At 47.4% G+C, this 72,089-nt stretch overlaps 2 protein-coding genes across 5 annotated transcripts in view; one reads left to right on the forward strand and one right to left on the reverse strand.

The window, feature by feature from the left end:
- Positions 1 to 622: 622 nt before the first annotated feature.
- Positions 623 to 38,763, forward strand: TM9SF1 (transmembrane 9 superfamily member 1). Its single transcript, XM_068128311.2, has 6 exons — positions 623 to 1,497; positions 6,347 to 6,585; positions 6,726 to 6,877; positions 24,463 to 24,648; positions 34,446 to 34,719; positions 36,801 to 38,763. Exons 1-6 carry the CDS (start codon positions 976 to 978, stop codon positions 37,192 to 37,194), a joined length of 1,767 nt encoding a protein of 588 aa, XP_067984412.2. The 5' UTR covers positions 623 to 975; the 3' UTR covers positions 37,195 to 38,763.
- Positions 38,764 to 59,555: 20,792 nt separating this feature from the next.
- Positions 59,556 to 72,089, reverse strand: part of PMEPA1 (prostate transmembrane protein, androgen induced 1) — a 35,216-nt gene continuing 22,682 nt past the window's right edge. For all 4 annotated transcript variants that reach the window (XM_078784857.1, XM_068128314.2, XM_078784856.1 and 1 more), the window contains one exon: positions 59,556 to 63,652. In XM_078784857.1, the coding sequence (XP_078640983.1) occupies positions 63,143 to 63,652 (510 nt within the window). In that variant the 3' untranslated portion in view covers positions 59,556 to 63,142. The remainder of the gene's footprint in view (positions 63,653 to 72,089) is intronic.

Genomic DNA, 72,089 nt, shown 5'->3' on the forward strand with positions numbered 1-72,089 from the left:
CAACTAACCAATTCTTCCTTATCCCAAGGGCAATCATCCCATCAACTTTCATCCAAATCCGTTCAGAACTTTTCCAGATATCTTGTTCACAAACACACGAACACACACACACACGGACACGAGTGAATACATTACTCCCTGGCGGGAGTAAAAAGTACATGGTTGACCACGTCCTTCAGAATTTTGGGTCGATGGCTCCCCTACTACGAACTCCCTCCCCCTTCCTCTTCATTTTCTCAATTTCTATTTAAATTTGCTGCTTGTCTCTGAGCTGCGTACGTAATAAATAGATGAACCCAATGAGGCCATTTCAGGTAATCCGTTTAAACGGTGGATTAATTAGAATAAGAGTGGTCTTTTCTTGGTTTTTATTCTTAGAAGCTCTATCTGAGCGACTATTAATTCAGATGTGTTGATAATAATACAATAATTAAAAACATGTGGTGACTCAAGGTAAGTAATCGTACGTATACGTACGAGTGTTGCAATTAAATAGATTTTCATTAAATGTTCAATTTTGTATATTCAACTAATAAAATGGTACAAGTCATAAGGTGAATCGTACGAAAAATAAACGTACGGAAACTCCGACGATCAATGACGTAATGATAAAACGCAAAACAGAGGAAGAAGAATATTTAATGAAGAAGAGGAAGAAGCATACATTATATTTCGTACTTCCGGCCGCCGGTTTGATTATATTTCTTCTGCTCGATGTAGACAAAGTCCAAAAGCGACTTAATGTACCAAAGTGTGTTCGTTCTCTCGGTTTTTGTCCGAGACCCGGAGGAATTAGGGGGAGAGTGAGGGACAAAAATCCATAAATCCGAGGATTTAAGGAAGGGTGCAGAGCAGACAGACCCCGGAGGTGTAGCCACGTCGACACGTCGACACATCGACACATCGACACTAGGCAGACCGAGCGGTCGATCCTCTCCGAGACGGACGGGCCTCGTCGGGCTCATCTTTTCAGAGATGGCCGCCTCTCTGCGGGTCGTGTTGTTGGGTCTAGTCCTGGTAGGAATCCCCAGGTCGAGCGGCGAGCACTTTAAGGTCGGAGATCCGGTGCCGGTGTACGTGAACAAGGTCGGCCCGTACCACAACCCGCACGAAACGTACCATTACTACTCGCTACCAGTGTGTCGACCCCAAAGCATCGAGCACAAGCGCCTGAGCCTGGGCGAGGTCCTGGACGGAGACCGAATGGCCTTGTCCACGTACGACATCAACTTTGCTAAAGACGTGGACTCCAAGGTGTTGTGCGAGTTGAGTCTGGAGCCGCAGGATGTCGATCGTCTCCGGAAAGCGGTCGAGGAGCTGTATTACTACGAGTTCGTGATGGACGATATCGCTCTACGGGGGTTCGTGGGATACCTGGAGGAGACGGGCTTCCTGCCGCACTCTCACAAACTCGGACTGTGGACTCACCTGCACTTCACCATCGAGTACAACGACAAACAAATCGTATTCGCCAATGTCAGCACCAAGGACGCGAAGGTACCATGTTCGATACCGCCCTCGGTTTATTGTCTGCGCTCACGTGTCTCCAACCCTCTGCTTCCTTCCCTCACGTGTCTCCAACCCTCTGCTTCCTTCCCTCAGGCTCATGTGTCTCCAACCCTCTGCTTCCTTCCCTCACGTGTCTCCAACCCTCTGCTTCCTTCCCTCACGTGTCTCCAACCCTCTGCTTCCTTCCCTCAGGCTCATGTGTCTCCAACCCTCTGCTTCCTTCCCTCACGTGTCTCCAACCCTCTGCTTCCTTCCCTCACGTGTCTCCAACCCTCTGCTTCCTTCCCTCACGTGTCTCCAACCCTCTGCTTCCTTCCCTCACGTGTCTCCAACCCTCTGCTTCCTTCCCTCACGTGTCTCCAACCCTCTGCTTCCTTCCCTCACGTGTCTCCAACCCTCTGCTTCCTTCCCTCACGTGTCTCCAACTGACTGCTTCCTTCCCTCACGTGTCTCCAACCCTCTGCTTCCTTCCCTCACGTGTCTCCAACCCTCTGCTTCCTTCCCTCACGTGTCTCCAACCCTCTGCTTCCTTCCCTCACGTGTCTCCAACTGACTGCTTCCTTCCCTCACGTGTCTCCAACCCTCTGCTTCCTTCCCTCAGGCTCATGTGTCTCCAACTGACTGCTTCCTTCCCTCACGTGTCTCCAACTGACTGCTTCCTTCCCTCACGTGTCTCCAACCCTCTGCTTCCTTCCCTCAGGCTCATGTGTCTCCAACTGACTGCTTCCTTCCCTCACGTGTCTCCAACTGACTGGTTCCTTCCCTAATGTGTCTCCAACTGACTGCTCCTTCCCTCATGTGTCTCCAACTGACTGCTTCCTTCCCTCACGTGTCTCCGACCCTCTGCTGCCTTACCTCACGTGTCTCCAACTCCCCCGCTTCCTTCCCTCACGTTTCTCCAACCCTCTACTTCCTTCCCTCATGTGTCTCCAACTGACTGCCCCTTCCCTCATGCGTCTCCAACTGACTGCTCCTTCCCTCATGTGTCTCCAACTGACTGCTTTCTTCCCTCACGTGTCTCCGAGCCTCTGCTGCCTTACCTCACGTGTCTCCAACCCTCTGCTTCCTTTCCTCATGTTTCTCCAACTCCCCACTTCCTTTCCTCACGTTTCTCCAACTCCCCACTTCCTTCCCTCCCCTGTCTCCGACTGACTGCTTCCTTCCCTCATGTCTCTCCAACTGACTGCTCCTTCCCTCACTTGTCTCCATCTCCATGCTTGCTTCTCTCACGTGTCTCCAACTCCATGCTTACTTCTCTCACGTGTCTCCAACTCACTGCTTACTTCCGTCGAGTATCTTCAACTCCCTGCTTCCTTCCCTCATGTCTCTCCAACTGACGGCTCCTTCCCTCACTTGTCTCCATCTCCATGCTTGCTTCTCTCACGTGTCTCCAACTCACTGCTTACTTCCGTCGAGTATCTTCAACTCCCTGCTTCCTTCCCTCATGTGTCTCAAACTGACTGCGTCCTTCCTTCACCTGTCTCCGACTGACTGCTTCCTTCCCTCACGTGTCTACGACCCTCTGCTTCCTTCCCTCACATGTCTCCGACCCTCTGCTTCCTTCCCTCACGTATCTCCAATCCTCTGCTTCCTTCCCTCGCGTGTCTCCAACCCTCTGCTTCCTTCCCTCACGTTTCTCCAACCCTCTGCTTCCTTCCCTCACGTTTCTCCAACTGACTGCTTCCTTCCCTCATCTGTCTCCAACTGACTGGTTCCTTCCCTCACGTGTCTCCAACCCTCTGCTTCCTTCCCTCACCTGTCTCCAACTGACTGCTTCCTTCCCTCACCTGTCTCCAACTGACTGGTTCCTTCCCTAATGTGTCTCTGACTGACTGCTTCCTTCCCTCACGTGTCTCCAACTGACTGGTTCCTTCCCTAATGTGTCTCTGACTGACTGCTTCCTTCCCTCACGTGTCTCAAACTGACTCCTTCCTTCACCTGTCTCCAACTGACTGGTTCCTTCCCTAATGTGTCTCCAACTGACTGGTTCCTTCCCTAATGTGTCTCCAACTGACTGGTTCCTTCCCTAATGTGTCTCCGACTGAATGCTTCCTTCCCTCACGTGTCTCAAACTGACTGCTTCCTTCCCTAACGTGTCTCAAACTGACTGCTTCCTTCCCTCACCTGTCTCCAACTCCATGCTTACTTCTCTCACGTGTCTCCAACTCCATGCTTACTTCTCTCACGTGTCTCCAACTCAATGCTTACTTCTCTCACGTGTCTCCAACTCCATGCTTACTTCTCATGTGTCTCCAACTCCCTGTTGCCTTCCCTCACTTGTCTCCCATTCCCTGCTTCCTTCCCTCGTGTGTCTCCGAGAGAGTTGTGTGGTTCGTGAAAAGTTAGGGATTTCGGGTTGGTGTTTAGCATCACGAGTTACAGGTAGTGGCCAACCTGAGTGGGAAATCTTGTAATAGCAAGGTCTTTTGGGAGGAGTCCAAGAAGGAGTAGATGAAGTGAAGAAACAACTAGAAGCATTAAGGGATTATAAGTCCCTGGGATCAGATAGAAATGGGGCCATGGGTCCTGAAGCTCACCTGGATCAGGAGCACTAGTCAATGATGTCATCAAATATCGCAATTTTGTTTTTGCCCAGAATCTGGTCATGTGATTGGTTGAATGGAAGCCCTCTCAATGCAGATGCTGACAATGATACCTGTTTACAGGTCATGCTTTTGCAGGTTGGAGGTTATGTTTTTGTCTGAATGCATGGCTGTGCTGCTGATGCTACGCCCCTATAGGTTACGGCAGGAATTGTTAGCATTTTAGGCCTGGTTTCAACCCATTATTGAGCGCAGATTTTGATGCGGTCAATACACCTTCGTTAGGCATCAAATATGAAGCTTGTGGCCAGGTTTAATCAAAATTGTGTGTTTGGTTCAAGCAATAATGACTGAAGTGTTTACTAGACACACTCACTCACTGACTTACCTACGGAGACTGCTCGCTCGTATAAGCTCACCGGACTAAAGTCCAGGTGACCTAATAATACATCCGAGGGTATTGATGTAGGTGGCTGAGCAGGTAAGCGAGATGTTAAAGGATATCTTTAATGTCTTGTTGGATTCATGACAGGTACCGGAGGATTGGAGAGAAGAAAATTTAACATCGTTATTTAATAAAGGATGAAATGAATGAATGAATGAATGATCATTTTAAGGCCATTTTCCCTGCTAGAGCGGGCTTAGCCTTGCGGGCCCCATAACAATCATGGTTCCCTGTTTGAGGCAATGTTTTTATGGCCGGATGCCCTTCCTGACGCCAACCCTAAGTCGCCTCTTACGATGTGCAGGGATACGGTGTACCTATTCTAAATCAGGGTACACACCAATATCATTCATCCCAGCAAGTTGGTACTCAATTTGATAAAGGATCCAGAGAAGAATTGGGGAACTTACTATAGACTTATTAGTGTGACTTCAGTTGTGGGGAAGGTGTTGGAGGCATTCATTAGGAACCAGATGAGGAACCATTTATATACATACAAACTAATGAAAGGTAGTCGGCATGGGATTACCAAAGGGACGTCTTGTTTAACAAATCTATTCGGGTTCTATGAAGCAGTTTCTGATTGGGTGGATGACGGAAGTGTGTGTGCGTGTGTGTGCGCGCGCGTGTGTGTGTGTGTGCGTGTGTGTGTGTGTGTGTGTGTGTGTGTGTGTGTGTGTGTGTGTGTGTGTGTGTGTGTGTGTGTGTGTGCGTGCGTGCGTGCGTGTGCGTGCGCGCGCGCGCGTGTGTGCGCGCGCCTCGACTTTCAGAAGGCATTTGATAAGGCTTCACAGAGGCGATTGTTGTCATAGGGGGATATATTTTTTAAATCAAAAGAGGTGGTTTAACTAGCGGTCGACCGATATAGCTTTTTCAAGGGCCCATACCGATATTTAGAGAGCATGGGCCGATGACCGATTATATTGCCAATATATTTATCTGATTAACCAAATTAATAATACGAATGACTGCACTGTGGTCATAATCCGTGACAAAAATCCAGTAACGGAGCAATTTGGAAACTCGCATTTAAAGCACTCTTAAAAGATGAGCAGTGTGATTGAGAAACACATATTTAATGCGCTATTAAAAAATTAACTCGACACCTCTCACCCATGATGGCCTCCAACATGGTTATATCAGCACGAGCTGATTCGTCACACAGTTACGAATTGTTAAATCCCAATATGGGGCCTTTCAAAAATTGGTATGCTATTTTTTTTTTTTTAGGGATCCATGCACCATGCGTGCTGATAGGCTTGATTAAACCTTACTAATAATTTTTATTTGATATTGATTCGATATTTTCGGGGTACCTCCATCGTGAGTAACACCCGACCCAAACAAAGCCAATGGAAATCTGATGCAACAAACCCGGCCAGTGTATAATCTGCATAAACCTATAGGCCTGATGTCTTTGGCCCACCAGAAAAAAAAGAATGGCAGAGTTCTGACCGTTTTAATGCAGGGGTCCATCAGTCGGAGAGTGGTTAACGCAAGGAATGGTCTTCTCAGAAAGGTAGTAGTGGTGGAGGAGGGGGTGGATAAGGTTAAATGGGATTTGGATCGGTACGTAGATGAATTGGATATATAGGGCATAGGGGTATGGGAATATTGTTGTGCGTGCATGGTAGGTAGCTTGTGTGTGGACGGGTGACGATACTGGGGTTGGTGCAGCCCAAGCATAATGCGCCGAATGGCTAACTCTTGCACCGACAAACTTTGTGTGAAGTATGATGCAGTAGCGATCACATATGTACCGAATCAGCTCTTTAACCAACTGACATTTTGTTTTATATTCTCAAAGTTGATTTCAATTTCTTCTTCATTTTGCCTCTCGTACCCAAAGCCCCTCAGCTTGGACGACGTCTCTGACAAGCTCATGGTTAAACACCTCTATAGTGTGAAATGGCATCTCAGCCCACTCACCTTTGAGCAGCGTGGCGAGCGCCTTCGAGACCAGGCGTTTTTTCCTAAGACCCTGGAGATCCATTGGTTGTCAGTGATCAACTCCATTGTGTTGGTGTTTCTGCTCACGGGCTTTGTGATAATAATCCTCATGCGGGTCCTCAAGAATGATTTCGCCAGGTGAGAAAGGGTCCTTTTGTTCCCCTTTGTTGGTACTTTCTCTTTCAACACCCCACCCCCTCGCACTTACTACAGCTAACAAACCTTTGAAGTGCTATTGAGGCAAAATAATAATGCATCGCCTCCTTTCTCTCTACCAGGTACAATCTGGACGACGAAGTGACTGACGAGTTTGACCAAGGTGACAATGGTTGGAAGATAATCCACACAGACGTGTTCCGCTTCCCATCCCATTGCAGCATTCTCAGTGCCCTCTTGGGTGTGGGGGCACAGTTTCTCACCCTCACCATCGGTGAGTTGCACCTGTTTTCCAAAATCTTTGCAATCATCTGTTGCCCATCCATAAATCTGATAAACTTGTTTGTGTAAACTTTAGGGCTGGTCGGTATTGGTATTTTTTGTGTAAAACTGCTTATCAAAATGCATTTGTTAAGATTTTTTCATGATTATCAAAATGAATAGCCATTTGTAATGTCAACCAATATATAGGGTGTTGCAAAATAAATGATACTTTTTTTCCCCCCAGATTGTATTGACCACATGTTGCAAAATAAATGATACTTTTCCCCCCAGATTGTATTGACCACATGTCCGCGATTTTTTAATTCAAATTTTGCGTGCGTCATGACGTGTCGCGCACTTTGCCTGCGTGTTGTCTCCGTCATATTTGTGACTAAGGTTCGTGTCTTTGCTGAAATCTTTTAAAAGTCGACTTCAAATTGTTTCTGAAGCTTATGGTGGACATATTGACGCGTATTAAACGTGAGTTTTTAATTTTTGAATGAAATAAAGCCTTTGGTTGGATTTTCATCCGATTGAAACTTCATTTCATCTTTGGGGAAAAAAAGTATCATTTATTTTGCAACACCCCTTATAAAGGCGAATGAGACGATGTTTGACTGTTTGTTTGTGACGCTACTCCTCTGAGTTCCCAAGGTTAATTGCGACAAATCTTTATAGGATCAATTTTTTCCCCACGATGCACCTTACTTTTTTTTGTATACAAAGTCTAGTCATGTCAGAGCAACACATAAAACACAAGGACACAAACAGAAAACGCATAAAACGTCTAATGAAAGGAGGGGGAGAGAGAGGGAAGCACATCAACAGTAGAGAACGGTCATCGGTAAATCTGTGGAAGGGAGAGGGGTGGTGGTGGGGGAGGGAAAAATGCAACACAAATGGGCACTACTAGGAGTTTCAGGAAAGAAAAACGGAGTTTGTAAAAGGTGGATTTGGGGTGGATTAACGGGGGTAGAAAAGATCACGGTTTTGGATGGGGGAAGATAAGGGATGCTGGTGAACAGCTGCTTTGAAGACCTGAAGGGTGGAGTGGGATTGAAAAGAGTGAGGGAGTTTGTTCCAGAGGCGGGAGAAAAGAGGAATGAAAGAGTGAAGGTGAGCAGAGAGTCTTGATTTTGGCAGTTTCACCAGAAGAGGGTTGCAGGCAGATCTTGTGCGACCTGAAGGAGTACTTGGGGGACAGAGCTGGGGGAGCAAGGCTGGAGAGGAGTCGGTAGAAGACAGAAAGACCACCGACCTGCCTGCTGTGAGTGAGTGAAAGGCTCTCGGAGTCGGCTACATCGTGGGAGCTTCCAATGATTCTAAAAGCCTTGGTTTCTAGTGTGAAGCCGAGCTAAGTGTGAGGCAGGAGCACCAGCCCAGAGGGGAGAGCAGTACTCCATCAAGCTGCGGATGAAAGCCTTGTATGTGGTGAGAATCTCAGTTGTGCCAAGAAATGACCACACAATGGAGGATGCCCAGTCGGCGACTGGCTTGGGGTTTTAGTCATTTTCTCACAATTTATAACTTGTAGCTACACGAGCCTCCACCTGTCGCCATCTCCGAGGGTAGATCCATATATACAATGCTTCAGAAAAGGCGAATTTTATTTTTGTATTTCAACCCAGATACATATATAATTGGTGAGAGGGTGTGCTCCGATCATCAAATATGGTATCAATTGTGGAAAAATAACTGTTAATTGAAAGGTAAGATCGGAGAAGGAGTCACGTGACGTCTCAAAATGCACTAATCAATAATTATTCAGAAACCGATAATGATACAAACGATCTATACATTGATTTAAAGGAAATTTTACTGCTCGTATAACGACAAAACTCAAGAGTGAAAGAAGTTTATAGAAAAAAAGGTTGCCACTATAGCTTACTTCTCCAAATATACACCCTGTGAAAGTTTTACAAAAAAGCGATTTTGATGATCCGTATACCTACATCTACATGGGTGTTTCGAGAGTGCGTTCCGATTGTCTGAGGACAAAATCAAATGTCTCATTTAATTAAGTCGTGATGATTTCATGTGATCGGGATAATTGGTGTGTTTTTAACTAAGGCCGTTATAAGTTCCCATCGGCTGTAGTTTGAAAATTACAAGTCGTGCAGATTAAACCAATTCATTAGATTTAAGCCAGATCAGCCACACATTCAACAATGCAAGTCAGAAGAGTGGGAAAAATGAGGTTTGGAGTTGTTTCGGCACACGTGAGGCAGTGGCTTACATCTGTCTTCATGTTTTTCACTTCGTCACTTCGTCACTTCACTTGCTCAACTATATGTGGGCTGCTTTAGAGTTGGAACACCAAACAATTTATATATTCTGGCCCTTGATGGAAAATATTCAACATTGTCTACTCAAAAGGGCTAACCCCTGCTATAGCAGGGAAAATGGCCTTAAAAGGCATGTTGTTGTTTGTTGTATTGTCTACTCAAAAGCATTACAATAAAATGTTCAATTTTGTTTATTTCTGTTCAATATTTTGCAGCTTGATAAATAAAATGTTTGTCTCTACTTGTGCGCTTAATGGAGGTAGTTCAAGGGATGGACATTAGATGCCTGTAACGCTGGGTACCGTTGTGGGAGGAGGGAGAGGGGAGGGAAAGGGTGGAGGTGGGAGGAGAGAGGTGGGGGGGGAGAAGGTGGAGGAGAGAGGTGGGGGGGGGGGGGGGAGAGAGGTGGAGGAGAGGGGAGAGAAGGAGAGAGGGGGAGGAAAAGGTGGAGGAGAGAGGAGGATGAGGAAAAAGTGAGAGGTGGGAGGAAAAAGGTGAGGTGGGAGGAAAAAAGGTGAGGTGGGAGGAAAAAAGGTGAGGTGGGAGGAAAAAAGGTGAGGTGGGAGGAAAAAGGTGAGGTGGGAGGAAAAAGGTGAGGTGGGAGGAAAAAGGTGAGGTGGGAGGAAAAAGGTGAGGTGGGAGGAAAAAGGTGAGGTGGGAGGAAAAAGGTGAGGTGGGAGGAAAAAGGTGAGGTGGGAGGAAAAAAGGTGAGGTGGGAGGAAAAAAGGTGAGGTGGGAGGAAAAAAGGTGAGGTGGGAGGAAAAAAGGTGAGGTGGGAGGGAAAAAGGTGAGGTGGGAGGGAAAAAGGTGAGGTGGGAGGGAAAAAGGTGAGGTGGGAGGGAAAAAGGTGAGGTGGGAGGGAAAAAGGCGAGGTGGGAGGGGAAAAGGCGAGGTGGGAGGGGAAAAGGCGAGGTGGGAGGGAAAAAGGCGAGGTGGGAGGGGAAAAGGCGAGGTGGGAGGGGAAAAGGCGAGGTGGGAGGGGAAAAGGCGAGGTGGGAGGGGAAAAGGCGAGGTGGGAGGGGAAAAGGCGAGGTGGGAGGGGAAAAGGCGGGGGTGGGAGGGAAAAAGGCGGGGGGGGCGGGAGGGAAAAAGGCGGGGGGCGGGAGGGAAAAAGGCGGGGGGCGGGAGGGAAAAAGGCGGGGGGCGGGAGGGAAAAAGGCGGGGGGCGGGAGGGAAAAAGGCGGGGGGCGGGAGGGGAAAAGGCGGGGGGGCGGAGGGGAAAAGGCGGGGGCGGGAGGGGAAAAGGCGGGGGGCGGGAGGGGAAAAGGCGGGGGGCGGGAGGGGAAAAGGCGGGGGGCGGGAGGGGAAAAGGCGGGGGGGCGGGAGGGGAAAAGGTGGGGGGGCGGGAGGGGAAGAGGCGGGAGGGGAAGAGGCGGGAGGGGAAGAGGCGGGAGGCGGGAGGGGAAGAGGCGGGAGGGGAAGAGGCGGGAGGGGAAGAGGCGGGAGGGGAAGAGGCGGGAGGGGAAGAGGCGGGAGGGGCGAGAGGCGGGAGGGGAAGGGGCGAGAGGCGGGGAGGGGAAGAGGCGAGAGGCGGGAGGGGAAGAGGCGGGAGGCGGGAGGGGAAGAGGCGGGAGGGGAAGAGGCGGGAGGGGAAGAGGCGGGAGGGGAAGAGGCGGGAGGGGAAGAGGCGGGAGGGGAAGAGGCGAGAGGCGGGAGGGGGAAGAGGCGGGAGGGGGAGAGGCGGGAGGGGAAGAGGCGAGAGGGCGGGAGGGGGAAGAGGCGAGAGGCGGGAGGGGAAGAGGCGAGAGGCGAGAGGCGGGAGGGGAAGAGGCGAGAGGCGGGAGGGGAAGAGGCGAGAGGCGGGAGGGGAAGAGGGCGGGAGGGGGAGAGGCGGGAGGGGGAGAGGCGAGAGGCGGGAGGGGAAGAGGCGAGAGGCGGGAGGGGAAGAGGCGAGAGGCGGGAGGGGAAGAGGCGAGAGGCGGGAGGGGAAGAGGCGAGAGGCGGGAGGGGAAGAGGCGGGAGGGGAAGAGGCGAGAGGCGGGAGGGGAAGAGGCAAGAGGCGAGAGGCGGGAGGGAAGAGGCGGGAGGGGAAGAGGCGAGAGGCGGGAGGGGAAGAGGCGAGAGCGGGAGGGGAAGAGGCGAGAGGCGGGAGGGGAAGAGGCGGGAGGGGAAGAGGCGGGAGGGGAAGAGGCGAGAGGCGGGAGGGGAAGAGGCGGGAGGGGGAGAGGCGGGAGGGGAAGAGGCGAGAGGCGGGAGGGGAAGAGGCGAGAGGCGGGAGGGGAAGAGGCGAGAGGCGGGAGGGGAAGAGGCGAGAGGCGGGAGGGGAAGAGGCGAGGGGAAGAGGTGAGAGGGAATGGGAGGAGAGAGGGGGAGGGAAAGGGTTGAGGAGAGAGAAGAGGTGGGATTTCAGATGTAGGGGAGATAGGGTGGGAGGAGGCAGGGAAAAAGGTGAGAGGTGGGACGTGGCATTGCCAGGCAATGCTGGGTACCTTTGCTAGTCTCTTATATAGTGGAGGGAAAGTGTATATCTATCTATAATTCCACTAATGTGTGTGTGTGTGTGTGTGTGTGTGTGTGTGTGTGTGTGTGTGTGTGTGTGTGTGTGTGTGTGTGTGTGTGTGTGTGTGTGTGTGTGTGTGTGTGTGTGTGTGTGTGTGTGTGTGTGTGTGTGTGTGTGTGTGTGTGTGTGTGTGTGTGTGTGTGTGTGTGTGTGTGTGTGTGTGTGTGTGTGTGTGTGTGTGTGTTTGTTTGTCTGTGACCGCTGTTTCTCGACAACCACGGGTCCGATATACTTGCAACTTGCCAGGTATATTGCTGGGGACCCGAGGATGTGCCTTTTCAAGGTTTGAAATTAATCGGACAAGTAGTTACCGAGCTATGTCCAAAAAACGATTCAACCAATCAGAGAGCAGCGAGCTATCACGTGTGCCGAACGTGGCGAACAGACTCTGCCTCGGACGGCACATTTGAGAGCGTATTCATTTATTTCACGTTGGCAAACTATGTTGGCGTTAAACTATGTTTTAAAACTAATTAAAACTAATTTGCGATTCATCGTAACTGCGATTTGCGACCTTCCGGACAGTGAAGACTTCACTTCCGGCAGCCAATCACAGAACGCGTTGTTGCGAGCCGAGCCGAGCGCGTGCGCCATTACGGTTCGTAATTCGATTTCTTCCGGAGAAAATAAAAATTTCTCTTTCTTATGCGCATTATTTCTCCCAATTCAGTCAGAGCGAAGGGCGGAAGCGAAGAGCGTTGTTTTTTTTGTTTACGGGCGTACGGGCGGGGTAGAGCGTACGGGTAGCGTTTTTTTTTTTTTTTGGCAAGGAACGGGCACCCACGTACGGGCATGCCCTAGTCTATCTATAATTCCAGTAATGTGTGTGTGTGTGTGTGTGTGTGTGTGTGTGTGTGTGTGTGTGTGTGTGTGTGTGTGTGTGTGTGTGTGTGTGTGTGTGTGTGTGTGTGTGTGTGTGTGTGTGTGTGTGTGTGTGTGTGTGTGTATGTCTGTGTGTTTGTCTGTGACCGCTGTTTCTCGACAACCACGGGTCCGATATACTTGAAACTTGCCAGGTATATTGCTGGGGACCCGAGGATGTGCCTTTTCAAGGTTTCATATTAATCGGACAAGTAGTTACCGAGCTATGTCCAAAAAACGATTCAACCAATCAGAGAGCAGCGAGCTATCACGTGTGCCGAACGTGCCGAACAGACTCTGCCTCGGACGGCACATTTGAGAGCGTATTCATTTATTTCACGTTGGCAAACTATGTTGGCGTTAAACTATGTTTTAAAACTAATTAAAACTAATTTGCGATTCTTTCGCTTTCCTGCGCGTTTGTGCACGCTATGGCGATTTCTTTACCAAACTCCGCAAGCCGTTCGCTTTGGACCAAACCATTTCATGTAAATAGAGGGGGGGGGGGGGGATTGTCACCGTACTCGCAAGCCGTTCGCTTTGGACCAAACCATTTCATGTAAATAGAGGGGGGGGGGATTGTCACCGTACTCGCAAGCCGTTCGCTTTGGACCAAACCATTTCATGTAAATAGAGGGGGGGGGGGATTGTCACCGTACTCGCAAGCCGTTCGCTTTGGACCAAACCATTTCATATAAATAGAGGGGGGGGATATAATTTTAGATATATATATAGTACGGGCATGCCCTAGTATCTTCAAACAGAGCATAACATGATCTTTCACTGGCCATGACTCAATCATGTAACTGGGAGTGAGGAAGTGAGGCTGAGCCAACGAGTAGTTTCGCTGCACCGTATTGTTAAAAATAAATTACGGGAGAAGCTCGGGCCCCTCAATTGACCCTGGGGCCGCGACCCCCTTGCCCCAACCCCTCCCTCCCCCACCCTCTTCCCCCACCTCATTGGCCCCAATACCACCCACCATCAGTCCCAATCAATCAAATGCAATCACAGTCCCATTGGCTTCTATACAATCAGTAGTGTTGACAATAATAGCCGCTTGGCCTACCGAGTTGTAGGTCATGGATGTAGCAAAAGATGATTTGCCTCACTGAATAAATCATGCAAATCAAGCTCATAACTGCTGAATACAGATCATCTATCTATAATTCCATTAATCTCTGTGTGTATGTGTGTATGTGTGTTTGTATGTGTGTATGTTTGTCTGTGACCGCTGTTTCTCGACAACTACCGGTCCGATATACTTTAAACTTGCCAGGTATATTGCTGGGGACCCGAGGATGTGCCTTTTCAAGGTTTCATATTAATCGGAGAAGTAGTTACCGAGCTATGGCGATTTCTTTACCAAACACTGCAAGCCGTTCGCTTTGGACCAAACCATTGCATGTAAATAGAGGGGGGGGGTTCTGTGGTCGTTGCGAATGGACCAAACCATTCATGTAAATAGAGGGGGGGGGGGGGTTCTGTGGTCGTTACTGCCACGTGGTTTCAAAGTTTTTTTTTGTTGTTGTTTGCACGCATGTTTTTTTGCACCCACGTACGGGCACGCCCTAGGATGTTTACACACACACACCCCTACACAAATTTTTTTTTTTTTTTTTTTTTTGGCAAGGAACGGGCACCCACGTACGGGCACGTCCTAGCTTATATATAGTACGGGCATGCCCTAGTCTATCTATAATTCCAGCAATCTCTGTGTGTGTGTGTGTGTGTGTCTGTGTGTGTGTTTGTTTGTTTGTCTGTGACCGCTGTTTCTCGACAACCACGGGTCCGATATACTTTAAACTTGCCAGGTATATTGCTGGGGACCCGAGGATGTGCCTTTTCAAGGTTTCATATTAATCGGACAAGTAGTTACCGAGCTATGTCCAAAAAACGATTCAACCAATCAGAGAGCAGCGAGCTATCACGTGTGCCGAACGTGCCGAACAGACTCTGCCTCGGATGGCACATTTGAGAGCGTATTCATTTATTTCACGTTGGCAAACTATGTTGGCGTTAAACTATGTTTTAAAACTAATTAAAACTAATTTGCAATTCTTTCGCTTTCCTGCGCGTTTGTGCACGCTATGGCGATTTCTTTACCAAACTCCGCAAGCCGTTCGCTTTGGACCAAACCATTTCATGTAAATAGAGGGGGAGGGATTGTCACCGTACTCGCAAGCCGTTCGCTTTGGACCAAACCATTTCATGTAAATAGAGGGGGGGGATTGTCACCGTACTCGCAAGCCGTTCGCTTTGGACCAAACCATTTCATGTAAATAGAGGGGGGGGGGGGGGGGGGGGATATAATTTTAGATATATATATAGTACGGGCATGCCCTAGTCTATCTATAATTCCAGTAATCTCTGTGTGTGTGTTTGTCTGTGTGTATGTCTGTGTGTCTGTGACCGCTGTTTCTCGACAACCACGGGTCCGATATACTTTAAACTTGCCAGGTATATTGCTGGGGACCTGAGGATGTGCCTTTTCAAGGTTTCATATTAATCGGAGAAGTAGTTACCGAGCTATGTCCAAAAAACGATTCAACCAATCAGAGAGCAGCGAGCTATCACGTGTGCCGAACGTGCCGAACAGACTCTGCCTCGGACGGCACATTTGAGAGCGTATTCATTTATTTCACGTTGGCAAACTATGTTGGCGTTAAACTATGTTTTAAAACTAATTAAAACTAATTTGCGATTCATCGTAACTGCGATATGCGACCTTCCGGACAGTCAAATGAGGACGTCACTTCCGGACTTACGGATAGTCATAGTGACGACGTGAACGTGGCGAGCAGATGCTGTAAGGTACGATCGATTGTAGTACACGTTTATAATAACTCTGCCGATACAGGCCCGATTAACTGCAGCGCCATCCGAGCTGCGGCGTCGGGACGATACATTCATTGTACGGTCACATCACGCACTTACGGGCACGCCCATGGGCCCATGGGCACGCCCATGCATGCATGGGCGAAGACATTTTTTTTTTTTTTTTTTGGCAAGGAACGGGCACCCACGTACGGGCACGTCCTAGTCATATAAATTATGATTAATCACTACTCACTTGTGCAAGCTTAGACAGCGTTATTTTACCCCTGTGTGATCCTTTGTGCAGCTAATCACAAAACATGCACCCCACCGTTGCTTCGCGACTTCCTGCATGGCATAATCATCATACATACTCCAAGAAGGCCGCCAGAAACTCTGTGCTAAACACCGTCGTGTCCATTCCATTGTCTATATACTGTATACATATATATATTTCCATGACTCAAACCATGGCCGAGAGCCAGATTGCCAGATTGCCTCATTGTTGAAAAGAAAACCTTGTACTAGCATGTGCCAATGATGCAATGATGCAATCATTGTGCTGCAGGTACTTATTACAACGTTTAAAAAAGTTATTTGCACTAGTCCTTGGCCTTCGTGTCCATTCAAAATCTCATGATTCCAAAGAATGTTCCTGCCATCTTCCTTTTTGAGCACCGGGTTCGATCAAACCACAGATAAACTTCTCACCGTTTCATTAAATCCAAATCGACATCGCACTTTGAGATTTACAGCAAATCGGCCAAGGTGACCAAATTGCTCGAATGTTTCCATTTTTTTTCCTTTTTTTCCCATTTTCTCCCATTTTCTTAATCTCTGGTTCTCGTACGTGGTTTCCCTCGTCCGATAGCTCCATTGTCGTTTTCCCAAGGCAGGGCTACGCACAGAGATCGCTGTGGCTGCGTTTTGGCACAGCAATCCGATATGCCGAGCAGTGATTGTTTTCATTGCCTTTGACCTCCGGTCGGTTCATTTTGCCTGGATATTGATTGCTCGACTTCTCCTTCGAGCATTGCATATTAGTGCTGTGTTTGTAGGTTACGTTGTTCGACGGAGAGCCCTTGTTTGACGCGTTTGCGCAAAACTTTATGAAAGTCCAATCGCCGGGGAATCAAAGTCCTGTATATATAGTAATCTTTAAAATCCAGCGACCATTATGTAGTGAAACACAACATGCATTTTAAGGCCATTTTCCCTGCTAGAGCGGGGGTTAGCCTTGCGGTCCCCATGACAATCTTCTCCATTTTGCCCTATTTTCTGCATCTCTCCTTGTTAACCCCCTTGCCCGCATTTCTTCTTCCATCATCTTTAGCCAAGTCTTTCTCGGTCTTCCCCGTCCTCTACTTCCTTCTACATTAATTTCCATCACTCTTCTCAACCAGTCACTTTCATCCTTCCTCAACACATGACCAAACCATCTCAACCTGTTCCTCTTCACAGCATCAATCACAGGCAATATTCCCATCATCTTTCGCAATTCATAATTTGTCTTCCTCTCTCTCAACGATACTCCGCACATCCATCGAACCATTCGCATTTCCACCCTTTCCAGCCTTCGTTGCTGCTCTACGTTCATTACCCATGTCTCGCTCCCATAAATCATAACACTTCTCACACATGCAGCATACACCTTTCCCTTCAGCTTCAGCGACACTCCCCTCCTCATCAGCACGCCACTCAGTTCCCGAAACTTCTTCCATGCACATCTCACTCGAGCAACCGTTGCCGAGTCTGATCCACCTTCTCCATTCAGCATGTCTCCGTGGTAGCAAAATGTTTTCACACCTTCCAGCTTCACGCCGTCTCCAAGATCCAACTCAACATTTTCTCCATCTGCAGCTCCCTCTGTGCACACCTTACATTTGAATGTAACTGCCACACTGGTAAATGACCCTCTCAGACCACTACATTTTTGATGAACCCACTCAGCGCACATTGTACATTGAATGGAGTTCACTCCGACACCCTTCCTGCACACGGCACACGGCCACTTCCCAGTTCTTTCCACCTCAGCACATGCTTTACCACTTGCCATCACCTTTGTCTTTCCGATATTCACCTTCAGACCTTCTGTCTCCATACATTCCTTCCACTTGTTCATCTTTTCCTTCAGTCCATCCATACTTTCCGCAATCAACACCAGATCATCTGCATACAACAACTCCCACGGTAAACCCTCCTTTACGTTCTGAGCCAGCACCTCCATCACAGCTACAAATAGTAGTGGACTTCGTACCGACCCCTGATGCACTCCCACCTTCACCTCAAACTCACCACTGTTCCCGTCCTTCGTCCTTACAGCTGTGCGCGCTCTTTTGTACATTGCCATCACTACTCTGATCAACCATTCCTCCACTCCTAACTTCCTCAATGCCCATGTCAATACTTTGCGTGGAACCCTATCGAATGCTTTCTCCAGATCAACAAACCCAAGAAACAACTTCTTCCTCTTCTCCATGTACTTCTCCTGCAACTGCCTCACAATGAAAAGCGTGTCTGTCGTTCCTCTTCCTGGCATAAATCCAAACTGCATTTCGTCGGTCTTCACTTTCTTCCTTATCCTCCTCTCCAACACCCTTTCCAATACCTTCATTCCATGCTCCAATAACTTTATCGCTTGGTACGAGCCACACTCCAGAGGGTCACCTTTCCCCTTGTATAGAGGGACGAGGGTACTCGGTTCCCAATCCACTGGAATGCGGCCTTCTTTCACCACCAGGTTACAGATCTCTGTCATTCTCTTCACACCCCAACTTCCTGCTGCCTTCAACATATCTCCCACAACTCCCGTCGGCCCTCCCGCTTTTCCACTCTTCATTGCTTTTTTCGCTTCCTCAACTTCCTTCTCAGTTATCTTCTCTGCCGGTCCTAAAACTGGGTTACTCTCTATGTTGCCATCCCATTCATTCTCTGTATTCAACAGCATTTCCATATATCTTTTCCATCTTCCTTTAATTACATCTGGGTCGACAACGATTTGTCCCACTTCATCCTTCAAGCAACTCACCCCCATCACATCACACCTCTCTTTCGCTATCTGCTTTGCAATCCTGAATACTGCTTTCTGACCCTCTTCCGAATCCAAGCGTTCTCCGAACATTTTCCTACATGCCTCCTGCGCCTTTGCTACCTCTTTCTTTGCAGCCTTCCTGGCTGCCTTATAACTTTCATGCTCTGCTGTTTCTGCTCCCGTACCCTTCGACTTCTGCCACTCCTTGAACTTCTTCCTCTTCTCGTCAATCTTCTTTCCAACTTCATCATCCCACCACCATGTTTCCGAGTGCCGCGGTGGTCCTTTTGTCCATCCACATACCTCACCAACGGCTCCCAACAGACTAGCTTTCATTGACATCCAAACACTTTCAAGCTCAACCACATCATCCTCTACCCTACTCAGCCTCTCTTTTAATGCCTCCCTTACTGTCACCTCTTTCAACCTCCACACCTTCATTCTCGGTTGGTACTTCACCCGCCGTGCTCTCCTCGCACCTTTCACCCTTATGTCGCAGACAACCAAGTGGTGCTGTGAAACAGCCTCCTCCCCCGGGATCACCTTTGTGTCCCGGAGGTGCCCCCTATCTCGCCTACGCACCATCGGGTAGTCAACGGTTGTCGTCGACCCACCTGACGTGTATGTAACAAGTTTATTATCCTCTTTCTGGAACTGAGTATTACAAATCAACACATCAGCTCCATCAGCAAACTCCAAAATCCTTTCACCTTCTCCATTTCTCACACCATATCTGTAACCCCCATGAACTCCCTCAAAACCATCCATACTCCTTCCCACATGTCCATTCATCACTCTTCGTAATTTTCTTTGGATTCTCTTCGCACGGTGTCATCAGCTTCACCAAGAGGAATATTTTGGAGAAGTATCGCCGTTCTATCATCATGTCGCATCATCATATCGAGGACGATAACTATGTCAAGGCCTTTCTCATAAAATGTCTCAACGAAAGCTTCATCCTAATTTGTTGGGAATAACTCTATGTGGTAGTGCTCCTGTATTCATCTGCGATTCCAATTGCAGTTCGGCATCTTTTATTCCCTACTTATTTTTCCCTCATCTCTCCAAACTGCCCAGAGCGACTAGTGGTGACACTTGAAGAATGAAAAATATATTGCCTTGAACCACACGCAGGGAATTCATTTTGTTTGTGTATCGTGTATTTACAGTTTTTGTAAATTACGTATAATTTGTGTATCGATATGTATCACGTATCATTTGTGTGTACCCCGGTTAGAATAGATACACCATATCCCTGCGCATCGTAAGAGGCGACCAAGAGTTGGCGTCAGGAAGGGCATCCGGCCTTAAAAACATTGCCTCAAACAGGGAACCATGATTGTCATGGGGCCCGCAAGGCTAACCCCCGCTCTAGCGGGGAAAATGGCCTTAAAACGATCATCCATCATTCATATTCATTCATTCATCGCCAGAGGAAAGCTGCTTGATGTTTGCATTCCTTCAGACTGTTTACGCTTCTCCTTCATCCATGTTTTTATTTGTTTGCTTGTTCTTTTGATGCACCTGCTGCAGAAGAGCAAACTTTGTTTTTCTTCCCTCCATTATTATTTCTGAGCTGCAATTTCTAGCGAAGCTTTTGTTATGCTTGCGCACAGTTTCATCCGACACGCTTGAACAAGGGTGTTCATTAATGTCCTGAGATATTGAGTTCGCCTGTGCTTCTTTAGCTTGAGCTAGCGAGAAAGTCACCTTTTATGATCCATTACAAATCTCTACCAAGTGGTAAAGATCCGAAGCGAAACAGCAAGGAAATAAATGCAAACAAATTGGCATTCCAGACTTGTGTGTGCCCTAACCACTGGGCAAGTAGCATACTAAGTGCTGCCTCCACCCGTAGCAATGGCCATAATGGGGCACAAACCTGTAGCATCGCAAGTGTGCGTGCTGGTATTGCCACGTTGATGGGGGTGCTCGTTAATGCGGCCCCACTAAGCCAAAGCTTCACAGACGGTTGGCTTCTCACAGATTTGGAGGCAAACGCGCTGTCTAGTGGAGATGAGCAATCTTATTCCATGCGGGACTGAATCCCATTCCAGTTTTCAAATTTTTTGTCCCAATTTACAACGCCAGGGATTCATCGATGATGCCGAAACAAGTGGCGTGCGGGATGCGGTAAGGAGAGCAGGCGCGCACAGCTTATGGAATAATTAATAAAAATATGGGCACGAGACAAAAAATAACAGATCTTGTGCATTCAGACAGATTATGAATGACTAATTATAAATAAATTAATCCTTGTATGGGTTTGAGCACTGTATGGTGCCAATGGATCTGCTTCCAGATACGAATGCGTCTATTTGATTGTGTTTGAATCACAAATTGTTAAAGTAAAGTTTGTTTACAATCAGGGGGTGTTAATTTTATTTTGACAAGGCAATGGACTTGTAATGGCACAGCGGTCGGCCAATCGGGAAAAAATCCTGATATGTGGCTATCCTATAGGGTGCATTAATAATGACCACTATGGGAGCGGCCAGCAGTTGTTCTCCTCATTTTCCCTTTGTAAGGGGTGAGGTCCGATGCCACCAAGCCCTGCCTTGACCACGATCCTCTTTCACTTCCCCCTGTCCTCAACCAACTCTCTCCACTCACCAAACGCACCCACCTTACTGATCTACCTCTTCACACAATCCTCCCATCTCAACCATGGTCGACACTTCTTTTCCTCCTACCTTGTTCCCTCAACCTATCCGCTCTTTGCCATTCCCTATTCCTCCATCCGCACCAATTGTCCAGTCCATTTCAGCCGGCATTTCACCAATCTTCCTGTCAAGCTCGTCTTCACACCAATCTCCTGCCTCAGTTCATCCATCCTCCTTCTATCCACTCTCTTCATTCCTACAATCCTCCTGACCCAGTTGTCTCGCAAACCCACAGCCTCTGTTGTTGTCTCTCTGTTAGTGCCACCATTTCCAGACCGTAAAGATAGGCCGGCATTACACACGACATCAAAACCTTTCCTTTCAATCTCCATGAAATATTTTGTCTGCCATACACCCTCCACCCACCTCCATGCATTTGTACCCACCTGAATCATCCTCCTCACCTCTGCCTCTGACTTACCATCCCTGGTCACTGTTCCACCCAGACACTCAAACCTATCTCCTTCTCTGATCCCCTTCCCCTCTAACCTGATATTCATTTACTTTCTCTGCTGCCCGACCCACATCGTCTTCATCTTCTCCACACTCATTTTCAGCCCATGTTTCTCAAATGCCTCCTTCCACTCCTTCGGTACTTCCTGTATCTCCCGTCCACTCTCCACCGCAACAATCAGATTGTCCACATACAATATCATCCCCAGAATATCTTTCATGTTTAACTTCCTCCTTACCAGCTCCAGCACTATGATCAACAGAAGTGGGCTGAGGGTGCTTCGCTGCCTCAAACCGATGTTCACATTAACTTTCTCCAACATCCCAGGACCAACCAAAACTCTTCCTTTCGTTCCCTTGGACATTCCTTCCACAAACCTCACTTGTCCCTCCAACACTGCCATCCATATCAGTGCCGCCATCACCATCTCTCTCAGGACAGTGTAGTAGGCCTTCTCCAGATCCACAAATCCCAATGCCATTTCACCTTGCACCTTCAACCTTTTCTCCACCAGCTGTATCAGGGCGAACATCCCATCTATCGTTCTCCTACCCTTTCTAAACCCCCTGCTGCTCTTCTCCAATCTCCTTCTCCACACTCTTCATTGTCCTGTCAGTAACCCTCTCCAGCACCTTCATGACATGACTAAGGAGTGTAATGCCGCCGTACGTCCCCGCATCTTGAACACCCCCTTTACCCTTCCATATCGGCACAATTAACCCTGTCCCTACTCCTCTGGAATTGACCCATCTCTCATACATGCATTTAATAACCTCTTCTGCCACTCCAATTTATCATCTCTCTACACACCTCATCAATGCCTGGCGCGCTTTCCGATTTTATCCTCGTCGATGCCATCTGCATTTCGTCTTCCATGATTTCCAACAACTCCACCTTCCCCTCCACATAACTCGGTGGCTCCAGCTCACTGTTTTCTTTCCCAGTTCTCAACAGCTGTTTGAAATATCCTTCACACACCTTCAATTCTGCGCCCCTCTCTGTTGCCAGCCTCCCGCCTCCATCCTTAATCACCACCCACCCCCCTTCATGTCCTTGCTATCTTTGTCCCTGTCACGAGCCAATTCATAGATAATCTTCCTCCCATCATCCTCTTCCAACTTGTTGTACACATCATCTCCAGTGGGTGATTTTGTTATCTTTATGATTATTAATACCATAGCAGAGTGCCCACCCAACAAGCGATCTTATTCCAGGTGTGCAACACGTTCTTCTGACCCATCCCGTTATGTGGGAGGTGTAACCGCAACAGACCGCTGCTTCGATCGCTCCCGAAAATAAAATTAACTCAGGTTGTCTATATGAAGCAAAAACATGCGTACTGCTTTTGTGCATATGTAATACATCGTGGTTATATACAGTAGCTCAGATAATTCCAATAGCACCGCCCTACCACCCACAGGGAGAAAATGACATGATGGGCGAATTTTTTTTTTCTTCTAAATTTGATGAAACTAGCAAAACTAGCAAAACTAGCCCTACGGGCAGGGCTTCATTTGGGAAGCCCAAATGAAAAGGCAAAATATCAGAAATTGAAGGCTTTTTTTTATTTTAAACGATTCATAAAAACATCCGTTGAATCATATCACACGCAAATCATCAAAATCTAAACAGCATCTTTAGAATTTCAATAAAAGCCACATCACTGTTCATATCGGTAAATATTATTCCATCGTGTTTCAAATCGTGATCGATACACTATGATCGTGATGATCGTGATCGTGATCGTGATCGTCATCGTGAATTGTGATCGATAATCGTGTTCACAATCGCTATGTCGTATGTACTCCCGATACGTGTACCAAAGTCCCGATACGTGTAACTGTACCAAATCAGCAGTTAAAAGGATTTTGAGCTGATAGCTGTTACGGCCTTGGCAAGATCGATGGAGACAGCGATCTGTTAGTGTATTCACCGCCCAAATAGCTATGTGGAATTCATTCATTAGAGATTAAACGGCGTTTGAACTTTGGCCGAGGTCATTATTTACTTTTAATGATGTTTATATTGGTTTTGGGTCGTCCTTTGCGCATATCTTGTGGGATTGTAAGTTGGAGAGACGGCCGTGATGGTGGGGAGGGGGTTGGAATTCTCTCAAGCAGGGATTCAACCCGTGTCCTTATAAAAGGTCTTTGTCCGAGGTCACTGAGTTCGATCGGTGCAGCTGTGTAGCGATCGGTGCAGCCGTTTGTGCGGCACCCGGGAAAACAACATCGTCACAATGAAAACATCATCACGATGAAAACATCGTCACAATGAACGTTATGCGAACACGAATGTTATGCGGGAGTCCAAACCTGAGAATGCTGGAGACCAAAGCTGAAATTGGGAAAACGAAATAGCCTATTTTACTCCTGGAGATCCCAGGATTACCCACCCAAAATATCGTTGCGATCGGATCAACAGTTTTTACGGTACCTACGGATGGACGGACGGACATTTGGTGAATTATAGCAAGATAATACAAAACGTGTGCATGCACATTGCACAACCTCGGGTTTCCCTCATTAATCCCTGAAAGTTTCAACTTCCGAGGTCAAATCCTCTCGGAGGAGGAGATGAAACCTACAACATACATACAGTATGCCATACATACAACATACGTTCCCTTCATTATATATAGATACAGGTGTATTCTATTGTATTTATTTATTTTATTTTTAACATCAGAGCACAAGAATTCTGTTTTTACAGATTTGTACATCTCATGTTGCGCCACATTATTGATTTTTCTTGGTTTGGTTCCCTGTACACAAGGCTGACATGTTTGTGTTCGAAGTGTTTTTTGTTTTTTTTGTTGTTCAGGTTAGAAATTCATTTTGGGTTGTATGGCTATGGGGAAACCAAAACTGTTTGTGTTGCACACCCGGCATGATGTGGCGTCAAGATCGGTGTGATCGGAAAAACTTCCCATAATGTAATTGTGTAACAGGTACGTCTATCTGTGTCGCCTCCATCACCCTCAGGCATTATAATCATGGCCTTGTTTGGCTTGTTTAGCGTAGGACATCACGGTGCCATCAACACAGCCGCGGTGCTTCTGTATGCTTTGACGTGCTGCATCGCAGGCTACGTCTCCAGCAGCTTTTTCCGTCAGCTCAATGGTAGCAGCTGGGTCTGGAATATCATCCTGACTACCTGCATCTTCTCAGGTGGGTATTTACATTCTTGCAGAAATGTTGGCTTTGGGTAACAAAGAATGTATACCTATGTTATATGAGGCTCACGAGCTGTTATATAGGAGCTCAGACACGAGCTGGATTACCGTGTTTAGGCAAGTACGCTGGATCGGCTTTAGTTAAAACTGGTTTTGTTTGTTTGACCCGCTGTTGTGCTTACGTTGCACAGCTATGAACTCTAATCGGTTGCAGGTAAGTGATCCTCTTTTAACGCACTTTGGAGTACGTGTGCACAGCTTATTTCTTCTGTCCTTCCAAAATTAATCTAAAGCTTGATCTGTTCTATGTACCCAGATGTTGACCGCACAAGCTGCCTCTTAATAATATAAATAAATGCAATGCGGGGTAGATGAATGAATGAATGAATGAATGAATGTAGGGGGGGGGGGGGGGGGGTAACTATTTTTTTGCATGTCTGTTGAGCGGTGTATGGGTACAGTGGGAGGTTAACGCTGGTATGCCTAATGTTTGATACAAAACATACTGGTTATGATACAACAACAACAACATGCATTTTAAGGCCATTTTCCCTGCTCGGGCGGGGGTTAGCCTTGCGGTCCCCATGACAATCTTCTCCATTTTGCCCTATTTTCTGCATCTCTCCTTGTTAACCCCCTTGCCCGCATTTCTTCTTCCACCATCTTTGGCCAAGTCTTTCTCGGTCTTCCCCGTCTTCTACTTCCTTCTACATTCATTTCCATCACTCTTCTCAACCAGTCACTTTCATCCTTCCTCAACACATGACCAAACCATCTCAACCTGTTCCTCTTCACAGCATCAATCACAGGCTCTATTCCCATCATCTTTTGCAATTCATCATTTGTCTTCCTCTCTCTCAACGATACTCCGCACATCCACCGAACCATTCGCATTTCCACCCTTCGTTGCTGCTCTACGTTCATTACCCATGTCTCACTCCCATGAGTCATAACACTTCTCACACATGCAGCATACACCTTTCCCTTCAGCTTCAACGACACTCCCCTCATCAGCACGCCACCCAGTTCCCGAAACTTCTTCCATGCACATCTCACTCTTGCAACCGTTGCCGAGTCTGACCCACCTTCTCCATTCACCATGTCTCCGAGGTAGCAAAATGTTTTCACACCTTCCAGCTTCACGCCGTCTCCAAGATCGAACTCAACATTTCCTCCATCTGCAGCTCCCTCTGTGCACACCTTACATTTGAATGTAGCTGCCACACTGGTTAATGACCCTCTCAGACCACTACATTTTTGATGAACCGACTCAGCGCACATTGTACATTGAATGGAGTTCACTCCGACACCCTTCCTGCACACAGCACATGGCCACTTCCCAGTTCTTTCCACCTCACCACATGCTTTACCACTTGCCATCACCTTCGTCTTTCCTATACTGTATTCACCTTCAGACCTTTTGTCTCCATACATTCCTTCCACTTGTTCATCTTCTCCATCAGTCCATCCATACTTTCTGCAATCAACACCAGATCATCTGCACACAACAACTCCCACGGTAAACCCTCCATTACGTTCTGAGCCAGCACCTCCATCACAGCTACAAATAGTAGTGGACTTAGTACCGACCCCTGATGCACTCCCACCTTCACCTCAAACTCACCACTGTTCCCGTCCTTCATCCTGAGAGCTGTGCGCGCTCTTTTGTACATTGCCATCACTACTCTGATCAACCATGCCTCCACTCCTAACTTCCTCAATGCCCATGTCAATACTTCGCGTGGAACCCTATCGAATGCTTTCTCCAGATCAACAAACCCAAGAAACAACTTCTTCCTCTTCTCCATGTACTTCTCCTGCAACTGCCTCACAATAAAGAGCGCGTCTGTCGTTCCTCTTCCTGGCATAAATCCAAACTGCATTTCGTCGATCTTCAACTTCTTCCTCATCCTCCTCTCCAACACCCTTTCCAATACCTTCATTCCATGCACCAATAACTTTATCGCTCGGTACGAGCCACACTCCAGAGGGTCACCTTTCCCCTTGTATAGAGGGACGAGGGTACTCGGTTCCCAATCCACTGGAATGCGCCTTCTTTCACCACCAGATTGCAGATCTCTGTCATTCTCTTCACACCCCAACTTCCTGCTGCCTTCAACATATCTCCCACAACTCCCGTTGGCCCTCCAACTCCCGCTTTTCTGCCCTTCATTGCTTTTATCGCTTCCTCAACTTCCTTCTCTGTTATCTTCTCTGCCGGTCCTGAAACTGGGTTACTCTCTATGTTGCCATCCCATTCATTCTCTGTATTCAACAGCATTTTCATATATCTCTTTCATCTTCCTTTAATTGTCCCCCGTCGCACAGCGGAGCGAAAGGGGGACGATGGTTTTCCCCTCCGTCCGTGTGTCCGTCCGTCCGTGCATGCGGGCGTGCGTGTTTGCGTGCGTGCGTGCGTAAGCGAAGGACCGCATTCGAATTTGGTGTGGGTGCAACCCACGTCAAAATCCATGATGGCCGCCGCCATGTATGTCTGATGCCATGTATGTCTGAAACTTGTGAGATGAATATCTTGAAAAATAAGCGAAGTACCAACTTCTAATTTGGTGTGTGGGTGTATCTCGGCATAAGGAAGAACGCTATTGAAAATTGGGTCGCCACGTCGAAATCCAAGATGGCCACCACCATGTTTCTGTCTGAAACTTGAGCGAAATATCTCGGAAAAATAAGCGAAGTACCAACTTCTAATCTGGTGTGTGGGTGTATCTAGGCACAAGGAAGAACACTGTTTAAAATTGGGCCGCCACGTCAAAATCCAAGATGGCCACCGCCATGTATGTCTGAACCTTGTGAGATGAATATCTTGAAAAATAAGCCTAGTACCAACTTCTAATTTGGTGTGTGGGTGTATCTCGGCATTAGGAAGAACGCTATTGAAAATTGGGGCGCCACGTCAAAATCCAAGATGGCCGCCACCATATATATGTCTGAACCTTGTGAGCGAAATATCTTGAAAAATAAGCGAAGTACCAACTTCTAATCTGGTGTGTGGGTGTATCTAGGCACAAGCAAGAACGCTGTTTAAAATTAGGTCGCCACGTCAAAATCCAAGATGGCCACCGCCATGTATGTCTGAACCTTGAGATGAATATCTTGAAAAAATAAGCGAAGTACAAACTTCTAATTTGGTGTGTGGGTGTATCTCGGCATCAGGAAGACCGCTATTGAAAATTGGGTCGCCACGTCAAAATCCAAGATGGCCGCCGCCATGTATGTCTGAACCTTGAGATGAATATCTTGAAAAATAAGCGAAGTACCAACTTCTAATTTGGTGTGTGGGTGTATCTCGGCATAAGGAAGAACGCTATTGGAAATTGGGTCGCCACGTCAAAATCCAAGATGGCCGCCACCATATATATGTCTGAACCTTGTGAGCGAAATATCTTGAAAAATAAGCGAAGTACCAACTTCTAATCTGGTATGTGGGTGTATCTACGCACAAGCAAGAAGGCTGTTTAAAATTGGGTCGCCACGTCAAATTCCAGGATGGCCGCCGCCATGTATGTCTGAACCTTGTGAGATGAATATCTTGAAAAATAAGCGAAGTACCAACTTCTAATTTGGTGTGTGGGTGTATCTCGGCATAAGGAAGAACACTATTGAAAATTGGGTCGCCACGTCAAAATCCAAGATGGCCGCCTCCATGTATGTCTGAACCTTGTGAGCGAAATATCATATCATGGCATGTTTTCTGCATCTTCCACTTTGTCAACTCACATCACTTCACCGACGGGTGACCTCGGCGTAACGCTTGTTCCATCTGGGTCCACAACAATTTGTCCCACTTCATCCTTCAAGCAACTCACCCCCATCACATCACACCTCTCTTTCGTTATCTGCTTTGCAATCCTGAATACCGCTCTCTGACCCTCTTCAGAATCCAAGCGTTCTCCGAACATTTTCCTACATGCCTCCTGCGCCTTTGCTACCTCTTTCTTTACAGCCTTCTTGGTTGCCTTATAACTTTCATGCTCTGCTTTTTCTGCCCCCGTACCCTTCGCCTTCTGCCACTCCTTGAACTTCTTCCTCTTCTCGTCAATCCTCTTTCCAACTTCCTCATCCCACCACCATGTTTCTGAGTGCCTCGGTGGTCCTTTTGTCCATCCACATACCTCACCAACGGCTCCCAACAGACTATCTTTCATTGACATCCAACCACGTTCAAGCTCAACCACATCATCTTCTGCCCTACTCAGCCTCTCTTTTAATGCCTCCCTTACTGTCACCTCTTTCAACCTCCCCACCTTCATTCTCGGTTGGTACTTCACCCGCCGAGCTCTCCTCGCATCTTTCACCCTTGTGTCGCAGACACTCAAGTGGTGCTGTGAAACAGCCTCCTCCCCCGGGATCACCTTTGTGTCCCGGAGGTGCCCCCTATCTCGCCTACGCACCATCAGGTAGTCGACGGTTGTCGTCGACCCACCTGACGTGTATGTAACAAGCTTATTATCCTCTTTCTGGAACTGAGTATTACAAATCAACAAATCAGCTCCATCAGCAAACTCCAAAATCCTTTCACCTTCTCCATTTCTCACACCATATCCGTAACCCCCATGAACTCCCTCAAAACCATCCATACTCCTTCCCACATGTCCATTTAGGTCTCCTCCTACCACAACAACTTCATCTTTCACGTTTTCCATCAGCTTCTCTATGATATGATATACACCTGTAATGCTCCATCATGTAATGCTCCATCAGGTTCATTACAGAACCTCTCCAAGAAGTTCTGTCGCTCAAGCTTTTGGGTCTCACTATCTGCCATGATCTTTCTTGGGAAAACCACATTTCCAAGCTGGCCTCCAAAGCCAGTCGCCGACTGGGCATTCTCCGTCGTGCGAAGTCCTTCCTAGGCACACCTGAGCTCCTCACCACATACAAGGCTTTCATCCGCAGCTCAATGGAATACTGTTCTCCCCTATGGGCTGGTGCTCCTGCCTCACACCTCGCTCGTCTTCACGCTGTTGAAACCAAAGCTTTCAGAATCATTGGAATCTCCCGCGATGAAGCTATCTCTGAGGGCCTTTCACTCACTCACCGCAGGCAGGTAGGTGGTCTTTCTGTCTTCTACCGACTCCTCTCCGGCCTTGCTCCCCCAGCTCTCTCTGTGCTCTGTCCCCCAAATATTCCTACAGGTCGCACAAGATCTGCCAGCCACCCTCTGATGGTTAAACTGCCGAAATATCGGCTCTCTGCTCACCTTCACTCTTTCATTCCTCTTTTCTCCCGCCTCTGGAACAAACTCCCACACTCACTTCAATCGCACTCCTCCCTCCGGGTCTTTAAAACAGCTGTTCACCACCATCTCTTATCTGCCCCCATCCAAAACCTTGATCTTTTCTACCCCCTCTAATTCACCCCAGATCCACCTTGTTTGAAATTCCAACTTCTTTCCTGGAAGTCCTGGCAGTGTCCATATGTTTTATACCTCTCCACCCCCCCCCCCCCCCCTTCTCATGCCTCCCCCCCAAAGCCCTCTCCCTCCCACAGTTCTCTCGATGTCTCCATGTCTCTCGGTCCCTGCTCTCAAATGTTGTGTTTGTGTCCTTCCCCCTCTCCCCATCTTGTCTACCGCTCCCGATGTTATTTGTTTTATGTGTCTGTTTGTCTTTCTGTGTGATTAATGTTCGCTCTTTCACGAGCCTCGATCTTGTATACAAAAAAAAAAAAAAAAAAAAAATGCTTGTGGAGGTCGGTTGTGGATTATAAAGGTTGTTTTGTGTAAAAGGGTAACGGGTTACAATGTTGGGGTTAGCCTTTGACCAGTATACAGTCCGTAAACCTGTATATGATTGACCGTGTGCGAGAATGTTCCGGTTGCTTCTGGATTTGGAATTGGAAAGAAAACACGAGCTAGTTGTAGGAGGAAGCTTTGTGGGGGTTCTCCACGATTGATGGGGTTGTGGTGTGGGGTCCACAAACTTTTGGTGTTCTGCTCCGCATTTGGTTTGCTGAGAAAACTCTCAGTTGGAAGATTGTCACTGGCCATTGTGGATGGATCAATCAAAGGACCATCACACACCTGTGATTAAACGCTATCCTGTGAAGTTAATTGTTTCTCGTTTGTCCTAGTGACAGATTTTTAGAATCATGTGACCATCATTCTTAAGCATGCTTTTAAAATTGATACTAATAATAATTTGACAACTATAAAACACTGCCAGGTAAAATGTTCCTGATCACTTGCAAATTATTTTCTTTTGCCGAATCCGTTTTTCTCATTAATTAATCAATTAACGTTCAACATCCGGCAAGCTTTAGGCAACGGTTTTGATTTTTGCATTCTTCCTTCCTTCCGCGCAAGTGCTGCTTCATCAGGGTGAAGATTACCGCACTGTGGTTGTGCGCAGGTGTGGAACAGTGCCGACGCAACCGAATAGTGCAAATATTCTGTAAATGATCATCCTCGAAGTTTTGACGTGGCAACGCATTTTACTTTCTCTTGACAGCTTAACATCGTTTTTGACACCACATCCAACCACCTCCTGCAGGTGCTTTATTTTTGTACTAACTGCACGATGAAGGCCCGTGAAGTGTTGATACAATTTACGATTGTGATTAAGAAAAAAAGTTTGGATGTACCGGTTGGCCCATTTATCGATCCACAATTTTGAACCCCTATAAGGCCAAGTAAAAAAAAACAAGTACAAAAAGTTTTAATTAAAACAAAAGCCGCGTCGATGTTACACAATGCCTAGATGCAGCTGTGCCTATAACGTCGATGTTATAGGCACAGGACATTCCTATTGATTCGATTACTTGATGTTATTTTTGTGCAAAGTGAAAATATATCTCGGCAATTTCCCGTGTGTGGCGACGAATTTTTAATATATCTCGGCATTTTCCCGTCTGTTATTTCAGGCGGTGTATGACTGACCATGCCGCGATTTAAAAAAAAAAAAATCTCGGCAATTTCCCGTGTGTGGCGACACGTGAACGAAGCTATGCTCCTCTCTCCACATTATTGTGACGACGTATAAATTAAATATTTCATCGTGACGATTGTCATCAAATGGACGAATTTTTAATATATCTCGGCATTTTCCCGTCTGTTATTTCGGGCGGTGTATGACTGACCATGCCGCGATTTAAAAAAAAAAAATCTCAATGGACTTGAAGTTACAGGCCTTTGAGAATTCATTTCGTTCTATAAAGGGCAACTTTCATCGGATTTTCTTCCCGTTTTTTTTCAACCGAGTCTAAAACTATGTTAGCGACTGTGAAAAATGAAATGATATATCGAATTTGATTTGAAATAAAACTGTGTGAGAGAGGAAGACACCACGGGCCTACAAAACAGGCCTCAAAGCTATGCGAGTTAATAAAATGGTGGATATTTGTTTATATGAAGCCTCTCCCACAATGGGTGGAGCTATGGTTCCCAGAATGGGTGGAGCTTTGAGGTTTTGTCTTCTCTGCAAGAACAAGAACAAGAAGAACAACAACAGCAGAGGGCACTCTATTAGCAGCGTCTGCGACGCGGCTAAAAATGTTTCTCGTCCGGACTTTTTTGAAAAAAGGAGGGAGGCCCTTACTATTTACTATTTTCATTTTTTTTGCTAATTTTTTCCAAGATGGCTGCCATGAATTGAATGACCACTGTGGCTGACTTAGACTCTATAGTTTGTCCAATGTAATGTGAAACATGCCAGTGTTGATTGTTACCGAAAGGCCTGCAATTTCATTTCCAAATTAGCAAATAAATATATGTTTTAACTGAAATGGCATATGAATAGAATCAATCAATGGAACATGTCATGTGTTACACCGGACAAAGTATATTTGAATAAAACAAAAAAGAAACAATGACAATGTTTAAATTTGGTATGTGTCCTTGTTTAATATAAATACACAATAATACACTTATAGTACAAGAATTGTTCATATTGGGGACTACTCGGAGAACAGACCAAAAGATTGATGAAATCCTAAAAAACAACTACTGCAGTTTCATTGGAAGGCTGATCCTTCCCTCTTGCAAAACCAGAAGTGGGACTAAATAATATATGTTTAATCAACAGTTTGCCCTCCCCCCACATAGTGAAACTAATGACGATAGGACTTGGTCTATCTTATGGTCTGTTCCATAAATATTAAAGTAAGAAATCCCAGTGAGACTTATGTCAATCTTGTACATGTCATCCATAAAGTGAGAATCATTTTAAACATTCTAACCATGCACTGCTTTACTTATGCAAAAAATGAAATTGTGATTTTCTTTCCTTCTCAGTTCTCTCTTCTTCAAACTTACAAGAGCCATTGTTATAAATATGTATGTCAAAGTATGAATACCAAACTTTCAGAACAAGGCATAATATTTGTACAAGCATGTGCTGGACTGAACGATTACATGGCTTCTCATCTACAACTGATCTCGCGAACCAAGACTTCAAAACTTTTGTCGACGAACGTATGCTTACACACGAATATCGTCATATTCCCTACTCAAATTTGTACCATTAAAAGTTTGAAATGCAAGATTTTTACACGTAAATTGCACTTGCCCAGTGCACAACCGCTGCGAGAATTGACCGTCTTTAGCACAAAGTGTCTGTTAAGCCTAGCATGTATTAACCAGGAAGTTCCATTGGAGGGCGGGATCCATAATAGTTCAGATCATCAATGCACAAGATACGAGCAGCAAACGCCCGGAAACGGCAAGTTTTAGACCGAGTTTCTTCGCAAAAAAAAAAATAAGAAAAAAAAAGTATATATTTAAAAATAAAAAAGTATTAAATAGTAAATAAAAGTAGGCGGCGACCAAAAAGGAAGCGGGCGGGGACGAGAAACATTTTTTTTTTTGTTTACTTGGCCTAATTATATTTCTAAAACAAAATCGAACAATTTCCCCAGGATATTGATACATATTTCCAGTTTGTATGATACAAATTCTATTGAAATCAAATGTATAGTAATTTTTTTTTTTTTTTTTTTTTTTAACATTTATTCATTAAAACATTTATCTTTCATTCAAAAACCTTTACTTACATTTCATGGGCATGAAATAGTCATGTTTTGGATCTTTCTCTTAAATATATCCTATCAACATATCTAATGCTGTACAAGTTTTTAGGGGAGGAGGAGGGTTTATGTACATTTCCATATCTGGATTTTAATCGTTCCGAACAGCCTGAGGTATGCTTACCATTCGCCAAACCTAATATGGCTTCTGGCATGTGTTTTTGTATGTGCAACATTTGACATGTTAAAATAATGAAACCCATATAGTCCAAGATGCACAACATAAGGTATGAGGTGTCCCGGGAAATGTGAAACCCAGGCCTTGACTGCAGGCATTTATAACTGTAGATATCTTCGAAATTCGGATCGTTCCTTGCCATGATAATCTTTGTTACTGCAACAACTTGTCGTCTCTTCTACTTATCTTCTTCTTCTTTTTTTTTCCTTCCTTTTTTCTCTCTCGCTCCAGCCTCCCCTCCCCACTCCCCCCCCTCTCAACCCCCCATCCCACTTTCTCCCTCTCTCTCTCTCTCCTCTGCTCTCTCCACCCCCCCCCCCCCTCTCTCAAGTGACCTTTAATGTTTCATGTGGCTTTGAAATTTGAATTGATATCAAACATAACGTGGGAAGAGGCATATCCATCGATGCATTTGTGTCTAATTCTATTTTCTGGTTTAACTCTGCACCATTTATAGACATTATGTGAAAGACTCTCCCCTTGCACTCTCATTCTTCCTCCGAGTGGCCTTACTGTTCTCTGTACGTCATTTATCTGTGTATTTATTTTCTTTTTCTCATATCCCTTTTCAGTTCCGTTCTTTATCATGTGGAGTGTGGTAAACACGATCCACTGGATCAGTGGCTCCACGCAGGCCCTGCCATTCACCACCGTTTTACTCCTCCTTTCCACATGGTTTCTTCTCGGTTGTCCCCTCACCATCCTGGGTGGAATACTCGGCAAGCGGGCGGCTGGGCCATTTGATGCTCCTTGTCGGACGCGCAGAATTCCTCGGGAAATCCCGGTGCAACCCTGGTACAAGTCTGTTGTGGTACACATGACTATCGGAGGCTTCCTGCCCTTCAGGTGATTATTTGTAGCATTTGTGTTTTTCGTACTCTTGTTTTTTTTATGGAGGGTGGGTAGGAGGGAGGAATGTGTTCGCCCTTTTACCCTCAAATATGGCTGAGGGTAAAAGGGCAAACAAAATGTGTGTGGCATTAAAGTTAACATTTGATCACACATTCCCGACTGATTTAATCTAAAGCATGTAACACTTACCAACTTTGGCGGAAAAACAAAAGTTCATCTTATGTTTTGAAAGGTGGGAGAATAGGATAAAATTTCTAAAAAGATGTTTGGCTTGATGACCACCCTTCGCATCAGAAGCAACTGCCATGCCCCTAGAAATGGGGTGAAGCTTCAGCCAGATGCCTTCAGAAAGTATTCACACCCCTTGACTTTTTTCACATTTTGTTGTGTTACAGCCTGAATTATAAAATGTATTGAATTGAGATTTTTTTTTTGGCACTGATCAACACATAATATCCCATCATTTCAAAGTGGAATTTTGTTTTTAGAAATTTTTTCAAAATAATTTATGAAAGCTCAAATGTTTAATTTACACAAGTATTCAACCCCCTGAGTCATTACTTCATAGAAACGCCTTTGGCAGCGACTACAGCTGCAAATCTTCTTGAGCATCTCTATCAACTTTGTACATTTGGATTTGGGGCATTTCTCCCATTCTTCCTTGCAGATTTGTTCAAGCTCTGTCAAGTTGGATGCGGAGCGTCGGTGAACAGTAATCTTCCAAGTCTTTCCACAGATTCTCAATGGGATTCAAGGCTGGGCTTTGGTTGGGCCACTCAAGGACTTTCACGTTCTTGTTCTGAAGCTATTCCAGTGTTGCTTTGGCTATATGCTTGTGGTCATTGTCCTGTTGGAATGTAAATCTTCACCGCAGTCTAAGGTCTTTTGCACTCCGAAGCAGGTTCTCCTCAAGGATTTTCCTGTATTTGGCTCCATTCATTGCTCCCTCTATCTTTACAAGTCTCCCTGCCACTGAATAGCATCCCCATAGCTTGATGCTGCCACCACCATGCTTCACGGTAGGGATGGTGTTAGATGGGTGATGGGCTGTGCTCAGTTTCTGCCAGACGTAGCACTTGCATTCAGGCCAAAGAGTTCAATTTTCCTCTCATCAGACCACAGAATCTTTGCCTCATGCTCTGTCTTTTACGTGCCCTTTTGCAAACTCCAGGTGTGCTGTCATGTGCCTTTTTCTCAGGAGTGGCTTCTGTCTGGTCACTCTCCTATAGAGCCTAGATTTGTGAAGTGCTGCAGAAAGTGTTGTCCTTCCGGCAGGTTCTCCCATCTCAGCTGAGGAATTCTGTAGTTCTGTCAGAGCAGTTATTGGGTTATTCGTCACCTCCCCTGACCAAGATCCTTCTTGTCCGGTTGTTCGGTTTGGTCAGATGTCGAGCTCTAGGAGGAGTCTGGGTAGTTCCATATTCTTTCTATTTCCTAATGATGGAGATCACTGTGCTATTGGGAACTTTCAACACTCTAGAAATTGTTTTATACCCTTACCAAGATCTATCGCTCCTCACAATTTTTTTTATCTGAGTTCTACGGACAGTTCCTTGGACTTTGTGGTCGAGTTTCTGCTCCTACATGCACCGTCAACTGTGGGGCCTTATATAGAAAGGTGTGTTTCTTTCTAAATGTCCAATCCATTGAATTAGCCACAGGTGGACACCAATTCTGTTGTGGAGACATCTCAAGGATGATCAAATTTGATGCACCCGAGATCAATTTGGAGTGTTAAAGCAAAGAAGTGGAATAGTTATTGACTCGAGACATTTCAGCTTTTCCTTTTTAATTATTTTGTAAAAGTTTCTAAAAAACAAAATTCCACTTTGAAATGATGGGATATTATATGTGGATCAGTGACAAAAAAAAAACTCAATTCGATACATTTTAAATTCAGGCTGTAACGCAACAAAATGTGAAAAAGTCAAGGGGTGTGAATTCTTTCTGAACGCATTGTATGTACGAAAGAATGATTTCTGACTGGGTCAATGTCCAAATCTGAACCATTCCACTCATGCTCGTGTCCTTTTAAAATTGCATAATTGAGCCACATGCTGCGTTTTCTCCAACAGTGCCATCTCCGTCGAGCTGTACTACATCTTCGCCACAGTGTGGGGACGGGAACAGTACACCCTGTTCGGAATCCTGTTCATAGTCGCCATTATCCTCATCAGCGTCAGTGGCTGCATCTCCGTGGCCTTGACCTACTTCCAGCTTTCAGGCGAAGACTACCATTGGTGGTGGCGCTCTGTTTTCAGTGCCGGCTCCACTGGCTTTTTTATGTTTCTCTACTCTGTCTTTTACTATTTCCGCCGCTCCAACATGTCCGGCATCGTCCAGACCGTGGAATTCTTTGGTTACACGCTGCTCACCTGCTATGTCTTCTTCCTCATGCTTGGCACCGTGTCGTTCTTTGCCTCGCTAAAATTCATTTGTTACATCTACTGTAACCTCAAGATGGATTGAGCACACCTTGTGGAAGCGAACTGAGCATCGGGTCGGCTCGGCGATTGGCATCCACCACCCGATGCATCGAAGGTCTAACCCACCAAAGTGTGAGAATCCCTCTGCTGTGATCATAATCACAATGTGCCAGAGCGTAACATTCAACCGACACCTCTGGGAGATAACGAGAATGATGGCGGCGATCAATCATGGATTGGCACTTTGCCTCACCCTGCATCTCGATGCGACACGCCATCATGTTTGTGTCGCACGTGCCGTGGATTCACCAAACGGGCGGCCAGATTGCTCTACGTTTTTAAAATGTTGAATTACACGTCACAGAGTTGACATTACTAACACGTTTGAACATTGTCTTCTGTTCAGTTCCGGGATGTTCGGCAGCTTTTCGGAACCTCCAAATGGCGTGTTGATTCCTCTTGTTGAAGTTGCTTATTTTTTCAATGAAGCCTGGCTTGAGTTGGACCTCTTCCAAATATGATTATTATTATTATCATTTGTTAATAATAATAATGCCTTTTAACAGTGACGTCGAGATGTGCTCCTGAAAAAGACATTGCATTTGGCCTGCAGTTCCGCAGGCCTGGCGTGTGGGCATTGCTTCATTGTGTCAAATCCGGTCTCTGGGCTGATGGTGAATCGATTCTTTGTTGGCAGTGGAACGTCTGATGGGGTGTACTTTGGCTTTCAAAATCGATCGGTACATCGGCAAATTTGTCTCAAATTGATTTATGTCGACTCTGTAATCCCGACGTCCGCAAAAGGTATGTGCGGTGCCACTGCGCCGCGTCGCTGGGGATCAATTGATTTTTTGCCAAACCGCAACTGCTCCGAGCGATTCCATCAACCCAAACGGTTACCACTTCCTGATTTGGCCAATCTTGACGATTGGCAGAATCTTAGCACGCACACGCACATACATAATGTGCTTTTGTTTCTCCTTAACGATGCTTTTTGTTTATTTTTGTGCACATGTATTTGGGAAAACTAAATGAATCAAGCAATACGATGTACAGCTAGCTAATAGGGAGGTTATGTAGTTCAGGATTACCATTCCATGAGTTTGAATTGTAATAATTTTTGTACATACAGAGGGTAGCCTTTATCATTATTGTCACTTTCCAAAGCGTGTGTGAAGTTGGTTGCTCTGTCGGTGTAATCGGCGGGCTTTGAAATCCCCACGATTCATTTTGCGAATCGTGGAATGACCGTTCGATGCACATGCCGAGTGTTGTAGAAGCTTCGAGGGTTTGCTCCTTTTACCAAGGAAACTCGATCTCAATGCGGGTCGGACAATCTGAAGGGAATCGGTTGTGCGCTCCCGATGCCACAGCATCCCGCTCCGTCATCTGCAGAGCGAGTGATTGATCATCCAGAGCGTCTGTGTACACGTGACCCATGTTGTACGTACGGACGGCACCTTCTGTTTCTAAATGTGAGGAGGTTGCCGCGGAGTTGTACAAACCTCTTTTAGGTTTTGAAATGTGTGTTATTCTGTTTGGGTTTTTGCTTTCCAGTTGTGGGTGCATCGGCTCCTCTTGGGATTAAACTTCTTGCATTTGGTGAAAGTAATTTGAGTGTGGTTTGTCTGATGTGCCTCGACTGTGACGATACCTGTGCGGGAACGTTAACTAACATAGTTTGTGATGGCTAGACTTGTAAGAGCTCTTGCTTTCACTTTAAACTGCCTGGGATGGGAGGAAGGAGGGGGTAGAAAGCATAAATGAACTGGAATAGTGGATCGTCAGAAGCTTCCATGGCTGTAGTGTAGCAGCATAGCAAACCTGTTGTGCATTTTGTGATACAAGCACCAAATTTGGCACAAATGTACATTAATATGTTGCGAACATTTTCAGATATTGGGCCACTTGAAATTCCGTAATTTTTTTTTTCAAATTTTTTCAAATTTCGTAATTTCAAATTTTTCGGGTGACACCGTCACAATTTCGGTCTTCGAGGCCGGCCGATATAGTGGGGCGGCTTAGCCCAAATATTCAAAAGAATTGTGCATTTTGTGATACAAGCACCAAATTTGGCACAAATGTACATTAATATGTTGCGAACATTGTGTGGTCAGCAATGAAGACGAGAGTCTGAATTACATGTATGCAAAAGACCTTGTGAACCAGTGAAGCAAATACATGGGTAAGCATGAATTAAATCTAGGGCATGATATAATTTCCATGATGTTTACCTCTACACTCAATGGTGGAAGGCGGTAATGTTTTGATCCCAGCTTGTCTGTATGTCTGTTTGTCTGTTAGTCCACAAAATTCCAGACAAAGCTTGTAGTAGTGGTAGTTGTAGTGGTAGTGGTGATAACAGAAATTGTTATATAGAACTGAACTTATATTATTATTATATGCAGAAAATAACTTCATTTCTATATGCCCTGCAGTGGACAGGTTAATTGGTTTATGCACTGAAGGGGTCACCCTGGTGTGCACTGCTGTGTTCTGCCTCACTGAGTTGTTCAGGTATGATGTACTCAGCACAAGCTTCCGGTCGGCCCGGAGGTGGGGGTGCGGGGCCTGTCACGGAACGTCAAAACAAACGGCCTGCCGGAGCCGCCCAAAAGTCGGGCGTGAGGGGCACGTCCACTAATGGAACGCCTCTCGCTTCCCAGATCGAGGGCCACGTGGTCAGGAGAACCTCGTCCCTTCCGGTCACACTTTGCCTATCGGCCGGCCTCGAAGACCGAAATTGTGACGGTGTCACCCGAAAAATTTGAAAAAATTTGAAAAAAAAAATTACGGAATTTCAAGTGGCCCAATATCTGAAAATGTTCGCAACATATTAATGTACATTTGTGCCAAATTTGGTGCTTGTTTCACAAAATGCACAATTCTTTTGAATATTTGGGCTAAGCCACCCCACTACTGGGACATTTCTATGGCATGAGATTTTATGGCCTAGAGATGAATAAGTACGACACCTTTTTTGTGTTCTCTGTACACAAAGCATGGATAATTGAATTGGGCCTTCCTTATAACTAGTGATATTTTAAAGAAAGTAGTGTGTGTGTGTGTGTCTGGTAGGATGTCATGGAGCTATGCACTCACCTCTTAGATGTTGAGCTTGGGTTTGAATCTGACCCAGATATAAACTGTCATCCTGGTGTTTCACGGGTAGGATGATTCATCGATGTGTGTGCGTCTCACCGGGCGTCCTGTCTGCCAGTATTAGTTGCTGGACATTAAAGATCCCATGTTGTCCTTTCGTGAAGAGTCGGTGAGCTATTGCCGGCACCATGAACAAATTACCAATTCTGGCCCTAACAACTTCTGGGAAGGCAATGGCAAACCACCCTCGATAACTTGTAACAAGAAACAGCTTCAGCAGCACCGATGCTCTGTATATGGTGTATGGTATATCAGAATATTGTATAAACAATTGAGGTGGTGCAGAGCCTGCCCCTAATCTGTCCTGCCCCACTCTTAACTTTCTGATCATCACAAGCAGTTAAAGGGTCACTTGGGTTCACCCCACATGGTAGGAACATGCACTGTGTACATTCCACCTCTACCCTTTAAGGTTACCAATCAAGGAGTCCCATTGACTGGCATCATCAGGGTCACTGTTCCCTCAGAGCATGTGCATCCCAGGTTCCCTCAGTGTCATGACAGCAGATTGGGTGGGGAGAGGGGACGACGTGGGCAGGACAGGTTCGCCCATATTCAAGTTCCTCGTGATCCATCACTATTTTTCTGAGTGGGAGCTGTTTGCTGATGATCACATGTTCAGTTCCCCATACTTCAGCCTCGTCACACATGCACCACATCACCTACCAGCTTTTTACCGTCACACCTCGTCACGTGCAACCTCGTCACAACCACAACAGTCACCTTCCGGCTCCTCAGCCATACCACGCTACCTGTTTGTTCCTCACAACCCCTCTGCATCACTTACTGCCTAAATCGCTCCACGTCACCAACCGGCTCCTCGGGGTCACTCTACTTCACTAACCTGCAACTCGCGATCAGCTTGCGGCTGCTCATAATCACCTCCTGGCTCCTCACAACCACAGTGCACTACCTACTGGCTCCTGCTACACAATGCCATATGCCAGCCCCTTACAACCATACAGCGCCATCTGCCGGCTCTTCATGGTCCTACTGCAACCCATACCAGCTCTTAAAGCCTACACTGCACCACCTACCGGCTCCTCACGGCCATGCCTTGCCACTTGCTGCTCTTCACGGTCATAATTGCATTAGCTACAACATCGCAAAAACTTCACGGTTTGCCAAGCACTAACTATTCACAACCACACTACGTAACAGATCCTCACAACCACACCATCACCTACTGGCTTCTCACGATCGCACCATTCTACCTGTTGGCTCCTCATAACACACGGCATTACCACACCTCATCACCTTTGACCTACCTGCACCTCTTGACCACATCACATCACCTACTGGTTGCTCATGGCACAGTCCCCAACCGATTTCTGTCAGCCTCCAGGATTCCAGAGCTTGTCAACCTATTGGATAGAAACATTTGGCATAAGCTGTGTCAAGATGGCTACCACTTCACTCTAACCAAGTTGGCCAGTCCCATCTTCACTTATGGCTCCAGAAATCCTCTATCTTTTTGAGGTGTGTTTGATGGCAGTCTGGAGTATAACAACAGCAGAGCTGTGACCAACATTGTGGTGGCTGATACAGATAATACAGGATCTCTGCTCTGGCACACAACAACCATTCTGCTTGGAGGTACTAAAGCTCACACCAAACTTCAACAGTTTCAACTATCCAGCCAGCATGTCCAGCTGGGGCCCACACGGGTGTTACGTGGGCTAACTTGTGGGTCCCAAGTGTGTCTCGCACGTTGGCCCCAGCTGGATTTGTCCAGAGGCTCCACCGTGGACCCAACTGGGCTGGGTCACGTGGGCAGGGCATGGGCTTTTCGTGAGCTACCCCATGTGGGCATGGCATAGGCTTTTTGTGGGCTAGCCCACATAGGCTGGACATGGGATTTGCATGGGTTTTACATGGATTTTCCAGAGCCTCATGTGAATGTAAATTGGGTGTAAATCAATACTGCATTAGCTACAGCATCACATCCACTTTACTGTCAGTAGAAATATAGAATGGAGTGTATTTTTAGAGAGGCTTTTGTTTGAAGTGATCTTAAACAACATCCTAACTTGGATCTGTCAAAACAAGATAATAATGGTAAATAATGTTATGTTTGTGGGGGTAGTGATATGTAGAGTCAGGTAGATGCTCCGGATGTCGAGTAAGAACCATCACCTGTAATCTGTTTAGTCGGAGTAAGGTGTATCTTCGTCCCCGTCACGAGGGGGCGGGACATGTTAACTAGCTTCGGGCCTAAGGATAAATTATCCCTTGTATGTCTTACCCTATGTGATTTATCCTTTGGCTCTTTTGGCACTGCACCGTATACACTAGTGAGAAAGGCCCATTAATTGCACTAAATAATAACCATAAAACCAACTGGAAGCAAGTTCTGGACACTGCCATTTGGACGCACCAGCTACATTGCCACAGAAGACAAGCAAGCCGAAGACACGCCCCGGTGACTCGTGATTGGCCAGGGCGGAGCAAGAAGCTACCCGCTGATTGGTGGAAGAAGGCCGAGGAGGAAGCCGAGCGCCGATTGGCAAGGACCACCGAGGACGTCAGAGGTGAGCAAGAAGCGGCGCGCTGATTGGTGGAGAAGCGCTGATGACGTCACGACCCGACGTTAAAAGAACTCGAGGACGGACATTTTCTCTCTTGCTCGCTGACCCTGGACTCTTGCCCTCTTGCTTTCTTACCCTCAGATCTTGCCCTGTCTTGCTCTCCTCTGGTTCCCTTGCTCTTCTCCTTCACGCGTTTGTGCTTGGACCGGCCGTGTTCAGACGCTACCGGGAGACGTGCAGAGTTTTGCAGGCGGAATCTACACGCGACTTACCGCTGTGGCGTGATGAGACCCCGTGCGAGCGCTGCAGCGCGAACGTGTGCATTGAGGCCTAGTTCCCGCCAACATGCGCGCACCAGCCACCCGGAACTCTGGAGCCTTAGATTCCTGGCGAGACCCCCCCCCCCCCCCCCCCGAGCTTATCAGAGCTAAGTGCATGATAAACCACACGTTATTATTTTCCAGATTTTTTTCTTCGTGTCTGTGTTATGTCAGGTGTGGGGACGTCCCGATTAGGAATTTGATTTACCGTCGCGTTTCTTATCGGCATCCGTTTTAATAAACCCTTTCATTATTTTCTGTACATATATAAACCCGGTTTTTGTTTATTTTTGCAGGGTGAAGACGTCGGCGAGACCCGTCCAGGTAAGTCTGTACTCTTCTTCCTCCTCGCGTATAATCCGCCACATAGTTGGATTAAAAACGTCTCCATTAACGCTCGTTTGCCTTCCATGGTTCTTTCAGTATTAATTGAGGGAACCATACGCCAATACTTTAATAATTCAATGGCGTTCTTGTGGTATTTGAAATGTCTTTGAACATCTTACTGTGGTATCGCTGCTTCCAGAATACCAACGGTGTGTGCTGTGCACATCATGTCTGAATTTAAAGATGTGTTTGTAGGTGAGAAGTTGGTGGATTTTCAACTCTAACTGCATATTGATCCCATCCTCATCACCAATCCAATATGACTGCTCATCACCAGAGAACCATTGTTTGGTTTAATACATGTCTTAATATCACTGCCATTGGACAACAATCTTCCTCTTCATAATGCTCACTCCTTCTCCCTCAACAAACCTTCATGTGATCACCCTTTCAGCAGACCAGCGGAATCGACCTTTTCAATCCATGTGACCAACACGGGACTTTTGAAATGACATAATCCACCCCAGAATGCTTGGTAATCATAGCAATTCATTTTTTTAAAGTTACAGATTCGGATGAAACGGTGATGGTTTCGGTATTCTATCAGCCAATTGTTTAATTATTTTATGATTTTTTTTATTTTTTATTTTCATTATTAATCACTTCTTTTTTTTTTTTCTCATCTGGGCAATACCTCGGGCACCTTTTGAGCTAGGTAGCTGATATTTGGACACGACAGTGACCAAGTGATTTGGCTATAAAGGATATTTTTGATTTATTGATTAATCGATTAATTATTTATTGATTAGTCAATTAATTATTTAAATATTTCGATTAATGCCAATTTTCAAAAAGTTACAACTTCGGATGAAACACTGGTGGTTGAGGCATGCTATTAGCCAATTGATTACGAAATTATTTTATGATTACCATTCATTGATTTTAATTACGCAATTAATCAATCAATTATTGCACACCTCTCCCTCCCAATACAGTCTTTTTGTGCTGCACGGCACCCCGGCCATGCTGAGCTGGAGGATGTTATTTATTTATTTGGCATGGGGGCGGTCGGTGTACTTTGAATGAATCTGTACTTATTTTTATAGTTAATAAAGATTGTTAGTTATGGAAACGTTCACAGTTTTTACATAAAATTTTCATTTCGACGCTTTTTCTTTTTTTCATTTACGGGCATTAGTGTCATGTTTATTTCACACTTTACAGTTATAGAACTTACAATTTTACACTGGACCCGGTGTTTGGTTTGTGAGTTCAGCGTCTAGGATTCTTCTTCTCCTGCGATATAATCGTGAGGAGGCGCCATTGGTTGTCCCGCCGAGCTGTAAATGGTGAATTCGACATCTGAGACAAGGTGGCGAATGTCCGAGCCGCCGCCATTTATACACCGCTAAGTGGACTTGTGATCTTGTAAATCAGGCCACCGGCACACAATGGCCTACTCCCTACTGTTTACGGAGACCCCGTGGGACCACTCACGTCCACACACAAGTTCCTGTGCGTCAAATCCACTCCTTCCCTCTGTCCCCAATTCCCTTCCTCAAGCTTTCATCCATCGCTTCGCTGATGTAACGGGGTTAGTTAAAAAAAAAAAGTTTTACTTCACAAAAACATTGCATGTGTTTATATATATATATATATATATCCGTGGATGTCATTGTGGATGTAAAAATCAAGCAAAACACACGAAAAACAATCATTTATAACACGTAATTGCTGTTGCCATGGCTATTGTTGTTGTTTGTGCGGTCCTTCTGTCTACTTTTTAACATTTTTCTATTGATTCGAGGCGTATTACAATATTGTATATAATTTTGTGCTCCTTCCGACCCTCGTGCATTATTCTGAGGGTTCCTGCTGTCATGGAATAATAAAAACTGATTATTGGAGCCTTCACATTCGCCTCGCCCTCTCTGCTTCTTCTTCTTCACCTCGGAAAGACTTTTTAAAAAGACATGATTGGACACGAATGTTTGCTCCAGGAAAATCGATTAGCTTCACAACAGCACCATCTTTTATAACTCTACGACAGCAGGAACCCTTTAAATTAATAACTTCTCCTTTAATAATAATATATATATCTATATATATATGAAACACAGTTTGTGTGTGTGTGTAATGTTACCGATAGACTCCTAAACGGAGAGGCTCACGTACTTGATATTTGGCACAGACATGGCCATTGAGCCTGGGAAGAACATGGCCGACCTAAAAAAAAAAAAAATCATATTTTTTTACCATATTTTTACCTCAACGCATTTCAGCGAGGAATATTATGCACGAAATCTGAACGGTGGCAGAGCAGCGCACGGTATGGGCTCGAATCTGAACTTGCGTCCTGATTTGATTAGAGCCAAAAATTAGGGGTAGGTGAAATGAAAATGCTTTAAAAAAATATTTATTATTAATAAAACTAATTGTGTTGGATATCATTAGAAAGGTCTGGGGTCAGGCTACAAATCGGTGGTATTTCACAGAAGCGCGGGTAAACGGCGGGAGTAACTATACGCTTCGTCATCAGAGTTCAAAAGGTCACGAAGTTGAAGGGGAAGTGAAAATGCGGGTACCCTTGTAGTAAAAGGGTTAATATCCAAAAATGCAAAGAAATTTTAAAAAGAAAACCGACTCTTATTTTAGAGGGACTATATAGGAAGTTTTTAATATCAAGAACTTTACAAATATATTAAAGTCAGGTTCACGATGTTAACAAATATAATTTCGTTCAAAATTTTAGTAGATTAGCAAAACTATACATTTTTGGAATATTCAGAGCATGAGGAATCCAAAAATTAATGTTTACATTTGTGTAGACACCTTTGCGAAAATGACCCTCAGGACAGTGATAAAGATAGTCAGGTTCACTATGTTAACAAATATAATTTCTTTCAAAATTTTGGGATGAGCAAACCTGTACATTTTTGGAATCTTCAGAGCATGGAGAATCTGAAAATCAATGTTGGCATTTGCACAGACACCTGCATGGCCGCCATTTTTGATTTTGAAAATGGCCGCCATAAAATATATTTTGCGCGATCTCGGCTTCTAGTCAACCTAGAGACTTAATTAAATATGCTAATCCTATGTTTTCTGGGTCAAGGAATCCAATAAAGGCCTCAAAATAGTGCTCAGGATTATAGAAAAGCAACAAACAAAGGTAATTGAAAACCATTGTCTTTATATTTGTGATATAACTGTATTACATAATACATGATATTGCAAGTCCTTTGAAGTTATAGGTTGTTATAGGAAGTTATAGGTAGTATCAGATTGAACTATAAGTCCTATACACAGGATCTACGAGGTCTATACCGTTCAGGATTATGCTTTTACAGATCTTCATCACTGTCCTGAGTGTCATTTTCGCAAAGGTGTCTACGCAAATGTAAACATTAATTTTTGGATTCCTCATGCTCTGAATATTCCAAAAATGTATAGTTTTGCTAATCTACCAAAATTTTGAACGAAAAAACATAGTGAACCTGACTATTAGCGTTACGGTGTTAACCCCTCCTGTTTCAGAGACAAATTTTGAGAAAATGGTAAAAAATGGGGATTTTGAGATATTTTTAGAATAATGCTACAAAGTTGATTTTGAAGCAGGGAAGAAAACCAAACCAGGGTATCTTAATGATTTAATTAATCTATAAGTGCTAAATGCCTCTTTTAACCCTTTGTATGACAATATTTACCCCTTTTCGCCCTTTGCATAAAATTCAAATCTTTATATATAAAACACAGTTTGTGTGTGTGTGTGTGTGTGTGTGTGTGTGTGTGTGTGTGTGTGTGTGTGTGTGTGTGTGTGTGTGTGTGTGTGTGTGTGTGTGTGTGAGTGCGTGTAATGTTACCGATAGACTCCTAAACGGAGAGGCTCACGTACTTGATATTTGGCACAGACATGGCCATTGAGCCTGGGAAGAACATGGCCGACCTAAAAAATATTATTTCATAATATTTTTTTTACCATATTTTTACCTCAGCGCATTTCAGCGAGGAATATTATGCACGGAATCTGACCGGTGGCAGAGCAGCGCGCTGATTCGCTCAGAGCGATCACGTGATGTTCCTTGCCGCCATTAACTCAGTTACGCGTTCGCACGTATTTCAGAGCGAAAAGCGATTGCGTTTTTTCACATTTCAGCGAGGAACATTGCCATTCACACCACATAGGTTATTTTTTCTTTCATCTTTAGATCCATATTTTTTGCCATAATGTAGCGCATTATGGTCTCTCGAGCTCGAGTTAGCCAATCACCTGGGAGCATGAGGCCACGTTGGCCATGCCCACGACACGTCGCAGAGTTGCAATCGATCGCTCAGAGCGATCACGTGATGTTCCTTGCCGCGCGATTGCGTTTTTTCACATTTCAGCGAGGAACATTGCCATTCACACCACATAGGTTTTTTTTTTCTTTCATCTTTAGATCCATATTTTTTTTCAGCGAGGAATATTATACACGGAATCTGAATCGGTGGCAGAGCAGCGCGCTGATTCGCTCATTCGCGCTCATTGATGACGATCACGATCACGTGATGACATGATCACGAATGATGTTCGTGATGCGATCACGTGATGTTCCTTGCCGCCATAAACTCACAGCAAGTAGCATAGATTTTAGCATGATTAGCATTTAGCATAGATAGTAGCATGTTTCACATAGATTTTTTTTCAGCGAGGAATATTATACATGGATTCTGACCGGTGGCAGAGCAGCGCGCTGATTCGCTCAGAGCGATCACGTGATGTTCCATCCCCGCCGCCAGTTGGCTTCACTTTTCACGGAGTATGAGCGTTCTATATATTTTCAATTCAGTGCGCCCGACTCGCTCACGTACTTGATTTGTGGCATAGACATGGCCATTGGGCCTTCATGGTGTAATTTGTGCGAGGCTTTTGTCCGAGTGAGCTTGAGTCGAGAGGGCGAATGTACGGGTTGGGAATGTACGGGTCTCCCTTCCCTCACCCGGCAACGCCGGTACTGGAGGGCGTCACAGGATCGGTGAGTCAACAAAATCCGCTTCGTGCTGTTGCGAAGATTCAGGACGATGTCGCGATTGTTGTGCTGCTCTCCGACCATGAGAACTGCAACGTCATTGTTGACTGGCCCTCCCCTTCCCTCCCCCTCTTCTCCCTCACGTTTATACACGGAATGCCGGGTACTTCCCCCCCTCTCCCTCCCCTCCCTCTCCTTTCCCATCCCTCTCCTCTCCCATCCCTCCCCCTCCCCCTCCCCCCTCTTCTCCCTCACGTTTATACATGGAATGCCGGGTACTTCCCCTCCCCTCCCCATTCCCCTCCCGTCCCAATTCCCCCCCCTCCCCTCCCCGTTCCCCTCCCCCCCCATCCCCTCCCCCCCATTCCCCTCCCCTCCCGTTCCCCTCCCCTCCTCTTACCCCTCCCCTCCCCTCCCCTCCCCCGCCCGGCAATGCCGGGTACTTCTGCTGGTATATATTGTTGCGAATATGGAATTTGGCCTCCATATCCGCTTGTAAATATTCCCCTATTTTCTCCAATACTCCCCAACTTTCCCCAATCCCCCATTCCCTAGTCCCATTGCATGTAAACAACAATCAGTAGAGCCGACCTTCCCCTTATTCCCCCATTAAATGTCGTGCCCAGGTCCACCGCACCACACGTAGACAACTTTCGGACATCTTCCTAGTTATTCTTAATCTATGTCAGTTAAGGCCTCGTTTCCATTAATTATGACTCTTCGTTGCACCAGAATGTGATTATATGGCATCAGTAGTGAGTTTAGGACCTTTCCCATACCTCCTCCCATCTTCTTCCCCAAACAACAACAATAACAACAACTACAACAACAATTACAACTACAACTACGACTACAACAACAGAGGGGCGGGGAGTGTGCGTCCTCACACCGGCTCGGTTACCCGCCATGACCATGCGCTCCACGGCGTTACCCCGAAGGGGCTGGCTGTCAGCTCCTCGTCAGGGGCGGAGCCAGTAACCCCCCCACGCACCCAATGAGAAGCAACGTGCCGATTCCATCTGGGGCGGCGCTAACGAGCCGAGGGCGTGTCACTCCCCGCCGGATATACGCGGCCCCGCGCCGGATGTGACGTCAGATGCGCCTCAGCTTGGAGAGAGAAGCCACCGCCACCCCCAGCGCGACGAGACCTCCCCGCATCTTTGGACCGGACCGTACTGTACCCTGCCCCGAGCCCAGGAGGACCTGGAGCCATCGATCCTGCCTTTCCTAGCCATCAAACCCCCGTGTGAGTCAGCCGTTGTCCCGTTTGTCTGTCGTCTGTCCGGGGTTAATATAAGAGTGTGTCTAAGTGCCTGTCTTTCTGTGATTATACCTCTAGCCCCTGTAATCTGACCTTTCCGTACGAATATAATCTCCTCCGGAGGTCTTGAGAATTGAAACATTGGTGTCGTATTGTGTTATTGTAATCCAGCCGGGTGTCTTCTTTTTCTTATTGAGCCAGCATCGCGCGACTAGTCAACGTTCGGGCACAATCGGGTAACTTGTGCAGACGTGGTCATACCATAAAACCGCTCGGTAAATAACATCCAAGCTACGTCTGTAACAATTGGTTGTCAGGAGTTGGATTCGAACCTGGGACTAAATTTATTTAGCCCAAATTTTGGACACCAATTGTGTTAGTACGGTAACAATTGGTGTCTGGGAGTGGGATTCGAGGCCCGACCAAATTTTGAAAAAAAAAAAAAAACGAATAGAGGAAAAAAAAAAAATTTGGTCAAAATTTGGAGCGGCCGAAATTTGTTTTGTTTTACAAAACCCGAATTTTGAAAGTCGCGCTATGGCGGATCAAGACGGCTGGGGTCCGGTAGGGGAGAGTGAAGCAGGGTCGGTCCAGGACCAAATTGAGACACGTGAGGAGAGCGAAACAGCGGGGGTAGCAAACGCACAAAATGGCGCCTCGCTGGTCACCGCGCCCGCGACCGTAGCAGCGCCGCCGATGGATTGGGGCCTATTTATGAAACAAATAAAGGCGCTCATGGTCCAGACAAGTGAAGACCTGAGGAATGACTTGGGAAACCAAATGGGGGTAATGGGGAACCGGATGGATGCTCAGAGTGAGCAAATGAGGGTTGATAGTGGGCGATTAGAGGGCCAAATGAGGGGTACCGGTGAGGGATTAGAAAAGAAATTTGAGGGGTTAGACAACGGGATAAAAGAGGTGAAACATGGGTTAGAGGGGGTAGAAAATAGAATGGCTGCCCAGGAGAATCAGATAGAGGGAGTGAAAAATGGGTTAGAGGGGTTAGAAAACAGTATGGAAGGCAAATTGAGGGACATGAGGGACCAAGCGGAAAGGGAAGTTAAACAAATGGAGCAGCAGATAGAGGGGGTCAGAATGGGGGTAGAAACCAAACTGGATGCTCACAGGGAGGAAATGGAGCAGATGAGGGTGGCATCTGGGCAGGAGATGCAAGTGATGGGAGAAGAGATCAGAAGAGGTGTGAGTGAGGAGGTCGGAGGAGTGCGCGAGGAGGTGAGGCACTGTAAGGAGCACATGGAGAAGGAGGTGAGAAAGGGGACTGTAAAATTGCAAGGGGGCATAGAGGACCTGACGCAGGAGGTGGAGCAGCTGACGGTGGGACAGACGGAGTTAGTGGAGCAGGTTCAAAGGAACACTGCGGTATTAGGAGGTTTAAAAGCGACACAAAACGACATAAAAAACGACCTGATAGCGACAAAGAGGGAATGTCAGATGGTACGTGAGGGACTGACAACGAGGTTGGACGAGGTGATAGAGGTAATGGAGACGAAGGACCGGCAGGTGAGGACGCACCTGGAAACGGTCAAGGTAGCCTTAGAGGATGAGCTTGAGGAGACGTACCGGGGAATAAAAGAGGTGAAGCACAAATTAGAGGAAGTGGAAGAAGGGATGAGCGAAATTAAGAAGCGACGGAGAGGGGATAAGAAGGAGCTAAAAGAGGAGATAAAAGAATTGGTCCAAAGTCTGTGTTTGGATCGTGATGATGTGCTCATTAACCGGATGAGGGATTCGCAGGTGATGGAGGAGAAGCGAAGAGGAAGAGGACCCGGTGTAAGTGGTGACCAATATGGTCGTGCGTATGATGCGCCAGGGGATTTAAGAAGCTTGGGGGTCGAGATGGACCCGGGTGTTCGTGAGAGGCCGTTGGTGAAGTGTGCGAAAGAGGAGGTGTGCGAGAAAGTCCGACTCTGGGGTGTGTGAGGAAAAAGTGCGTGCCAAGGAGTGAGGGTGCTGGCGAGAGTGAGTCGGTCGTAGCGCGTGTGCGAGGAAGCACGTGGAAGCGCGGTGTGGTGAGTGTTACAGAGGGTGTGACGGGAGAGTGTGCGCAAGAGTATGCGCGAGAAAGGTGTGTGACGGACAGGTGCATGAGGAAAGAGTGCGCTGTCAGAAGTAAGGAAGAGTGTCCACCTGTGGTGAGTGTTACAGAGGGTGTAACGGGAGAGTGTGCGCGAGAAAGGTGTGTGACGGACAGGTGCATGAGGAAAGAGTGCGCTGTCAAGAGTAAGGGTGAGTGCGCTGGCAGGAATGGAGGTGAAAGTAGTGAGAGTGACATGGAGCGTGAGTTAGTTGTGACAGGTGAGCGAGGATGTACACCTGGGATGAAAGGATGCACACCTGGAATGGTAGAGCGTGAGTGGGAATGCACGCTGGAGTTGGTGGTGAGGCACGTGGTTGGGTGTGCGAATGAGAGCACACCTGTGATTGTCACAGAGGAGGTGACCGAGGAGGGGGTGCGAAGCGGTGTATTGGTGAGGTGTGCGAGCAACGAATGTGTGCCAAAGTGTTCGGTGGTCAGGTGTGTGACCAAGGCTGTGAGTGGAATGGGTGTACCTGGGTGTGTAAGGAAAGGTACGAGGAGCATGGGCACGGCTGGATGTGTGAGCAAGGAACGGGCTGCGGGGTGTAAGCGTCCAGGTGAAGCATCGACGTTAGACGGGATAGAGTTTAGAACGACTTATAGCCGAATCGGGCCCTCGGTGCGTGCTGGGCCTCGCTTTGAACGGCCGCGTCCGTGCTCCACTAGGCGGAGCTGGCAGCCCGATAGGAAGGGTCGTTATGGCGACCACGTTTTGTTGAGACGTGCCGGCAGGTCGAGATCGGGACATTGGATGGCTCCACGCCGAGGTGGTGCGTGGGATCTCGGCCCGGGTAAGCCCCCGTCCCTGCCCCGAATGCCGGACGCATCCAGCCGCTGGCACAAAACAACCAGCATCCATTGCTTGGCTTTACGAAGCCGGGCTTTGGACAGGGATTGGCGCACCGAGAGGTATTAGTGAGTAGACTGGGTGATGAGGTTAGTGTTTTGGCCCCAAAATTAGAGAAAAACAAAATTTGATGATTGGCAAAGGATTGGCAGTAGTGATTGGCAGATGATGGGCAGTGATTGGCCAAATTTTGGATTTGTTGAAATTTGATGTGCAAAATTGGTAGTGAGCGATGGGCCCGGTGGGTAAGGTTGGCATCCCTGCCACCCTTCCCATGTGGGGACAAAGGAGCAATAGTTTATGGGGTGTATGGCAGTGAAAACTAGCCCGGGTGGGTTAGGATATTGATAGGGATCTAGAGAAGATGACCTTAGGTAACGTTAAGATTAGTTAGTGACTGATACCTGTAGTGGGGACGCAGGTAGATTAGTGTGGATGATAATGACGAGGGAGCGCAATAGTTTAAAGGGACGACTGGGAAGCGCAAGTTTCAGAAGGGAGTAGTTAGCTGAGATGATGCCGTGTGTGTGTGAGAATTGAACAGGTGTGATTGCACAGGTGTGCAACTGGACAGGTGTGTGGAGCAGTGTATGAGTAGTGAGTGTTGTGGATCAGCGCGAATGCGCTTGGGGAGAGAAGGGTGCAGGTGGCACCAGGTGTGAGAGCACAGGTGTGCAGGTACAGGTGTGTGGAGAGAGTTGGAGTAAGTGGTACGGAGTGGTGTGCATGGTGCGAAGGTGTGGATGGGGGAAGAGTGGACCCCTTTCACGAGTACCCGGGGCGGGTAGTGTAAGTGTTAGGTAGAGGGTACAGGTAAATTGTGGTTGGATATTGGCATTTGTGGTGCGGTTGCAGAATGGTGTTGTGGATGGGTGCATTAGTGTTGTGGAAATGGCTGGGCGTGTAGCCTGTTAGTGTGTGTAGTTGGTTGGGCACTCCACCACTGTGAGGATGTCGGCCAGGTGAGGCCGCAGGTGGGCTCTGGGAGCCGGTAGTTGTGAGTGGGTGCCTGAGGATCCCGGGTGTGGATCGGGTAGCCCAGTGCCAGAGAGGGCACCGAGTGGGGAGAGCGCCAGAGGGCCTGCCCCAGTTAGTTAGGTTAGGGTAAGGAGCAGCTAAGCTCGGAGGCAACTGCAGTGGTGGAGGTGTGCAGGTGGGTAGACCCACTGGGAGAGGTACACGTCGCAGCCCAGAAATTGTACGAGGGCACCGGGAGATGAATCGGGGGAGTGAGACCCCAAATTGAAGAGCACCACAGTTTGGCCAATGGGAATTGGTTTTTAGAACCCGTAGTGTAAGAGGGCCAATGGTTTGGCCGGAGAAAGACCCCGGGTAGTGTAAAGTTGTTAAAGTCATTTAGGAAATAGTTAGGATTGATGAACCTGTCGCACCATACGCAGCCACTTACCTGTGGTGATGATGATGACTCCACACCTGTGTTTTCTTTGTTTTGTTGCAGGAGATGAATCGCTGTGTGGATTTGTGAGACGCATCACGACGTGGATGAGACATTGGGGTGATTCCATCTCTCCCTCCCTAGGAGGGACTGATGATGAATTGGTAATGGCAAATTTTGATGTGCAGTTGGAGATGGCAAATTTTGATGAGAGTTGAAAATGGCAAATTTGATTGGTTAGGAGGGAGAGAAGACGAATTTGGTTTATGGGAGGAACGAGGAAGACAGTAGGGATGTTTGTTGATTTGTAAAGTAGATGTTTATGGGTAGTGTTGTGTTGTGTGGATACAGTAAGGGGTAAGGGAGGGGCCATGTAGGTTACCTGGTGGGGGGGGGGCGTACGATAGGAACGTACCTGTCTCACCTGGTTCCCATGTGCCCCCAGTGTGCATCACCTTATATTGCGTGCACTTTTGCGCCCTTACCACCTTACTCACTTGTTTCTTCTTTTGTCTCCCACCTCCGAGGATCTGGCTTTGGGGTAGAGAGAGAGGAGAGAGAGGTGCTGGCTGCGCAGTTGTGGGCCTGCACTTTCGCTGTTTGCTGCCGGGATCGATACACCATATGGACCGCAATGTTTGTGGCCACCCACAATGGACCGCAGTTCGTTTGCGGCCAAGCACCACCCGGGGATGGACCTATGGGTCAACGTGGCACCTATGCCATTAAGGTGAACCACTGTTAATTAACACCACTGAAGGCCACACGAAGAGCAAGAGACACCTGCAGGGTTAGGGGTTGTCGAATTTATTTTTATTCCAATGAACAATGGTGACTGCACCGATTGGTGGTGGGGTGGTGCTTTTGATGCTGGGAAAGGGTGCTCTGCACGTTATTAAAGGCCGTCGGCCACAGAGCACTCGTGGGTTGGTGTATCGATGTTGGCAAGCGCGCTCTCTCTATGCATAACATCTGCATGTGTTCCTCCAAAAACAGGTCCTGGATCGTAGTGTAGATATCAGCGTAATCTTGTAAATAATGCTCCCTACCGGCTGTATGTTTAGTTTGAGGATTCTTTCCGGATTCGGTTATCCTGTGGGTGTGTTTCTGTGAGGAGAAGGGTGCAACGTCGCAGGGGGACATATTTACTCATTTGTGAATATCTGTAAAACTGTCGCACTCAGGGTAGAGTTAATAGTAGAGGGAACTACATTGCGTGCCACACTAAAGTAGGTAAAAATTTATCGGGTCGGGACGCCCCGAGGGTAGAGAAGGGTGCAATGTTGCGAATATGGAATTTGGCCTCCATATCCGCTTGTAAATATTCCCCTATTTTCTCCAATACTCCCCAACTTTCCCCAATCCCCCATTCCCTAGTCCCATTGCATGTAAACAACAATCAGTAGAGCCGACCTTCCCCTTATTCCCCCATTAAATGTCGTGCCCAGGTCCACCGCACCACACGTAGACAACTTTCGGACATCTTCCTAGTTATTCTTAATCTATGTCAGTTAAGGCCTCGTTTCCATTAATTATGACTCTTCGTTGCACCAGAATGTGATTATATGGCATCAGTAGTGAGTTTAGGACCTTTCCCATACCTCCTCCCATCTTCTTCCCCAAACAACAACAATAACAACAACTACAACAACAATTACAACTACAACTCCGACTACAACAACAGAGGGGCGGGGAGTGTGCGTCCTCACACCGGCTCGGTTACCCGCCATGACCATGCGCTCCACGGCGTTACCCCGAAGGGGCTGGCTGTCAGCTCCTCGTCAGGGGCGGAGCCAGTAACCCCCCCACGCACCCAATGAGAAGCAACGTGCCGATTCCATCTGGGGCGGCGCTAACGAGCCGAGGGCGTGTCACTCCCCGCCGGATATACGCGGCCCCGCGCCGGATGTGACGTCAGATGCGCCTCAGCTTGGAGAGAGAAGCCACCGCCACCCCCAGCGCGACGAGACCTCCCCGCATCTTTGGACCGGACCGTACTGTACCCTGCCCCGAGCCCAGGAGGACCTGGAGCCATCGATCCTGCCTTTCCTAGCCATCAAACCCCCGTGTGAGTCAGCCGTTGTCCCGTTTGTCTGTCGTCTGTCCGGGGTTAATATAAGAGTGTGTCTAAGTGCCTGTCTTTCTGTGATTATACCTCTAGCCCCTGTAATCTGACCTTTCCGTACGAATATAATCTCCTCCGGAGGTCTTGAGAATTGAAACATTGGTGTCGTATTGTGTTATTGTAATCCAGCCGGGTGTCTTCTTTTTCTTATTGAGCCAGCATCGCGCGACTAGTCAACGTTCGGGCACAATCGGGTAACTTGTGCAGACGTGGTCATACCATAAAACCGCTCGGTAAATAACATCCAAGCCACGTCTGTAACAATATATACAGACTTGGCATTTAATATGGAATTTTTTTTTTTCTTGACTTGGGTTTACTTTATTAACTCAGTATATCAATCTGGTGAGTTTCTTTTACACTTTGGTGATTTATTTGTTAAAAGAACCATGTCACTGATTGTCTGTCGCAGCAAGAAGTCAACAACAGGATTATATCACAGGTGGCATGGCAAAATGTACGGACAGGTGCATTTGATGATTGGCTTCACAGTCGGGTATACAAGGGTTGTTGCGTTCTGTATTAGTGGAAAACAACCTGCATGTCTCCAAAAGTTATTGCCGTTTCCTCTGGAGATGGTCCGTCAACTCGACAATGCTGTTTGTCATGGAGTAGTGGCTTTACGAAATTACGGCATGAAACAGCGTGCTATTGCTCGGCAGTATGGCATCACTCGAGCTCAGGTGTCAAAGATCCTGAAACGAAATGCTCAGAGGGGTGTCCCGACTCCAATACCGAGGCCAGGACGTCCCCGCAGAACCACAAGGAGGGATGATTGCCAGCTGCACCGGTTAGTCCGCAATGGCTGTACCAAGTCAGCTAATCGGCTTAGGGCTGAGTGGCAGCAACTGACAAATGTGCCTGTATCCAGAAGGCTATTCAACCAACGACTGGTTCAAGCAGGCTATCATGCCAGGCCTCCCCTGAGAAAGCCACGCCTGACCAGACAACACCGCCAGCGCCGATTGCAGTGGGCCAGAGAGCACCGTCAATGGCAGCCAGGACACTGGAATCACGTGATCTTCAGTGACGAGTCTAGATTTCTGGTCTATCGTCAAGATGGCCACATCCGAGTGCGCAGACAAGTGCATGAAGCCTACAACAAAGATTGTATAGTGCCAAGAGTCCAAGCTGGAGCTGGTGGGGTGACCGTTTGGGCTGCTTTTCATGCAGGGGGCAAAACTGACCTGGTTGTTCTGAATGGAAACCTGAACCAGTTCAAGTACAGGGCCATTCTGGAAGAAACATTGCTTCCATTTGCTTGTGCAGCCTTTCGAGGAAACTTTGTCTTCCAAGATGACAATGCACCGCCTCATCGTGCTCGCATGATCCAACACTTTCTTGCTGACTGTGGTGTAGAGCATATGGGGTCGCCTGCCATGTCCCTGGATATGAATCCGATAGAGAACTTGTGGGCAGAATTAACGCATCAAATCGACCACCTGGACCAGCAGCCGACCTCTGTGCGTGAATTGCAGCAGGCTATTGTCACTGCGTGGCAAGCGATTCCTGTCCAAACTTTGGCAAATCTCGTGAACAGCATGCCTCAACGTGTACGTGCTCTCCTGAATGCTCCTGGGGGTTACACGAAGTAAAACATACCACCTTTAGAGGCCATTTTTCCCCGCAAAGCGGGGGTTGGCCTATTTCGGGAACCTTCCCCGCAAAGCGGGGGTTGGCCTATTTCGGGAACCGTGGTTGTTGTTTTTTTTTTTGGTCCCCTTTTTGAAGCAATGTTTTACGGCCGGATGCCCTTCCTGACGCCAACCCTTTTTGCCGCCTTTAACGACAAACGGGGAATTACCAGTGAACTGGTACTCAATTAGCCGACCTCGGAAGGATGAACAGGCTGAGTCAACCCCCCTCGCGTTAATTCAGCGATCGACCGGGATTCGAACCCAGGATCCTAGGATCCTAAACAGGCACACAAGCCACTAGCCCAACACCAGACTGAACTGTAATTTTACTGTCCGTAATCCCAGTCGTAATTTAACTTTTGTTTTTGTTAAAAAAATTTTTGGCTAATGTGCAAAATAAAGAGATACTTCTGGAAAACGTACAGAAGTTTAACACAGTACTGTCCATGAATTGAGTTCGATATCAGTTTTCATCACTTTCAAGGATCAATTTATTTGCTTTGAAATGTCAAATGTGGTTTTTGTTTCTTTTAAAGGTCACATTAACAAAATCTAGAATAATTTCAACATAATTCCAATGGACTTTTGGTTCTAAGTCATCTTGAAAAGTAAATTCACCCCCACAAAAAAAATATTCCATATTAAATGCCAAGTCTGTAAAATGGTAAGGGTGTGGTGTTGGGATTAACGGGTCCTGAGTTCAAATCCTGGTTGGTTGTTGAATTAACACCAGGTGGGGTTCACTCAGTCTGTCGTCCTTGAGGTAAGCAAAATGTGTACCAGGCTCACTTGGATGAATGAGCTATTTGAGTGTCCTGACCAGGAATGTCGCCCTGACCAGGATTGTACCCAATATTCAAGAAACTGCCTCGGCAGACATAATGAATCTGATGATGCGGGAGTGGACATCATCATCATCATATATGTATGTATTTTTATTTATTTATCAATATATATTGTCCATGAATTTCTTTAGAATGAACCCGATGCATGAGGAGGCCATTAGACCTATCAAAGCCCGTGCTATTACCAACCTATGGTGGATTATCTGTGCTCTATCCTTTTCAATGCTGAAGGCGAAGCAAGGAAGCATCACAAAGCATTTGTAAATCGTTTGGTACTCTGTCCCAGACCCGGAGCGGTCACCCTAACCATTACACCATGTAGGCGTTGCATGCTAGCAGGGTTGCTTCCAAAGTACTGTCCCATGACTCGCCTCGGGAATGTTCAGTCCGCTGCCAGTCTTCACGCTTTAGCAGCTAACCATCGTTCCTGGCACCCGGCGTGCACTGGGAATCGTTAGAAACAGAGCCTTGGCCTATATCCCCTCGGTTTAGTGCAACCATATGCACAAGCCTCGGGCATTGTAAATAGGAGAGGTGATTTGGGTAACGAAAGGCAGTGTCCCGGTCAAGTTTGACCTTAAATATGGTGGATAAACAAAGGCACGTGACCTTGTGATGTCAAGTGACGCCTCCATTGTCCATTGGCAGAAACGGCTTTTATATGCACCTCATGGTACAAGATCTTCACGAGCAAACGTCCCGAAAGCTCTTTTACCCACACTCGATCACAAAACACGATTTGTCAAAAGTCGTGCTCAACTTATTAAATACACCTTAAGTGAACGAGTCGCAAAGGACGAAAGTTAAAAATGAAATTAAATAAAAGTAACAAAGAGCCAGACACGCGTCTAAGTGCAGATGTTATGGTATATTTGTAACTATGTGCAGTAAGACAAAATACGACATAGTAAATGAAAGATATTGACAGTGAATCAATGTTATTGCTAAACAGTGCAGATTGTGGGCCCCGAGGTTTGCGAGGGAACCCACACAAACAATAATGACAATTATAATAAAAACTTCTTTTTAAAATAAATTTATTTACTTCGCATGGTTTCTTTAGGCCTCTATGTTTTGCTTGTTGCTGGCCAATGAGTGGTTATCATTATTATTAATTATTATTTCCTTCAGGCAGAGAAAACGCCACAACACCTGCAGCCTGAGCTTTCCTCTGCGCCTCCACCCCCCTCGTTAACCAAGTGCACAATAACCAGGTAGACAGAGCTCTCGATCTGACAGGTTGGCTAATGTTCCCATTGCAACATCTCATGCTCGACGCTTGTGTACACACAATATTCCAATCACGAGGACAATGGCACCACCGAAAGGGTAACGCGTCCCACTCCACGTCCATCATACGAGCCACACCGTTACAGCAGCAGAGACGAGGGGCTCTACAGGATCGGGGTCCGATGGGGGGGCTACCGCGATGTCAGCGAGGAACAGACGAACACACGTACACCACTCCTAAAATATGCAACCGTTACTACACCGGCACCCTCAAAACCGTCACCTCCAACAGTCGCTCTTGCTCTTGTGGCGAGCAAAAACCTCCACTTGCCTGGGGGGGAATGAAGGGGGGGAGGGGGGGTAGGGAGGGGGGGGAGGGGGGGAAGGAAGGGGGGAGGGGGGGAGGGGGGGAGGGGGGGAAGGGGGGAGTTCAGGAGTGGAGGGGCAAGGGGGGAGTTTAAGAGTGGAGGGGCAAGAGGGGAGTTTAGGAGTGTAGGTGCAAGGGGGGGGATTTGGATGGGAGGGGCAAGAGGGGAGTTTAGAAAGTGGATGATTAATGAAAGACGAACATTGAAAACAAATTGGGTTTGTTGTGATTTTCAAGTTAGCAATCCGATTCAGAACGATGGAGGAGGGATGGAATGAATGTGCATTTAGACCATATAGTGAGGGAGACGTATAAGATATTGAAGGGGGGGGGGGAAGGGGGTTGGGGGGGACGACGACGCTAAAGGATTTTTTTTTTGAAGTCATGTTCTATCGACGACCCCCCATAATCCTAATCCATCCATCAGATGCACTAACCAATTCATTCCGACCCCCCCCTCCACCTCATCCGAGGCTGCAGGACCACAAAAACATTCCGGTTCGTAAAACGAACAAACGTACGACGTGCACAATTCCATGGGAGTTTTCGTACAAACAGAAAAGATTTGGTGCATAAAGCGGTGCATATGAAATGGACACCAAATAAACAAGGCGTTATTTTGGCAAAGGAGCACTCTTACCAACGAGCACATAAAGGTCAACATTCAAGTTAGATAGAAGTTTCAAGGCGAGACCACTGCGTGAACAAGGCCTGCCTGCAGCCCTGGGCATATGAGTAGTGGCTGAGAAAGGCGACCATCACAGTTTGGTCTCTGAAGTGACGCTGGTGTATCCAAAGCCCTCGTGGTGGGCCAAAAGCACTAGACTCGTGCTGAGCAGGTCAAGCTGTGCTATTAAATAGCTTCACCTTCTATTTTGCACACATACACAAAACGACTAGATCGAACCAGCACCCAGTGGGAGAGAGACAGAGACAGAGCAAGAGAGAGAAGAGAGAGACAGAGACAGAGACAGAGACAGAGACAGAGGAGACAGAGACAGAGACAGAGAGAGAGAGAGAGAGAGAGAGAGAGACAGAGAGAGACAGAGAGAGCAAGAGACAGACAGAGAGAGAGCGAGAGAGAGAGAGAGAGAGAGAGAGAGAGAGATAGACGCAGAGAGAGAGAGAGATGGATGAATGGCGGGCGAGCACGGTCCGTACAGCAAAACAAGAGGACGAGGGACCATCCTTTGATACCTGGCGGTAGCTTCGGGTCTCTACGGAACGGCAGCGACGGTTGATTGTGCAACAAACTATATCCACAATGCCGTAACGTCTTTACAGACATGTAAATATATACATGTGGGTTCGTTTTAGGCATGGCCAAATGCACACTCTTATAGAGAAAGTAAGACTGTCCTTCTGCGATACCCTGTACATGCACACGTATACATGCATACATATGCACGCATATATATATATATATATATATATATATATAAAACATCTTTTATATAATTACCTGACCCGTTGCTCAGGGTACGACGTTTTTTGTTTTCTTCCTCTGCGAGGAAATTATACAAGTCTACGGAACAGAACCCTAACATCAAACCAGTCTGAAGTGTAATGATCGATTACATATGTCCAGGTAGCTTCCACCAATGGCTACACTTTGGGGTACACACCTTGGGGTCCACACATTTGTCTACCAACAGCAACGTTCAGAGAGAATACAAAGAGAATCTCATTACATTACAAAAGACGTCAACCGAAAAGGGGAAGTGTGTGCAAGTCAGCACCTGTTGCGACAGTGTGTGCAAGTCAGCACCTGTTGCAGCAGTGTGTGCAAGTCAGCACCTGTTGCGACAGTGTGTGCAAGTCAGCACCTGTTGCGACAGTGTGTGCAAGTCAGCACCTGTTGCGACAGTGTGTGCAAGTCAGCAACTGTTGCGACAGTGTGTGCAAGTCAGCACCTGTTGCGACAGTGTGTGCAAGTCAGCACCTGTTGCGACAGAAACTCAAAACGCAGGAGACAGACTGGGAAGCAATTGGACCGGGCATTGGAAGCAAAAGAAGGTTAGCGGAGACAAAACCAAAGCAATAATGAAATTTGTCATTCCGCTATCGTTTTCGTCCTCCCTTCCCAGATTTCACTCCAACGCGAGGAGCTCCAAGGGCCACGGACTTGTTTTCCCACCACTCCCAATGGCTGTTAGTGCAAAAAATACAACTTTGAACAAAACAGAATCGTCTCGCATATTCCAGGTACACACCGGGTCCCACTTATCACACTCGGGTCGTTCGGTTTGCAAGAAAAAGCAACAGTCTTAAAAATATATATAATAAGGAATTTCATTCTGTCCCACTCCAGCTCCCCGCAGAATGGCTGTGGGGTTCAGGTTTAAGTTATCGTAAGGTGTCCTTATTTTAGCGGCAATTTGTTAGCAGAACACACAGGTAGCAAACTGGGTTTGTGTTCCAAATGAACGATTAAAATAAGGAAGAAAACATAACATCGTCAAGCAGCAGCAGCAGCAGCTTTGCCCGTTGTTGAAGAGAAGACTTGGATTTTGCTGCGGCACATCACAGCTTAGTCAGGTGTGCAACTCGGGCTTGCTTGGGAGTGCCAATCTCATCGGTCTGTCCGTCTCATCCATTCTACCAACATGCCTTATTGGTCATTCTCTAGCCTTCCTTAAGTCTTCAAATTTGGAAGATTGAGAGTTTTGCCTAAACCCTTGTACACACCTCTTGACCTTCCTCTTACTTCAGCACACCTTTTTCATGTTGCACCTAAAGCAGTGCCTCCTGTCCCCAGCGCAACACTGAGGAAAACAAAACACATGGACAAAGAAGCCAAAGCCCCTTTTCTCGTCCCTCTGTCCCGTGTCGTATTGAGTCACACCGCCTTGTAGCAAAACCTGCCGAGCTCTGGGGGCATGGACCCAGAAGAGTGTACCACAGTGGGGTCTCCATGGCAGGAGACCGGCCGTCGCGTGCCAAAAACCTCGCTGTAGCTGGGCGGCGGAGGCCCGTCCAACCGCCCCTGCACCTGACGTAACGTCGCGGAGACGCCCGCATGGCTGCTGGGCGGGCAAGGTCCGGCAGGGCCGGTGGCCAGCAGGTAGTCGCTGTCATAGACGGTGCGATTGGGTGGGGCGCGCACGGACTCTCTGTTGATCTCTTGCTGCTGTTCAGGTGGTCGCAGCTGCATGGTGCACGGGCCTTGGTACGGAGGTGGTTCTTCGCCGTCTGAAAGGGAGATACTGGGTGGTAGGTCGATTTCCTCCTGGCTGTAAGGATAAAGAGGACGGTGTGGTGGGCGACGGAAAGGATCCCGGGAAGGCGTCCGGATGCACGGTGGTCGATCGCGTTGTTGCTGATGCTGATGTTGCGTCGGGCACATAAGCTGGGGATGGGGAGCAGGTCGTGCAAGATAAACGTCAAAATGGAGAAAATCATGTTGGGGGAAAGAAATCACAATGTCTAAACTTTTGCGATCATTGTTAAAAAAAAGTTATGATCATGAATAGGATTCAAGGAAAGCATGGAAAAGAATAGTGGAAAAGGAGTTATTTCCTGAAAAGACGACCTCACCCAAAATCACATTTGATATTTACATTTAGTAAAGAGCACATGACAAACCTCCTCTTGTAGATTTTTAGTGATAATTATGACGTCAAAGGTCACGTGATATGGGCGCCATCTTGTAAAAACTTTGCACCTCCACATCTCCGAAACCGCTCAATGGAAAAAAATATTGAAACATGGCTCATTGTTATATACTCCCCATGGGGAATAAGTTTATCAGGGAAGCACCCCCATGGATAATAGCGACCATAAAAAATACAAAAATGAAGCGGTCCAATCATGACCTCGAAGTCCGACTGATTGGCAGCGCACTTATCTTCGAGGAATACAGTCCGGGTTTGATTCCCGACCCGACGATAAACTGTAGAACTTCCTTGGCAGGGCTTTCCATCACAAAGTGCTTCATCCCTCAGGTGGACGTTAAGCAGGGTGTCCGGTGTGCCAGCATGACTTGGTGGACGTTAAAGATCCCACGGTATCCTTTGCGAAGTGTAGGCGAGTTATCGCCGGTCAAAAAGATGACCCCAAAAGACGATGGGAATAATCGAGGCCTTCAAATAAATAGTAGTAGTGAACCACACACTTGAACAAAAATGGCGAAACGATCATTACATTAGTTACGAATGAGGTCTTCTTTTCAGCAAATAAGCAAAGGTTCTGGAATGTTTAACAGCATTTTGAAAATGAGGTAGAATCTGTAAAGGAAGTTTTTGAAAGTGACACCGCCCTGTGCTTTGCACTCACCGAGATGGCCACCTTTGGCAGCCAATTATTCAGTTACAACTTGGAAGCAACTTTTTATCCCTGATCAGTGATCATACACAGGATACACGAGCAGCGGGAGACGGGGTTTTGGAATCACTTGTGTGTGTCTGTCCAGGACGCAACTTTTTTTTTTTTTTTTTTCATTTGACCTTTTTGTCTTCAAATTTGCAACAAAGCTTTATTATGAGAATACAGAGAAGAGAAATTCATAATTTTGTCAAAAAGGTCCATGGAAATCCATGGAAATCTCCACGTATGGCTGGCGGACTTCCTCTCGAGTCGTAGTCAACGTGTGGACCTGAATGGGTTTCTCTCATCTCCCCTTCCCGTTCAGGCTGGAGTTCCCCAAGGCAGTGTTCTGGGCCCTGTGCTTTTTCTGGTCTTCATCAATGATCTCTCTGACTCTCTTGAAAATCCTCTCTATCTCTTTGCTGATGACTCTACTCTCTGCCGCTCCATTCCTCATCCCTCAGATCGGCAGTCTGAAGCCTCCTCACTCTCTGCAGACCTGGACAAAATCACAGACTGGGCAAACAAGTGGAACATGTCTTTCAATCCTGACAAATCTCACACTCTTACGATGTCTCTCCGAAAAGACCGACTGGACAACCCTCCCATCTACTTTCTGAATAATCCTCTCCAAGAAGTTCCATCACTCAAGCTTTTGGGTCTCACTATCTGCCATGATCTTTCCTGGGAAAACCACATTTCCAAGCCGGCCTCCAAAGCCAGTCACCAACTGGGCATCCTCCGTCGTGTGAAGTCCTTCCTTGGCACACCTGAGCTCCTCACCACAAACAAGGCTTTCATCCGCAGCTCAATGGAGTACTGTTCTCCCTTCTGGGCTGGTGCTCCTGCCTCTCACCTACCTCGACTTCTCGCTGTTGAAACCAAAGCTTTCAGAATCATTGGAATCTCCCACGATGAAGCTAACTCCGAGGGCCTTTCACTTACTCACCGCAGGCAGGTTGGTGGTCTTTCTGTCTTCTACCGACTCCTCTCCGGCCTTGCTCCCCCAGCTCTGTCTGTGCTCTGTCCCCCAAATATTCTTACAGGTCGCACAAGATCTGCCAGCAACCCTCTTCTGGTGAAATTGCCAAAATCAAGACTCACTATTCACCTTCACTCTTTCATTCTTCTTTACTCCCACCTCTGCAACAAACTCCCCCACTCTCTTCAATCCCACTCCTCCCTCCAGGTCTTTAAAACAGCTGTTCACCACCATCTCTTATATTTCCCCGTCCAAAACCTTGATCTTTTATACCCCCATTAATTCACCCCAGATCAACTTTTTTGAAATATCAATTTCTTTCCTGGAAGTCCGAGCAGTGTCCATGTGTTTTGTACTTCTTCCCCCCCCACCCGCCCCCCACCTCCTTCCCATGCCTCCTCCCCCTAAGACCTCTCCCTCCCACAACAGATCTCCCGATGTCTCTGTTCTCTGCTGTTGTACTTGTGTGCTTCCCTCTCTCTCTCCCCATCTTGTCTCCCGTTCCCTTTCTTGTATGTTTTGTGTGTCCAGTTTTCTTGTGATTAATGTTACCTCTTACACGAGCCTCGACCTTGTGTACAAAAAAAGAAAAAAAAGTCAAATGTCAGCGTCACCTGAAACCATCAAGTTTCATCCAATTGACCTGAAATTTTAAGAACTTGCATGTTGCGTCATTTAATTGGTTCACCAATCAAAAGCTAGCAGCAAATTGGGTTTGTTTGTTTTTTTAGATCAAAAGGTCAAAGGTGAAGGTTGCATTAAGTCGTCAATTTTCATCCGATTGACTTGAAATTTGAGCAGGGTTTGCATATTTGGTCACTGAAGCCTATTGTTTTTAAGGTCAAGTTCTCCTAAAACTTTTAACGTCAAGTTTTAGCTGCTTTTGTCATGTTTCACATTTGGAATAAGAAGTCTGAATACAAAGCGGACGCTGATATGGGCTTTGCATTGTCAGATGCTTTCAGGTTTTTGCTTACTGTAGTAGTACAGCGGATAAACTCTCATATATTTTAACAAATTGTGCATTTTTTGAGAAAAACATGACATTTCTAGCATAGTTAGTATATACCATAAGGTTTATTTTCAGATGTGGAGGGAAGTCAGATTTGACCTCTGAGGACCGTGAGAGGTCAAATCCAAAATGGCCGCCAGTCCAACGGGTCTAATGTTCTAATGAGGGTATGATTGAGGGGGGGGGGGGTGGGGGGGGGGGGGACTATTGCAGCAATTTCGCAAACGTTGGGGATAATTTGACTTTTTCTGTAAAACCAGGGAAAGATACAATTCCACAAACCTCAAAGGTGGATTTGTGTTAACTTAAAAGTACTTTCTCATCCCTGCTAGTGGGCTATGGGACATAGATATATATATATATCAGTCATTATGCGACTTCATACCATGAGTGGTGAACCACCATTAAGGTATCCCATCTAGCTATGCTGTACCTTAATGGGAGCGATAAGCACCGCCTGCCACACGGTACATTATCTCTGGTATCCACTCATTATATGGAGTCCCTGGATGCAGCCGGGAGTAACAATCAGATTATAATTTAAGTTCTCCAGTCCTAATAAGTCCTAATTAGCGGACGCTGTGATGTGTGATGTGATATATATATATACACAGACTTGGCATTTAATATGGAATATTTTTTTGTGGAGGTGAACTTACTTTTCAAGATGACTTAGAACCAAAAGTTCATTGGAATTATGTTGAAATTATTCTAGATTTTGTTAATGTGACCTTTAAAAGAAACAAAAACCACATTTGACATTTCGAAGCAAATAAATTGATCCTTGAAAGTGATGTAAACTGATATCGAACTCAATTCACGGACAGTACTGTGTTAAACTTCTGTGCGTTTTCCAGAAGTATCTCTTTATTTTGCACATTAGCCAAAAAAATTTAAAACAAAAACAAAAGTTAAATTACGACTGGGATTACGGACAGTAAAATTACAGTTCACTACTTCGTGTAACCCCCCACGAGCATTCAGGAGAGCACGTACACGTTGAGGCATGCTGTTCACGAGATTTGCCAAGGATTGGACAGCAATAGCTTGCCATGCAGTTACAATAGCCTGCTGCAATTCACGCACAGAGGCAGGCTGCTGGTCCAAGTTGTCGATTTGACGCGTTAATTCTGCCCACAAGTTCTCTATCAGATTCATATCCGGGGACATGGCAGGCCACTCCATATGCTCTACACCACGGTCAGCAAGAAAGTGTTGGATCATGCGAGCACGATGAGGCCGTGCATTGTCATCTTGGAAGACAAAGTTTCCTCGAAAGGCTGCACGAACAAATGGAAGCAATGTTTCTTCCAGAATGGCCCTGTGCTTGAACTGGTTCAGGTTTCCATTCAGAACAACCAGTCAGTTTTGCCCCCTGCATGAAAAGCAGCCCAAACGGTCACCCCACCACCTCCACCTTTGACTCTTGGCACTATACAATCTTCGTTGTAGGCTTCATGCACTTGTCTGCGCACTCGGACGCGGCCATCTTGACGATAGACCAGAAATCTAGACTCGTCACTGAAGATCACGTGATTCCAGTGTCCTGGCTGCCATTGACGGTGCTCTCTGGCCCACTGCAATCGGCGCTGGCGGTGTTGTCTGGTCAGACGTGGCTTTCTCAGGGGATGCCTGGCACGATAGCCTGCTTGAACCAGTTGCTGGTCGGCTAGCCTTCTGGATACAGGCACATTTGTCAGTTGCTGCCACTCAGCCCTAAGCCGATTAGCTGACTTGGTATGGCCATTGCGGACTAACCGGTGCAGCTGGTGATCATCCCTCCTTGTGGTTCTGCGGGGACGTCCTGGCCTCGGTATTGGAGTAGGGACACCCCTCTGAGCATTTCGTTTCAGGATCTTTGACACCTGACCTTGAGTGATGCCATACTGCCAAGCAATAACATGCTGTTTCATGCCGGAATTTCGTAAAGCCACCACTAAATGACAAACAGCATTGTCGAGTTGACGGACCATCTCCAGGGGAAGCGGGAATAACTTTTGCAGACGTGCAGCAGTTGTTTTCCACTAATACAGAACGCAACAACCCTTATGTACCCGATTGTGAAGCCAATCGTCAAATGTACCTGTCCGTACATTTTGTCACGCCACCTGTGATATAGTCCTGTTATTGACTTCTTGCTGCGACAGACAATCAATGACATGGTTCTTTTAACAAAGAAATCACCGAAGCGTAAAAGAAACTCACCAGATTGATATGCCGAGTTCAGAAATGAAACCCAAGTCAAGAAAAAAAAAAAATTCCATATTAAATGCCAAGTCTGTATATATGCGGCGAAGCCACTTCCATATTTGGCTATGTCCATCCGTCCATTACAATGAAGAATAATAAACCTTATAACCCACCGTGTTTAATTCTAAAGGGTTCTAAAAGGTAATTCCAATGGGCTTCGTTAGTTTCTAAGCTTTGCCTATTTCATGTTAACAAGACCGATTGTCCAACAACAGTGTAGCCAGGCTTGGATCCGCTGAGTGGAGGATCTGCTGTCCCCCTGTCAGGTGACCAGATCCTCAGCTAAGCCCGACTGGCTATGCCGTAAAAAAAAAAGGCTGACGAACCATGTGACCGATGACGTCATTTTTTTTTTTTCTCTCGACCAATTTATGCCTAGATCACGCTCAAGAAATTTCATGCTGATCGGATCAAGCGTTGTACTTGTCAGTTTATTTATGTCATAATGAAGGCACCCATGACATCATCATAAAATGTTATTCCCCATGCTAAGTACTTTACAATTAGCCACCTTTAAATTATTTTCCATGGAGCGGTTTCGGAGATATAGAGGTGCAAAGATTTTTGGTTTTTCCAAGTGGGTGCCCATACCACGTGACCTATGACGTCATAATTATCATAAAAAAATTATGCAGGAGGAGGTGTTATGGTGAATTTTTTTGAGGGGCGTGGGTCAAAGGGTGGAGAGTGAAGGGCGCGGCTCAAAGGGTGGAGAGTGAAGGGCGCGGCTCAAAGGGTGGAGAGTGAAGGGCGCGGCTCGAAGGGTGGAGAGTGAAGGACGTGGCTCGAAGGGTGGAGAATGAGGGGCGCGCCTCGAAGGGTGGAGAGCGAGGGGCGCGCCTCGAAGGGTGGAGAGCGAGGGGCACGCCTCGAAGGGTGGAGAGCGAGGGGCACGCCTCGAAGGGTGGAGAGCGAGGGGCACGCCTCGAAGGGTGGAGAGTGAGGGACGTGCCTCGAAGGGTGGAGAGTGAGGGGCGCGCCTCGAAGGGTGGAGCGTGAGGGGCGCGCCTCGAAGGGTGGAGAGTGAGGGGCGCGCCTCGAAGGGTGGAGAGTGAGGGGCGCGCCTCGAAGGGTGGAGAGTGAGGGGCGCACCTCGAAGGGTGGAGAGCGAGGGGCGCTCCTCGAAGGGTAGAGAGTGAGGGGCGCTCCTCGAAGGGTAGAGAGTGAGGGGCGCTCCTCGAAGGGTAGAGAGTGAGAAGCGCCTCGAAGTGTGGAGAGTGAAGGGTGGAGAGTGAGGGGCGTGCCTCGAAGGGTGGGAGAGTGAAGGGCGCGCCTCGAAGGGTCGAGCATGAGGGGTGCAGCTCGAAGGCTCGAGAGAGAAGGGTGTGGCTCGAAGGGTTGAGCGTGAGGAGCGTGGCTCAAAAGGACGAGTTTGAGGTGTGTAGATCGACAGGACGTAAGCAAGGGGCACGGTTAGACAGGACGAGCGTGACGGGCACGGCTCGAAGGGACGAGCTCGAAAGGAGCGGTTAGATGGGAATAGTTTGAGGGTCGGGTTTGACAGAACGGGTTGTACAGGGCGAGCGTGAGGGGAACGGTTTGATGAGACGAACGCGATGGGCGCAGTTCAACATGAGGGGCGTGGATCGACGCGAGGAACATGGATCAAAGTGATGAGATGAGCATGAGGGGCATGGGACAAGCGTGAGGGCTGCGGCTGGGCAGGACGAGCATGAGGGCACACCTCAATGGGACAAGTGGCGTGGCTTGACAAGACGAGCGTGTGGCTCAAACATGAGGCCTAATGGAGCGGGAACGAGGCTGACGGGGTCGGCATGAGGCGCGGGGGCCGATGGGGCAGGCATGAAGGTTGAGGTCGACGGAGGAGGCGTGAGACAAGGGCCCAATTGGACAAACACGACGGTCGAGGCCAGATGAGGCGAGCCCCGATGAGGCAGGCATAAAGTGTGAGGACCTATGGGCAGTTGGTAGGCCCAACGGGGTGGGCGTGAGGCCCGACAGGGCAGGCGTGAGGGAAGATGCCGACGGGGCAGGCTTGAGGGCAGACACAGACAGGGCAGGCGCGAGGGCAGACGCCGACAGGGCAGGCGTGAGGGCAGACGCCGACATGGCAGGCGTGAGGGCAGACGCCGACAGAGCAGACGCGAGGGCAGATGCCGACATGGCAGGCGCGAGGGCAGATGCCGACAGGGCAGGCGCGAGGGCAGACACTGACAGGGTAGACGCCGACAGGGCAGGCGCGAGGGCAGATGCCGACATGGCAGGCGCGAGGGCAGACGCTGACGGGGCAGGCGTGAGGGCAGACGCTGACATGGCAGGCGTGAGGGCAGACGCCGACATGGCAGGCGTGAGGGCAGATGCCGACAGGGCAGGCGCGAGGGCAGATGCCGACAAGGCATGCATGAGGGCAGATGCCGACAGGTCAGGCGCGAGGGCAGACGCCGACAGGGCAGGTGCGAGGGCAGACGCCGACAGGGCAGGCGTGAGGGCAGACGCCGACAGGGCAGACGCCGACAGTGCAGACGCCGACAGGGCAGGCGCGAGGGCAGATGCCGACATGGCAGGCGCGAGGGCAGATGCTGACAGGGCAGGCGTGAGGGCAGACCCTGACGGGGCATGCATGAGGGCAGATGCCGACAGGGCAGGTGCGAGGGCAGACGCCAACAGGGCAGGCGTGAGGGCAGATGCTGACAGGGCAGGCGCGAGAGCAGATGCCGACATGGCAGGCGCGAGGGCAGACGCTGACAGGGCAGGCGCGAGGGCAGACGCCGACAGGGCAGGTGGGAGGAAAGATGCCAACATGGCAGGCGCGAGGGCAGACGCTGACAGGGCAGATGCTGACAGGGCAGGCGCGAGGGCAGATACTGACAGGGCAGGCACGAGGGTGGACACCGACAGGGCAGATGCTGACAGGGCAGGCGCGAGGGCAGATGCCGACATGGCAGGCACGAGGGCAGACGCTGACAGGGCAGGCGCGAGGGCAGACGCCGACAGGGCAGGTGGGAGGGAAGATACCGACATGGCAGGCGCGAGGGCAGACGCTGACAGGGCAGGCGCGAGGGCAGACACCGACAGGGCAGATGCTGACAGGGCAGGCGCGAGGGCAGATGCTGACAGGGCAGGCACGAGGGTAGACACCGACAGGACAGATGCTGACAGGGCAGGCGCGAGGGCAGATGCCAACATGGCAGGCACGAGGGCAGACGCTGACAGGGCAGGTGCGAGGGCAGACGCCGACAGGGCAGGTGGGAGGGAAGATGCCGACGTGGGAGGGAA

This window comes from Myxine glutinosa, chromosome 9, assembly GCF_964187855.1.
Source record: "Myxine glutinosa chromosome 9, kmMyxGlut1.1, whole genome shotgun sequence".
Taxonomy (NCBI): domain Eukaryota; kingdom Metazoa; phylum Chordata; class Myxini; order Myxiniformes; family Myxinidae; genus Myxine; species Myxine glutinosa.

Excerpts from the sequence above, each read along its gene's own strand:
- TM9SF1 (XM_068128311.2), top strand. The coding sequence starts at position 976 with ATGGCCGCCTCTCTGCGGGTCGTGTTGTTGGGTCTAGTCCTGGTAGGA. Across the intron at positions 1,498-6,346 it reads TCAGCACCAAGGACGCGAAG|CCCCTCAGCTTGGACGACGT; the intron begins GTACCATGTTCG and ends TCGTACCCAAAG. Across the intron at positions 6,586-6,725 it reads CTCAAGAATGATTTCGCCAG|GTACAATCTGGACGACGAAG; the intron begins GTGAGAAAGGGT and ends TCTCTCTACCAG.